The sequence below is a fragment of the Ischnura elegans genome, assembly GCF_921293095.1.
Source record: "Ischnura elegans chromosome 13 unlocalized genomic scaffold, ioIscEleg1.1 SUPER_13_unloc_1, whole genome shotgun sequence".
Lineage (NCBI taxonomy): Eukaryota > Metazoa > Arthropoda > Insecta > Odonata > Coenagrionidae > Ischnura > Ischnura elegans.
The window spans coordinates 16,467,903-16,539,991 of NW_025791657.1; the positions used below are offsets into that span (position 1 = coordinate 16,467,903).

At 38.6% G+C, this 72,089-nt stretch overlaps 4 protein-coding genes across 4 annotated transcripts; 1 reads left to right on the top strand and 3 right to left on the bottom strand.

Moving 5' to 3' along the window:
* Positions 1-10,846: 10,846 nt before the first annotated feature.
* On the bottom strand, positions 10,847-12,490 carry LOC124172317 (zinc finger protein OZF-like). Its single transcript, XM_046551756.1, has one exon. It carries the CDS (start codon positions 12,477-12,479, stop codon positions 10,950-10,952), a length of 1,530 nt encoding a protein of 509 aa, XP_046407712.1. The 5' UTR covers positions 12,480-12,490; the 3' UTR covers positions 10,847-10,949.
* On the bottom strand, positions 12,490-25,379 carry LOC124172122. The gene is made up of 6 exons (XM_046551528.1): positions 25,350-25,379; positions 25,009-25,128; positions 22,441-22,566; positions 17,547-17,610; positions 12,585-13,006; positions 12,490-12,507 (listed from the first exon to the last, which is right to left on the bottom strand). Exons 1-6 carry the CDS (start codon positions 25,377-25,379, stop codon positions 12,490-12,492), a joined length of 780 nt encoding a protein of 259 aa, XP_046407484.1.
* Positions 25,380-28,928: 3,549 nt separating this feature from the next.
* LOC124172437 lies at positions 28,929-44,127 on the top strand. Its single transcript, XM_046551875.1, has 3 exons — positions 28,929-29,336; positions 29,455-29,592; positions 43,190-44,127. The coding sequence occupies exons 1-3, from the start codon at positions 29,148-29,150 to the stop codon at positions 43,286-43,288; spliced, it is 426 nt and encodes a 141-aa protein (XP_046407831.1). The 5' UTR covers positions 28,929-29,147; the 3' UTR covers positions 43,289-44,127.
* An 11,964-nt stretch (positions 44,128-56,091) lies between these two features.
* On the bottom strand, positions 56,092-56,541 carry LOC124172123. Its single transcript, XM_046551529.1, has one exon. It carries the CDS (start codon positions 56,539-56,541, stop codon positions 56,092-56,094), a length of 450 nt encoding a protein of 149 aa, XP_046407485.1.
* Between the last annotated feature and the right edge of the window lie 15,548 nt (positions 56,542-72,089).

Here is a 72,089-nt window from a genome sequence, read left to right on the forward strand (position 1 = left end):
ATGTTAATGAAGTACTGGACGTCTTTAGTAGAAAATATAGGAGAAAACTTTCATTATTGTACATGTGAATAATTAATATTGCCGTATTTAAAGCTGTTATATTAACTCTTTCGCGCCGCATCCCGCACCTGTGCGGCGAGGATTTTTTATCCTCAACTACGAATGCCTCACCAGTGCGTCCTCAATGTTCTTACCCTAAACGACGAATGCCGCGCCTGTGCGGCACAGGTCGTAAAAAGGGACCGTGGCGGACACAATAGACCCACGGACGCGGTAGCCCCTTGTGATCCGCCTAAGCGCGAGCCCAGCCCCTTCTTCGGCCGCTCAGGTCGACCCTCTCCTATCCTCTCCACGCGGTCAACTACTGTTATTTGCAGTGTGTTTTCCAAAAAAAATATTTGTTGCTTACTTTTGAAATCCAATGCTAGAAATGAATTAATCTTTTTTTGCTGACCACATGGAAATTTCAAGCGAAATTCTAACGTTAATATCAACAGAGTTATAGAACAACTACTAAATATACTAAATCCGTCTAAATAAACGTTAGAACTTCGTTTAAAATTTCTGCACGCTCAGAAAAAAAACACGAAAAATTATATTGAATTTTAAAAAATCGATACGAACAACAAGTATTTGCATATATTCTGCGTTAATATTTGAGCTAGTTGACCGCGGACTCGTGCTAGGAAGGGGCTTTTAATCCCTCTGGGGTCTGGGACAGAGGCCTTGGAAAAGGATCGGCGCCCCACCGAGTTGGGTCCAAAAATGTTTCGGGAGGGACCCACTGCCTTTAGTCGACGCGGAAAGGCTTCGTACAGAGGAGTAAAGAAAACTTTCAAGAGACTCGTATAGAGGAAGAATTTCTTTCAACGAAGGTCCGGCGCGAAAGGGTTAACACTCGAATTATGTAGCTTGTTGGCGAATAAAGTTCGCCAGTCTTCTAAAACCAAGGATTTCATAATTGTACTTACATTCTGGTCTAAATTGGCCTCGTGTATTCCTATATTTTACTTTAAAGGTCTACAGTGTGATTTTTCAAAGCTCGAAGTATTGTAGCAGATTTTTTTACGATCGACAATAGGAACTCAACACCCATGGCCTATAAATTATGCCGCACAATCGGCTGTGTATCAAATCTGTACCGACATATCAGTCTCAACTATGAATATACCACCTTGAAGTAATTTCTACAAAGAAAGATAAATTTTAACAAAAATCGAGTGTTATCATATAAAATCGTGGTTAAAGTACGCCAAGTGCCCAGCCATGTAAAAATATCAGGCTTGCCTGCATGAGGTTTAACGTACAGTCTCTGCATACAAGGACCATGACACTTGGACAATATCTGGATGGATTGTACATTACACCCAGGTACTATGTTTTTCACAAAAATTTACCAATACTCTCAATATTCTCAGGAATTTCTCCATACAAAGTCTCAAAAAGATAAATTCAAGTTTTCAATAGAGTCACTATCACAAACAGGCAGGGATGGGCAAAGCAACAGACTTATTTTCAACTATGATTAGAGAAGTTGCAATCGCTCGAGAACAGCCATTTTTTGCTCATGTTTGCTCTTGCACTTCATTCAAATTTTCCCCCTTTTCTGTACAAGTGGAAGTCTCATTTGTGTTTGAAAGAATGCGGTCCTCTTGCATCAATCGATTCGAATTATGTATCTTCATCAGCCTCCTCGTTACCGTTTCCGGGGATAGCATGCTCCATTTGCACGTCCTCGGGCTACATTCTTCATTCTCCTTCAGCAGCTCCAGAATTTTCCTCTTCCTAATCACGGGGCGATCTGGAGAGAATGTGATCTCCTGATACGTGTATTCTATTACCATTATTCTCAAAGGGTCCTACATAATTTTCCAGCTCATGTACTGTCTGTAAAAAAGCAAGATACCCGAGTTTCAGGAGCTCTAGCGTTTAAACGAAGCAATCAATTTCAATGCAACAAAGATCATACGAAAGAGAATTCATTTCTGTGTCGGCGTGTCACAAAAAATCTTAAGCGTCATAGTATTTCCAGTTCTTAATATTTTTTCCCCAAAAGCACCCGTTTTATGCGCGTAAAATCAAGTTTCCCTAATTTGAGCGCTTGACATTACCGTAGTTTTCGTTCCTATAACTACAATCTTGATATGAAGAAGCCACATCCATCACTAGTAGTTAGCCGAAAACAAGCTGTTTATACCACTAAAATTAACGGATGTGTTGTATACAACGCAAACCTCTGCTAACTTCCAAACCAGGGGGTCAATTGAAAATTGATATGTACTGTTGTCTTCCGTAGCATGTTAGTAATACATATACGTATAGCATACACGTTAAATGTCAGCGGTAAAACAAAAGTAATAAACAGGCAACGAACCGACAGCGCAGTCCCCCACCTGTCTACTGGCTGTGGTCCAACAAGTAAGGAGCGGAGAAAGCCGCTTCCGTAAAAGGGAGGGAACAGTCCAAGTAATATTAGCCTCTTGGTGCAGCTTGGCTTCCTAGTTACCCTCAGCGCCAATTCCCCGTTCAACGATAGTTTCGCCAGCGTTGCTGCAGGCGTCTTTAGGTTTGAAATGTCGGATGCAGATGTTTCGCAGTCTTATATAAGGCTTGATTATGGTAAGGTGCGGCAAGGTATGGCAATTCGCAGGTTTGAGGAAGAGTTTCTTCGAGGCGTTGGAGAGCGAGTGGCTGTCCTCCGTGTTGAAGCTTGGTGTTTTGGCTATTTCGATAGCCTCTTTAATCAGCCGGGGAAACTATTGTTTCTGTTTGGTGATGAGTTTCCGAAGTACACGATGTGAATTGGCCTTCCCCATAGATGCTCGGCGATGGCGGATAAAGAAAATTATCTATTCTTGGTAGCTCTTTGGTGTTCTTTCATTCTGCATTTCAAGGCTCGTGATGTTTGGCACATGCACGAGTCTCCGCAAGAGCACTCGACTCGGTGTATTCGTCTTTATATCTGAATGGCACTTGGCCTTTCATATGTGGTCGTCTGTCTCCTTGCCACAGGATTCTTGCAGAACACGACAAAGTCAACAAGTGTCACTATGCCGTGTTTTGCCAGAACCCTTGCACCTTTTTCCGATGTCTCGGATGCATACATCCTTGAAATGCAGAATTGAAACGCACTAAAGGCCCATCGAAATAGACAATTTCGTTTATCCGCCATCCGCGAAGTACGAACAAGTTAGACTTTGGAAACGCTAGGAAATATTGGGAGACAAGTGGTTCCTGAACTGGCCGCTTTCAGACACTGATGAGCTGTGCGCCAATTTTTCCGCCACCACACCTATCTTCAAAACTTCATCGCAGGTGGCCATTAAAATCTCTCGGTCAATCAGTCTCCTCCTGGACATCAAAATGGGGGACTACTTTCACCTCCGGAATGTTTTACCCAAGGAAATTCCATCGTGAGTGATAATTTAACGTTGGAGAGACAGCGACTCCTTGGGATAATAATGAGGTTGTTTCCCCTTGCCTTCCTCATCGCAGTACTACAGCCGTTCACGTAACTGTTCTCACGCCTGCAGTGAAATGAGTGTCGCTGTACTGACCGCCGTGGCCTCTATCTTTACTCATTTGAAGATGACCCGCTGCCTTCTTCTCCAGATGATGCGAGGCATACTTAGAAGCCTCCCATCGCCAAATCACGGCATTTCCAAAGGCTTTGTGTATTATTTAGTTGGCCTATCTTGCCCAGGGATAGGCTCATATCTGCTCGAATTACTGCTGCCTTTCCTCCATGACTGCTTATTCGACATATAAACTTGCTTATATCACAGCTAAACATGACTAAATTTTGACACAACATCTTCATCTCCGTCGGACGCAGTCGGTAGCTTTAAACCTTTAACTGGGGGAGCGTCAAATTTTTCTACCACTGTGTGCGGCACATGAGCAGGGAAGATATTTTTCCGTCGACCCCGGGCGTGTGCCTAGCAGGTGGTGGACCCTCGTAATCTGGGAGTGCTCACCCTATCCCCTCACGACAGACCACGAATTTAAATTTCCTTGGTAATTACGCGGGGACGGAATACCCACCACCGATAGGACAAGGAGGAGAGACCAGTGCATTCAAATAAGTTTCCCTGGCTAATGTACAACAGCAAGATAAATAAATTCTTAGGAAATGCAAGGATTCGTTGTAATTATTTCATCGTGAACGCGCCTCGCAGAGCAGGGAGCTCTTTCTCTCTCGGAGAAGGGATAATCCGGGCAGCGCTCCCCGTGGTGAGGTATCTAGTCCTCGAAAGACGCCTTTTTAATCTCTACCACTATACCCTTTTTCCGAACTGATGGCGGCTGGGTTGAAAATAGCAAGTAGCCATCCAGAAGCGCTGGCCCTTCCATCTCTCCCTTCTCCTCCATACCCTTCCATTTTCCCCTCCATCCGGCCGACCGGCGTTGCCAGACTTGGGAATAACGGTACTTTCGGGGGCGACAGAAGATTCTCGGACGAACGCTGTGCGGTCTCCACGGATTCGAGTTGGCAACACTGCGAGCTGGAGAGCGATCAGCACTGCACGGAGTTTGGAGAGAGACTGCGGGCTCCTCCACACTTTCTACTGTCGCTCTTCTGTAATTGGCTAAAAGAGTGGGTGGGTTTCCAGCAAGCTCACGGTCAGCCGCCGTCAGTTCCGAAAAAGAGTATAAGTTTGGCCGAGTTCAAGCAACCGCGGAAAGGACGGCATTGAAATCTTAAGATAAGGCTGCCAGTGGCGAGAAATTTGGTCAAATGTGGAAACACGTTCTCCCCGTACTCACCATGCAGACAATTTAAAAACGTTTCCGCAGCCTAAGGGATAACCCATTAGAGCATAGCTTCCGACTCATCGGACGTGCGAATATAATTTTTTCCTGGGCTCCAATTGAAACATGCGCTACATAGTGATACTATATTAAGTTGACATGGATAACTGTCTTCACCGCTTGGCTAATATTTTAGTTGACTACTTGAATGTATCCACTTGAGAAGCATTTATGGAAGATATGGATTTCAAAGAATTTTCAGTCACCCGCACAGGGAAATTAAAATATTTTCATTGAAGTCTTTTTCTCAATATGTTGATATCTTTCATCTCGTTTTTGTCCTTAAGGTTGATCCTATTTTTTCATATTTTCTCAAGTTGTTCTTTACTATTTTTTATCTATTACCAACATTGACAGCTGGCCGTTCGATATATCGGGCGCCATGCACGGGGGTCAATTCTCTTTGCTAATCTAAAGATGGCTGCTCATATGTTTAACCAAGAATTTTTATTTTAGAATAGTATATTTAACTCTTAAACAGCGGAGTTTTTTTCAGAGTTTTATTTTGTTTTTCCGTTTAAAACTGCTTAATTACCTCCCAATGATTCAGAGAAACACTTAATTTTAAAATTCTGTCGATTCGTTCTTGCTAGAGGGGGTGTGCCCATATGGGCACGCTAGCCGTTCCGGCCACCGGTCTGCATTCTGCAGAAGAATCGCTCGAACCATCGTAATTCTTATTTTTACTGCGTGATACGCCATATATTTTCGCATTTACCTATAATACTTCTTTTATTTGGCAATTTGAAGTAATTTCAAATCATTATACTATATTTTTTCGGTTTCAACATTTTTTGGCTGTCCAAAGATCTTAGCAGTATAAAACTCAGATTTGAAAACAGTTATTGAATCAAAAAACACGTTGTCGATGAGTTTATTTACAAAATTAGTCCTATATTGCTGGTAGAGTCTTTGAATAATATATATTGGGTTTTCAATTGCCGAGTATGATAGTTAGAATTTCATTGAAGGCAAAGACCTGGGCACTTAGTACAGTCTGAGCGCGCGCGGGAAGAATATTCTTCATAAGAACATCGGCGTCTAATGAAACGGGACAAATTGGTTATCCCTGCCATCATACCTTATGTCATCAGACTTTCTATGATTAGTTGCACTTGATAGGGAATATTAAATACGACCACCAGGTCTGGGAAAGGTACATCTTCGTTACAAAAACACTTGTGCAATCTCTCGCCTAAAGGTTTACTGCGGTATATTTGAACCAGAATTTTCCATTTAGATCCAGGCATTTACGATGACGGCATCAAGGAAATAGCTTCATGTGGACCATCACCATTTTTACCTCTGATAACATTCCTGTATCTGTTGATATTTTGATCCGTGAGATCATTTCCGCCTATCTAAACATTGTAGCTAGAGACCACTGCTGGCTGCCTAACTTGTACCATTTTTGAGGTAACACGCGGGAATCTCGTGACCTTTTTGAGTGGGTGTACACATTGGCAAGGTGACTTGACAGTCACTACCGAAAAGTCATTCTATCTAACAACAAAAATATTCCCTTTTTCTCCCGCGCGAAAGCATGGGAGCAGCGGGGCCGCTTAGCTAGCTGTTTTTTCGACCTTTGAGTATCCTTTTTCTCACAACTGTTCCAGTACCCTCACATCCTTGAGATTTAAACTGACTTAAAAGAGGAAAGCTAGTAAACCAATTGTCAAAATAAATGGAGAAGATTTATCGCTTGCTCTAGTAAATTGTCCAACATGATAAGCAAATACGAAGAGCATTTACCTACGAATTTATAGTAGTTATTTTTTTCTTCAGCACTCAGTCCCTGCTATATGCTGAATTCCACCAAGTAATCTTGAGGAGCATTCAAGCACTATATTTTAAAGCCGAAACTTATAGGTTCACCTCGTATGAACTGTTTGCAGCCATGATTGCCAAAATATTTTATCATGGATTCATCAAGTTTTAGCTTTCTCATCCACCCTTCCACCATGCCCTTGATTGTTGGGTATGTATACCAGTGGTAGAAAATAGCCGTATTATTCTTCATACTAGATAGTTGAGCAAAGTATAACGCAAGCATCGTGAATAAAAGTGATGAATAGTATAAAATGTATTTTTTGCACTCAAAGTTAATGGAAATATTAGAAAAAAATACAGCAAAAAATATTGAAGTCGTTAAAATCGAGTGACATAAGAAAAAATGGAAGATTGACAGCAACTTAGCGTTTTACATCGAAATTATTTGATAACAGACCCAATAATGACGTTTGTAGCGAAGAACACCAGCCAAAAAAGACACCCCCGGGTACCGGCTAGCGTGCCCATATGGGACCACCCAAAAATAAATTCAAATTCCTTGTTTCATACGAAAGATATCACAATGCTGGCAAAAGAAACTGAAGTTGATAACATTCATTATGAGGATAAGATTAAATACTTAGCCGAGTATAAAAAATAAGAAGGAAAAAATCGCATTTTCTGAAGACACTTCGCCATTTTTCCTCTTTTGCCACCTCGAACAGAGTGAGTAAGAATACCCATCATGCCACAGTCAACTACTGCTATAAATGCTGGCCGTAAGCACACGAACCGAATAATGTGATACATTGTAATCGTTTTTGGCGAAACCAGCATGCTCTATAATGTTTGGGTCGGAATTTATACGAAATTATTTAGACCACTGCAGCTGTGCCAATATGGGCACGCTAGCCGTTCAAGGGTTAATTTTACAATTAAGTTAAATATATTTATCGATTGAACGCAAGTATATTGTTAGCCACTATCCATAAAAAATATTTTTTTTCCTTGGCAATATTTAAATATAAAACCCAATGGCACCTCTGGAGGTGACAAATGATGCAAGGTCACCCTCAAATGTAACATCACATAAACTATATGACTGGAGAAAGGGGAATCCTCTAGTTAACCTGAAATGCATTTCTTCATTCTGAAAAGGTATTGAAATGTGAAATTTGACTGGAATTTTTCTTTATTTTTCTCAGATAAATTGTTACATAACATTTGCATATAAAGTATCATAAATTTTAACTATAAAAATGTGAACCTAGCTTTGCAGGAGGAATTTACGGCATTTCTCGGCGATACGGTAATGTCAGCACACGCTTAATCTTTTTTATATGTAATCTTTAATATATGTTTATCTATCCGCTATGCATTTCCATACGGCTGCAGAGATTGCGGCCAAAGTTTGTACATAGATGAATCCCTTCCTCACTCACTCCGCAGTACTACTTTTGGTTGCCTCCGACGTGTCCTCTGATTCATTTTCTCATTACCATCCCCTGCAAGTGCGCTCAGCGCCACCTAGCATCCATTCCCCACCCTCTGCTTACTCTCTCACCCTCCGATAATATCCCCATTCACTCTGCCAATGTTAGTATACATTCCAGCTCCATTACTGCCTTTTCCCGCAACTTCGCCGTTCTGAGGTAAATGACCCACGATTATCCTTGCTGTCCTATTAACCGTGCATTCCGACAAATCGTGACGAATCCCTCGGCCGCAAATGAAAACAGAGAAATATGAATAAAATTGCATATATTTTAGTAATGAAAATAAATAACATACTGAATTCATTAAATTATCAAACTCGGCCATAAGCCTTTTATTATGCACTAATATCACATAATTTCCAATAAGCAGATCCAATATTAATTATTATAACAAAGAATATTCAAAGGACACATGATTAATTCAAAGAAAATTCAGAACCAATTAGGAGATGACAATGAAGACTGGACTTAGAGCCAGAAACATTGGAGCTAATATTGTGGACGTCTTTAATCAAAAATGTGCAGTGTAGGCTGCTTCATCCTAATCAGATAGCCAGGGCGTGCCCTTTTCTGCAACTACTCTCTTTCAATATTCATTACGAAAATCCAAAACTACATTTCTTGGTACGCACTTCATAGAAACATGTAGATGGCCCATCATCTCTATTGACACAATATTATCATTCACTTCTCGTTGTGCAGGCGAGAATTAACTATTAGACTCCTCCGTGCAGCTTTGCATGAGGTTTAATTAGGACATTTGTAAGATTTATATGAATTAACCTGAACGCGAGAAAATGTTGCATGCGCAAAGGTGACTTTTCTGTGTGAAAGCACACAACATGAATATAGTATCTCACTTTTGAACGCATGTGGAAGTTGAGATTAGAAATAACAGTGAAGGACTTAGTGCAAAATACGCAATAATAATACATCACTATTGTACGTATACACATGTGGTGGTCAGGGCCGCTCCTTGTAGTAATGCACTTGATGCGGACTATGCGTTAACAAGGCTGCTCACATGTGTGAGCATGTACGAATATCTGTCAAGGTAACCCCTCACTGCAAAACACTTCCAACAAATGTGACATTTGATAACTTTTATCTTCTGTGTGTATACGAATGGGTTACTAGGTCGCATCACGGCGCGGCAGACTTGTTGCAGAAATAAAGCAACTCGCTTTTTTTGTACAGATGTACTAAGAGGCTCTTTGTCGAGAGGGACATTCAAAATCGCCGCACGAATAGGATTCTTTTACGTGTTGTTTCGCATGTGACTCTTAAGTGAACGACTCCTGAGTGAAAGATTATTTTTGTAGATTTTGCATGATAAGGGTCTCTCTCCTATGTGCTTTTGCATGTGTCCCACCACATAGCTTCTTCTGTAAAAAGAATTTTCGCACATTCTGCACGACTAAGGCTTCTCTCTCGAAGGTATACGAAAATGTGGCACTAAGGGCCGTATTCTTAGTCGACCCTACATAACAAAAGGCCCCTACATGCGTTTCTCAGTCGACCCTACATAAGTGGTGGGGGTGATTTCGTCGTCAACTTCTCTGAGATGACGTAGATGATGGCGCAGCGCCAATTTTCCATACTGGTGGTGTAATGGGAACTAACTATGAAAGTAAGAAAAGACGTCCTATAATTTTCGGGCGCATTGTTAGGGCAACAGCTCAAGGTAAATAAACAATCGGTGTCGTCCGTCAGGTCGTGTCGGTACCTTAATTATCACTACAAATACACTCATATCGAGCCAAAAGTAGAACCTTATTGTATTCAAATTACTTCAAAAGCGGTCTGTACAAGATAGTAATAAGTACGGAGCAAATATGATCATTGACGTGGGAATTTACGTTGCATCATCAAGGTTCGTCGTTCGCTTTTACCTTCCGTAGTAAAGTTTATTATGTGGCAAATAGTGGCATGAAAATACGTTCTCTATGGTTGTACGTAAACGAAGTATTGGCTTCCCAAAAGTATACCAAGTGCCAAACGTGAAAAATATTATATGTTCGTAGAAACCAGATGCTTGTTTACCGCTATATTCTTCTTATTAGTTTGTAGCAGGCGTAGGAATTGTCTGCTAGCAATGATAAGGCACTGTAATGGTTTGGACGATCTTTATTAATCCGTTCCATATTTCAGACTGACTTGCCGGCCAATTCAAATTCAAAATTCAACGGCCGAAAGACCGCAGTATTTATTCTATTGGTGCACTTCCAGAATGTTCTATGTTACTGTTCTTGAACATGAAAGAAATTTCTAGAAAGGAATTCTAGAAGGCAAGAAAAAATAAAATAATTACAATATCCGGCACGGGGAATCGAATCCGGGCCGCCCGCTTGGGAGGCGACCGTTCTACCGCTGGGCTAACTAGCCTGTTGGAGAGATGTGATGATGGAGCGCGATTCATTTTGCCTCCGGGCAAGCGGTGTGGCGGCGAGGCAGGACGTGCGGCCGCCACAAGTTCAGTCAATTTTATAATTTATTTAACTTGGTGGCTATAAAGTGGTAGTATTATTACTTTTCCGCTGTGTTACTGTACATTTTAAAATGGTTTGTGCGAGCTCATTTCCCTTAATATGCATTACAACGTAAATTATTTAATCGAGGTGATCAGCAGACGATATTTGGCCGCCATGTTTTTGTAGGGCGTAGGGTTGGTTCGGGTACCCTACATCAAGTAGGACCCGTTTAGTTCCAAAAACGGCCATATGTAGGGCTTGATGTGGCGTATGTAGGGTGAGATCGGTTTATGTAGGGGCTGATGACGTATCCAGGGTCGGTTGGCCCTACAGTGTCGACTAAGAATACGGCCCTAAGTGCTTCTTATTCGAGAAAGACCTTTCACACTCGTGTCATGATTTAAGGCCCCTCTTCCGCATGCAAACGGATGTGACTATCGAGAGAACATCGCTTTGTGAAATGCTTGCAGCAAATGCTACAAGAATAAGGTTTCTCTCCCGCGTGTCTTTGGGTGTGTGAGGTGAGCTGACTTTTCCTAGCGAAGGACTTGCTGCACAGGCGGCAGATAAAAGGCTTCTCTCCGGTATGTGTTCGCAGGTGATTGTCGAGAGTACTCTTGTGAGTGAAACACTTGCCGCAAATGCTACAAGAATACGGTTTATCCCCCGTGTGCGTACGAATATGTCTAACTAAGCTACTCTTATCCGAGAAAGACTTATCACACTCGTTGCATATAAAAGGCTCCTCTCCCGAGTGCTGTCGCATGTGACAGTTGAGATTACCCCTCCGAGTGAAACACTTGCGGCAAATGCTACAAGAATACGGTTTATCCCCCGTGTGCGTACGATAATGTCCAATTAAGTTGCTCTTTTTTGAGAAACACTTTTCACACTCGTTGCATGAAAAAGGCTTCTCTCCCGAGTGCGCACGTACATGTCTAACTAAGCAGCTCTTAATCGAGAAAGACTTTTCACACTGGTTGCATGTAAAAGGCTTCTCTCCCGAGTGTTGTCGCATGTGACTCTTGAGAGTACTCTTCCGAGTGAAAGATTTCTTGCAGATTCTGCACGAGTGGGGTTTTTCTCCCGTGTGGGTACGTACGTGTCTTACTAAGTCGCTCTTATTCGAGAAAGACTTTTCACACTCGTAACAGGAAAACGGTTTCACTCCCGCGTGCGTGTATGCATGTCTAACTAAGTCGCCCTTATTCCAGAAAGACTTTTCACACTCGTTGCAAGAAAACGGTTTCTCTCCCGTGTGCCTACGTACATGTGTATTTAAGTCGTTCTTCTTCAAGAAAGACTTTTCACACTCGTTGCATGAAAAAGGTCTTTCTCCTGTGTGTCTACGTATGTGAGCGTCGAGATTTTCTTTCCTAGAGAAGGACTTGCTGCAAACCTTACATATAAAAGGCTTCTCTCCCGTGTGTATTCGCGAGTGAATATTGAGATGACCTCTATGATTGAAAGACTTCCTGCAAGTGCTACAAGAATACCTTTTCCCTCCTGCGTGAGTAAGTTTGTGTGCGGTGAGGTCCCTTTTCTGAGTGAAGGACTCAGTGCACTCGCTGCATGAATACAGTCTCTCTTTCTTTCTCGGACCCACGTGATGGCGTTGATGTCTAATGCTAGATGACTTTGAAGATAAACTATGTGAAGTTGATTTCTCTCCTACAGTGAAACTTCTCGTCAATCGTCTTTTATTTTTCTCATCCCCTTTTCCTCCACTGGTTTCCTTCATGAGCACATTTTCTTTTGGCATAGGCTCTACTCTTTTCCTCTCCTGCCCACTTAAAGCCTTTGAGGTGGTAGGCTCGCAAGAACTGCTATGTCCGCTTGATGGATGTGCTTCCAGAGACACATCTACGATTGATGATTCTGCTGCAGCATCAAAATTATGAGCAACAAAATGAATTTTCATGTGTTTCATTAGCTCCTTCTTATTGTTGAACACATCTCTGCAGTTGAAGCAATTATATAAATCTTCGTTTGAACTGTAACTATTCCATGGATTTTCGATCAAGCAATTAAGTACCTCGCTGTTGCCTCCCATGATGGTCTCACAGCCACTTCTGTCATTTCTACTTATTCTGATAAATCTAAGGTTATGCGACGTATTTGGTGCATCACAACCACTTTTCTCCCCAACAACAGCCATTGCGGCTCCAACTCTGCTGCTTTTAAGTGATTCAGTGTCTTTGGTATTACATTGTCTGTCATCAGAAATTGAGCAACTTGATATCTCATCAGTTTCAGAAGCACCACATTTTCCCAAGTCTTCATCTATCAGATTTTTCTCCATCTCTTCATGGTATGTTCCAGCCTTGGAATCAATTGGTGTCACCAAAGCTGTGGGACCAATGCATTCATAAATTGAATGATTCCTTAGATTGCCTTCTGCAAGCAGATAAGAAGTTGATGTTGTTTGCTCGGGCATTGCTTCGGCAGCCGGGACCCCTAGAAAAAAGTTCAAATAGCAACTAAATCAGTCAAACATGAAATTTAAGACTACGACATCTTCTATTTAAAATCCATCGAATGGATGGAAAAATGCACAAATCAGGTGGTACAATTTCTGCCCAACTTCGACTTGAACTCAGAGACTCGATATAAATGAATAAAGGGGAAAAGAACACATAGCATAAAAATGACGAGGACAAAAAGGGTGTGGAAGAACGAAAAAGATGTAAATATGGGTTAAAATGATACGCATTGTGACGATACGTACCATAAGATGAATTCGCCAACCCTAATGTCGTACGATTTCGATCCCCGGCTCCACTGGTTGGAAACCATCGGCGATAGTGCATACCTTCACGTAATCCACTGACGGTGGACGGATCTTAACTAATAGAAAAACCACGTGGGTTCTACTGCACGCGATCACGAAACAAAAGGAAAATACGGGAATTTTTGAACCCCAATGCGAAGCACAGCAGAAACAAAACGACTTTGCTTAGATTGTGAATGGTTTTACACATTTATTAGTGACAAAAGAAAATAAAATGAACATAAATAACTTCCTTCTTAAATCTAACGAGAGATGGAATGATTATCTGTTTAGATGACACACTGATGGAAAAAGAATGAAGAATGCAATGCCCCACCAAAACTAACACTAGTGCATAACAAAATTTATAATGGCCTTTCGAGGAATTTCTACGACAATTATGAATGTCGGTTGGATTGTCCAACTTGAATTTTACATGCCCCACTTCCACTCGTACTAAAGTGTCCAGCACTATTGGAATTTCAAGCACAAACTGCAAGGACGGAAGAATAATTATACAGGTTTTAGCTTCGTTACAAGCTTTTTCTTTGACGTTAAGTGAAATCGTTCCTGATTCACAGTTACAAACAATCACCTCCACACGAGGTGTCTTCTTAGCGGAAGAAATGCTGATTGGAGTAGGGAGAGTGGATAGTTCACTATCCTGGGAGAGTACTTATGCGACGAGATGTGGCTCCTCGTCGAGATCACCGCTGGGCGCGTCATCAACCCAAGGATTTTGGTGTCCTGAGGTTTTGCGGGATGACCGACGTATTTGCATTACTCAATTTAATTAAATCTCCTTGACACAGCTCCTATTCCTCCTTCCTCCGCTTTTCCCTCCTCGGTGCGCTGCTGGCCTTCTATTGCCAGGCTTACGGAGTACCTCTGACACCTAGCACCGCCCACTCACAGTTCAACAACCACACACCTCTCGACGCCTTGCGCCGGGCCTGAGTTTATATCGTAAATCACGTGACACAAAAACAATTGACACACGAAACCCGAAATCGGTTTAGAGCACGGCCGCCTGTCTGCTGCTGTGCCCGCGAATTTGAATGACAGAAGCTCGGGACAGGGAACGAGCGAAGTGAAACGAAGAAAGAAATGGAACGAATACAAAAATATTACAATAGCGGGCCACACCGTCAAATTATACTAATAATCAAGCACACACATACGCATCACACATGACTTCCAATTGCAGAAAAAGAATATTTTTAGACCCCTTTCAGAATTGGTCCTTTAAAAAGGGAAAAAAATTCGTTTTCAATCGAATATTTAATGATTGGTGAAAATTTTCTAAATTAAGAAGGTTCCAAACAATGGCAATCACGATAAAATGTGTTGGTACTACAGATGGGTATCTAGAAAAATTATTTGATTTTTTTTCTGGATTGGTTTTCATAGAGCTATTTAAAAATTAAAAGATAAAAGCAATGAACAAACAGCCAAAAGAAACTCCCTTGAGTGAAATGTACCCAACTGTCATGAGATAATCAATGGTTTGGAGGGGCACCGGGGGCAGATATTCCAAGTATGGCACGCAAGGCAGCTCTTATTTGTGTTGGGATAGTAGCATTTCCACTCTTTTGCATTATATGCTGTTTAATCATTCCCCAAGCTTTCTTCTGCAGAAATCCACTTCTTATAACTTGAGAAGATATTCAATGAACATTTAACATGCCAAGGACTATGAAAGTAGAAATTTTCAATAATCAGTAAAAAATCACCACAGGCTGCCATCTTGTATTACGTCCTGCAGTATAGTTTTTGCACAGAATTGGTCCAATAGATGGACGTCAATTTTAGTTGTTGTAGGATGTAAGCATATCAGATTTATTTTGGCTATCGCTTTCACCATCAATGACAGAATCATGATGCATTTTAGATAGAATAAGGAAGAATTTATTATTTTGGGTCAGTATGACATTAAGGTACAATTCTTCTGGAAACTTAAGAAGGTGAATTCCCTGCTCTGCTTTTGGATGGTAAAATTTCTCTCCGAGTTCACCTGTTATTTCTTTTTTGCACCAACGTATGTGGGCCTTTTTCTTTCAGCAATTATTTTGGCGAAGGGAAAAATAGATTTTTCTTCCCGGTTGTTCATTATATACATTGATGAACTCTGCTCCCGCATTAGCTGTTTAATACGTTTATTTGCTGACGACCCTGTCATATATCGCGAAATTAGTAATCACTCCACAAAATTCTATCATTGGACTTAAACAACATTCATTTGTGGAGCCAAGAGAGGGGACTCGAACTTAATCTGAACAAATGCATGACGGTAAATTTCTTGCTGAATTCGTACAACTATAACCATGTTTATGCAGTCGATGGTATTAACATAGAGGCAACATACGAAGTGAAGTACGTGGAGGATACGATAACCTTGAACCTATTGTGGGGAACACACATAAGAAATATTTGTGGCATAGCTCCGAAGAAATTAGGATTTGTCAAGCGTATTGTGGGAAGATTTTCAGATGAGAAAGTAAAAGAAAGGTGCTATTTTGCACTCGTCCGACCGCACCTCGACAATGCAGCGAGTGTATGGGATCCGGCAAAGAAAGACTTAATCAGCGAACTGAAAAAAATACCGAGGAAGGCTGTGTGGTTCGTCATAAACCGCTACCTTTGTACAGAAAGCATTACCCAGATGATATGTGAATTGGACTGGGAGCCACTGGAGACTCGAAGGCTGCACGCTAGGCTTAGATTTCTTGAACAGTTGAGAATGGATTTCTTTAAACGCGACACGGAGGACAAAATACTAGAGCCCCACTATATTTCCAGGTCCGATAGAAGCGATAAATTAAAAGAGTTGTTTTCCGGAACAGGTAGATATGGGAAATCGTATTTCCCCCGAGCCGTAAAGGATTTTTAACAAATACTAGTCCTAATTATCATAGAATATATCCTTTTTATGTAATAACAGCTGTCCTAACAAAGTCCTAACACCCCCTACCATACGCTATTCAGGGTATTATGCAGAATGAATGTAGAATTATTTGATTGATATGAAGAATTCGGCTGTTTCTTAGCCATACCGATTTCATTTCTGGAGCATACCTCTCAATTTAATATTATGTCAACCATATTTTCTCCTCCAAGGAAGCTTTACGTCTAATTGTCAGTAAAACCAAACAAAGCCCCATTTCTAATCCCATGGACAAAAGGATGAATAGGAATGCACTCCTTAAAAGATTTTCCCTAATTTTCCCACGAATTCAAAATGGTCCAAAAGCAAAGCTAATTTTGCCCTTATTTGACCCTGTTCCATATTTACATTTTCAATGAAGCCTGAAATTTAATTTTCATACTCAATTCTCAAACAAAATGCTCCATTCTGGCTTTCTGTGTACATAATTTTGAGGATTCGCACATCCCCCTTTTTCACCGGCATTTCTGGAAAAAAGGTGCGTGGCTACTACGAGTAAATTTTTTCTTTCAATAAACTAGTCTCTAAGCTAGGTTGAAGCAAGGCAGCATTATTTTTATTCATTTGATATGACTCTTTAATTGTCAAAAATGCCAAAAAGAGAAAATGAAGAAAAAATTCTTAGCCATTGGTCAGTTAAATACCCAACAATTTCAGTGAAACAAAAATATTTTGTTAGGGAAGACCATTAAAAACGATAGAGACGACTACAAAAAAGTAAGTAAATACAAAACTCCTCCCCTATACAACTACCACTTAAAATAAAGTTAACAGGAAATATGGATGGATGACTAATTCAGGTTCTTCATCCTTCAGAATCAGTCACAATAAGGCCGATTTCAGAAGAGACGACTTTTCACATTTCTTCATTCTCCACATGGCACAAGGAAATCCAGAGTTTTCTCATCTGAAAGCGGTCTGAATTTCACGACCAGTGGACGCTGTTGATGATGCAGCGCCTGGCCCGATAGAAATGGGTGCAGCGGAAAACACGGTATGATTAGACACATTTGAAGGCATCCCTACACACATTAGGTTTTATGAAAGCATGGTACTGTGCCATCTGAAAGTAGCCTAAGCCTTATCTGTATACAGCTACTTGTAGCCCTTGAAAGCACTCACCCACTGCTTCCATTGCAGACTCATGGGCTACTGTCAAATTCTCAATAATTGCTCTAGTCACAGTAAAAGTTGGCTAAATAAAAGCATAAATATATACATCCTCCACATTAACATCAATCCCTCCAAGTATAGAGTTATTTGCAACCCGTAAGAGTACTCACCAAATGCAGACTCATGGGCAGTAGTTGAACTCTCAAATGGGTCCCCATCCTCACTTAAAGTAGGCTGGAAGGAATCATCAAGATATTAATCATGCACGAAAAGAGATTCAGGTCTTTTTTGAAAGGATTGATTTAAACTTTTTTATAAACCACATTACAACAAAATTTGGAATTCCTCACAAATTTTTCCTTACAAAATAAAAATATTTGCAACACTTCAGGGAATTAAATATTATTCCATTTTTTTTTCAACATGTAAATCGTCTTTGATTTATGTTCCGCCTGCATTGCAATATTATCTTCATTTGATAACTCTGCAATGGATGTAATTTAGTTCATGGGATACCATATGATAATTAAGGTTTCTTTCGCAACGAATGAACCGAATGAACGTTATGCAAACTAGGCATCTGTGTGAAAAAATGGGATAAAATCTGATGCTGCTATATTGCAGAAAAAGATTTCCACACAGAAAACTAAATTCTTCAGTGAAAATCATGGAAATAATGATGAAGAGCAGGCTTTTGTACAACTTTGTAAAGTGAAAAGTAGAAACAAATTATTAAAAAAGTGCTGCATGCTAATGTGGAACCTAGGACCTCCAGATAGGAGCCAAACACCATAACCACCACACTACCACTGCTACTTGAAAGGAGACCATTTCTAGGGGAACATATTAGGTATATAAATATTGAACTGCATTCAACTTTTAAAACCATTGGTTCTATAAACCAATATGGGAGGATATTTGTGGACAGCTCCCTATGAACTACAACACTACAGAGTTTGATTGAAATGTGAGACCTGATTTTCTTAATGAGCTATGAATTATCAGTCCTAGGATTTCACGTTGTAAAAAAAGTCTTCATGAGGAATGATTTATTGGTTGCAGCATATTTTATTGTAAAATAAATATCATATTGATACTTGCATTATCGGTAAAAAGATTTAACATAGAAAAATACAAGGCAAAAAAAATATAAGGCAAGAAATCTTCAACAATTAAACACAAAATAAGGAGGAAAAAATGGCTTATTTTGAGATAAGAATATGTACTCTTTTCAGTTATAAGTAACTTTGAATCAAATAGGTAAGACTGCCTGTAAATACTGGACTTTTTCAATGCCGTATTTTTTATGGCCTTCGGAATGGTAAACACATCTCTGAAATTGCAGTGGTTCTGTTGTATGGGCCTTAGTTTGGCTGCAATTAATTAATTTTCATTCGGTACTTTTCACAAGCTGCCTATAGTTCCATGATATCGCACTACTCAGCAGACAGGTCAGGTGGGGTAGTGGTAGTGTTTCAGGCTACCACACAGGGGACCAGAGCTTCATCATGGCTATGTATTTTGTTGTCTCCATTGTGATCATACGTCGCCACCTTTTTCAATAATTTTAATAGGGGTGTTAACCTCAAACGAAATTATCCATTTAACACATCTTGGTCCGGCACCCTTTAAACTAGACTAGCCATTGGGGCCGGTCATATTTTATGCCATAGGCCTCAATATATGTTCAAACTATTATAACGTCGATAAAAAAGACGTCAATAAGAAAAAAATTCACAAAAACAAACAGTAAAGCTACCTGAAGACGCACAAACCAGAACTAGGTCGAAATAGTTCCAAATAAATCCGTAGAGGTCAGCAGGAGACTGCACTGCATGAAAACGTAAAAATGTAAAAACGCGTGATCGGCACATAAGCGCTGGCGGCGGAAACACGTAAAAACATGTGTGCAGACCATAATGTGTTAAGTAGATGCTAACAGTGAGCTTTGGTTGATAATTCACATCGGTGAAAAAATTTCTGCAATAGGTGCTTCACATTTTCTTTTGTGCTCCGTTGAAATTTGTGCGCTTTTGAAACGGTCAGTTTCGGCAGTCAGGCTCGAATGGCTCTGACGTGACACACGGCTACTTAGCTGACTGCATGCTTTCATTGAAACCGTTATCCAAGCCGTGCTTGAATTTGTGGATGCCGTAGTGAGAAATGCCTTTGGATTGTGGTTTTGTGAGGGCTAATTCTAATACTGTGCCTTATACGAGCTAAGTGCCTGATGCTCAATTTTCATTTTCAAGTTTTTTTAGTAAATAGTGGTCAAGGCAAGAAAAAATCTAAATACGCAGAAAATAAATCTAATAATGAAATTTTTAGCACTCTGGAAATTCAAGGAGTCAAGCGTGCAAGGTAAGAGTTAATGCATACTTACTATGATAACACTGTAAAATATGTTAATTGTACTTATGAGTATATTTTGTATCAAAACCTTATTTTTCTTACCATTTACTTGGCCTTGGCTGGCTTCCATTTTTATTTGAATTATACCCTAATAAACGCTGAAATGGTTCTCGAGGGATACATTTCATATTACATCAACAATCCGTGTTACACAATACTCGTTTATTAAGTTTGAAAGGCTTTTGATAATTTCTAGCCTATAAAAACTATGATGGCTAAAGGGACCTAATATTGTAAAATAATCATTTACGTTCCTCTCAGATTCCTCTGCATCATAACATAGAATTGCGAATTGTTGTCAATATTTATTCTTGTGAAGATTACAGAAAGGCCTCTTGCACACGCACCGATTTTGGATAGCCAGTAATATACCAGCCGTCACCGTGCCTTCGGCAACCATCGTATGCTTTCGGAACGTTTGAGCCAACCCTCGTATTCCACACTTTTTGCTTAGCCTTTTAAGTGTTAAATTTTTTATTAGAACAGCGCTAAAACTGCCGCCAGTATCCCCTCCATGTGTACTTTTATTTAAGACCGTAAAAAAAACTGGTGAACAACCCTATTGCAACAAGCATAGACATGAGACTATTTTTTTATCCTCATAATGGCATTTAGGTATTTAAGCAGTGTCATTTTAAACAGGGAGATACGAGGACTACAATAGCAAGGGTTAGTGTGTGCCAAAATTTTAATTTTTTCATTGCTTATACTGATCAACTTCCACATTAAAAATAAAAACCACTCTTGCGAGAGCACATGTAATTACAAGTGCGCAGCGATCAACAACATGTGTACAGACATAATTAATAAGAACACAAAAGGATTATAGAATGCCATATTTCTCAAACACTTATTATTCACTTTACTCCAAAGGGAGTTTACTAACACAGTACCTTTGTGCTAAAAGAACCATTCCAAAATATAATTTCAACTAATTTATAGGGTGAAATAAAAGTTAATGGCCCTGGACCGGGCGTGCTGGCATATAAAATACGTCACTCCTCGAAAACCAAGGATTTCAACATTGCACGTATATTCTGGGATAGAATGGTCTCGCGTATTCCTACAATGTACTTTGACTGTCTATATTGTGAGTTTTCAAAGTTTGAGGTATTGTAGCTAATTTTTTAAGATCAGGAAGAGGAACCCATCACACGTGGCGTATAAATTACGCCGCGCGACCAGCCGTGTACCACCTGTGTACCTTTATATCTGTAGCACCTATAAATGTACAAGATTTAACTACTTCATAGAAATAAAGATTAATTTAAACAAAAATCGAGTGTCATCATGTATGCACATAATGTGGGCAAAGTACGCCATTTGCCCGGTTGTGTAGAAATAACAGTCGCACCCGCTAGAAGGTTAAAAGCAACAATTACACCAAATGTGTCTTGTGCTCGCCGCTTCCCAAAATCTTACGTAGCCCTTCCATTATAATAACAAGAGGCACACCAACAAATGTCATTTCTTCAAAAAAAAGCCACTGTTATAGCTCCCCATTAATCTTTCGGTATGTTTTTGAGGAGAGTAACAAGTGGAGCCTTCACTTCTCCACGTTGGAAATGACACTGCTTAAATACCTAAATGCCATTATGATGATAAAAAAAGTCTCATGTCTATGTTTGTCGCAATTAGTAATTAATGAAAAAGTTGATGCCGTATGATCACAATGAAGACAACAAAATATATAGCAATGACAAAGCCCCAAACCCTGGTCCCCTGGCAGGTAGCCATAATCGCTACCACTAACCCCACCTGACCGTACACTGAGTAGTACGATATTATGGATGTATACGTGGCTTGTGGAAAGTACTCCTTGAAAATTAATTAAGTACAGCCAATCTAATGCCCATTCAACAAAACCACTACTAGTTCAGGGATGTGTTCACCATTACAAAGGCCATAAAAAATACGGCATTGAAAAAGGCAGAGCAAGTTTCATTATCTCCCCTTGTAAGATGAATGGAATTTGAAGATGGGTCACTATACTTCCAATAAACAATACCACTGGGAATCCAGGCTCCTGCATTGCAGGAATACAGCTCTTTATTATTCACCACAGGGAAAAAAGTGAAGCTTGGTCACTTGTAAAGTTACAGCATTAGGTCATTTGCATCTCACCCCCCTCCCTTGTGATGAAGGCAAACAAGTAGGCCACTTGCTGAGGTACCAATAAAAGTAGCATAAACGTGCCAAACACTTCTAACTTGTGGCCCACATTCCCACTTTCTTTAGCTATTGAATGCTAACCAGTTACTAACAAGTATCTATGAAAGGCATTTGACACCAAAATAATGGTTAGCTTCTGAAAATCAGAGGTATTTTACGTCATCACATGAATAACAGCACATGCATGAAACACTTTGGACCACCGAGGTACCCCACGTCCCCAGTAGAGGGCTAATAAGGTTAACTTTATCGGTCCCAGGATTATATATAGTAAGGTAAAAAATCTACTACACAAATGAACAACATAAATAGGAAAAAACAGATTTTTTATGATGAGAAACCTTATTTGAGTAATTGGTAACTTTGAATCAAATGGGTTACCTTTAAAGCTGTGTAAAAATCAAAATGTTCTGGCATTTTCCATGATTAACATTTTTTACCCAATATCTCCTTCAACAATTAATTAAATTCCATACATACCTGGGCATTCTCCTCGGGAGATGGTTCCTCCTTTGCCCCGACCAGCGTCCAGTCCCCGTCTGCCACCATGGCTCCTGTGCCCTGAGCTTCCACCTTTTCACCTTGGGAGGCAGTTAAGGCATTGGGCTGCAACATAAACCCCATTCATCATCATTAATGCTTGAGACACAGAAAGATAAAAAAATTTTGAGAATTCCTCACACCAATAAAATTAAAGTTAGTTTCAAATGGATATATTCTTCATACTACCCTGCAAGCTGCCTCAAGGTAATTAATGTTAGGAATTCATAATATTTATAATTATTTTGTTAAAATTACCACTTTTACCATTTGTCAACTTTCCCAGTTCCACCACTGAGGTGATTGTCTGCAGTCATAACACAGCTACAAGGGAAGTGTCACATAACCAAGATATATTTGGTTAAACTATGGTACTGACCCTTTTCTAGGTTTTGAAATAAAAACCAATGTAAGTGTATATTTAAACTTGCAGTTTTAGAGAAAACACCATGTCTATTTGAAAGAACCAAATTTCCAATTTCAAAGTACAGCTTTTCTCCCTCTCAAACCACCGAAAAATTCCTATCCCTACTCATAAGTGGTGTTTTCTTGAGGAATTTTTACATCCAGGGACTAAATAAATTGGCAATGCAATTTTAGTAGAACATCATTAAATTTAAGCCACAGAAAGTCTAGCAACCAGTGATGGATGAAGCAAGAAAGAAATAGACCTTGGAATAGCAAAGGCACAGGGATCATTCTACAAAAAAGCATGATCTACTCACAGCTGAGAATTCAAATACAGAGGTAAGGAAACAATGCATCAGATTCTAAGTATGGAACATATTTATAAATGGTGGCTTCAAAATTTACAGCTACAGAACAGTAAAGAGATAATCATGAGTTAAAACTTCCATGCAATATTGCTTTGATGATCTCCATTTTCAAAGCAATTGACCTGTTTTAATTTCTCTTCTAGGTTAATGGTTTTTCTTGATAACTTCTTGATTTTTCTACCTGCATTCCTATTTTTTACCATTGTTCTCTTGGTTTTCCCTCTGTACGGCTCTATCAAAATCACCTACTGCAGCACTGTATTCCTGTGACAAAGAGGGCCTACGACTGCAGGAAGGGAATGAAGCCATTGTGTTTGAGACTCTAAAGCAGACCCTTTATGTGTTTATACTATTCATATGCAACTCGGCCTCCACTCCATTTCTCCCGTGTGAATACTGATGACCTCAAAGGCTTTAGCATAGACCCTCTACCTGGAAGTCAATAGCCTGATAACCTATGATGGCAAAAATTACGTCTCATACCATATTGCTTAAAAAAACTCATTTCCACTAGCTCCACACATAACTAATGATCCAAATTAACTATTGTTATTCTGTTACGGAGACGAGATAAATTACTTCGGTAGGCCGACTATCTAGACCCAATGTCAAGTAATGCTTTTGGCCATAGCACAGCAATGGATTTCGATTAATATGTAAACAAAGAAGATTTGAGGAAAGCACTACTATTAAAATGCATAAAATGATAGCACTTTCGTTTGTACTGAGCGCAAGTTCACGTGTTGACATGAGAGCGATAATGTTTTATGATTAGGCAACACTGCATTACGATGTTTCCCCGAGGAACGAATTTGCGCAACATCGAAATCGCGCTATACGAGGCATGAGTGTATGACCATCAAAACCAAAAATTTCCTATGACAGTGGCAAAATACCAATGGCAGTACCAGTAGAACATGAAAAATTCATTTTCCTCGTATTTTTTTGGACACATCACGCACAAAAAAATTGAAAGAAAATGGTGGCGTGGGGGAAAAAGCAGACCTTGTGCAACCTGCATCATGAGTCTATTCCACTGCAGTCGACGGGAAGGAAAAAAATGGAAGCTGCACAGGGTGATTTTGAGTTTTACATGGTCAGCATTGGAAGTGTTAACATCACAAGTAATTGATATCTTTTGGCAATTGTCTAGCATTGCCCATGCCCAACACTCAATTCAAAAATGGTAAAGAAGGTATAAAATATCCATCATCCCCACAGTAAATTCCTCTTCACTTTCATCACAAAATCCAAATCTGAAACAATTTGATCCCTGTGAACATCAATGTCTCATAAGGAATGCAAGTTATGTAGTTGAATCTAGCTAGCAGCTACATCATGATGTCACGGTAAATCTGTTTCACTGTACCTAAGTCAATAGTACTCAGTTTAACTCTCAATTCCATACATCCCCCCTTCCACTCCATGGTAAACGAAAGTGAAACTGTGTTGGTATGATCACATGACAAATAACTGCTCAGTGCCGTGATAACAGGGAGCTTAATTGATCAGTGAGCAAAGTTGAGTGGTCACTTTGGCAAAATACACCAAAACTGTTCATTACATTTAATTCTAATGATTCAAACATGAAAGCTTTCCTGTAGTTGTTCATGACTGAACAGGCGATGCAAAATGCAGTACGTTTCTGCTGAGAGGTGTATATAATTAACCCATAAAGGAATGACATTGTGCCGTAGAAAAAGAGAATTACACAAGGCAAAAGTACACTCACCAGGTCATCAGTGGCCAATGGGTCAGAGGCATCACTTGAGATTCCAGCTGCGTCTGACTTGTACAGCACGGGATAATTCTCCTCACTGAGGTGACCTTCGTTCTCATCTTTCACATGAAACTAGAAGAGAATAATGGGCATTGCTCAATAAAAGCAAAACAATATTAGCCTCATTCAATAATGAAAACTCCTCTTTTAATTGAGACCACTCCAACTTTCCAAAATACTCATGAGATTCTTGCGACTCACAGATCAAACTCCAGCATATAAATGCTCCACTAGGGAGGAGAGAGCTACACCACCAACATCACATGGTTTGAATGAGAGTATTGGCCACTTACAGTAAGGGCACAACAGTGGGAACGATACATCGAGGTTCCACTGTACATTGAATTGCCTTCATCATTTCTTCTCCTAGGCTTATAAAAAGGATCCACAATAGTTTATGCTGGTTCCTCAGTTGAAATAATGGAGGATGATGGCTTGAACAAATTGAGGGCAATCATGAGACACAGCCTTGTTATAGCCACCACTGATGGCTTGAACAGAGATTTGACAAGGGTATCCAAAATTACACTCCACGGGATAAGAGACATTTCTGTCAACAGATTATCAATGCTGTACAACTGCTATTGACTAGCATGAAAATATTTGTGTGGTTCCACTTCCTGCCTCATGTGTCACTACTATACAGAACAGCATCTGAAGGTTGCATCATGCCAGTGACTTCACACAAAAATACTTAAATTTATAACAGACACAACCCCATTCCTCATACAACCGAGAAATTCGTAAAACCGAAGGTGATAAGACTCAGTTTTCACTTTGAATGAGAATATAACTTACCACCTTATCGTCCCTGGGCAATAAGCAGTCTGGCACAGGAATGTACACTTCAGTCATTTGGGCTGAGCATGGGAATTCTGAAGTGTTTTCAATCACATCTTGAATGCAGTCCTTAGTCTCCACACAAGGCTCTGACTCCTCATCATCTGCCCCTCCTCCTTCAAAACTCTGCAGAAAAAGTAACATGGATAAACCTTTATATCTTTAAAACACATATATGGGATACTCAAAGCATTACGAAGAAGAATGTTACACATATTGTCTCTGCTATCATATAAAAATAGCATGGTCTCTGCATGTCTGTTAATCAAATACTGAAAAGCTACAGTGCAAACTGAAAAAAAATTAACAGGAAAATCCCTGATAATCCAAGTACACACAGTGTCATTTCCAAATATCTTAGTGACCATGGAAGCTGCCCCTTCACAGCAAAATACACGACAGAGAATGGAGATTAATCAGATATATCATTTTTCCTTTTTTCAAATCATGAGCAATCAAATGAGAGACTGAAGACTCAATTTTTTTGCAGTTAAGTAAATGAATTAATCAAGTTTCTTATTCTTGCAATCAATTTGCTTCTGCAACTATCATTTTAGTAGTAGTAGCTATTTAAAGGCCAAAATCACTATTTATTCTTTTCTCAACAGTAGAAATAATGGAATAAACAAGTGGAGCATGTTTTCAATGTATTTGTTATGTTCTCTTATTTCTTGTTAATACTCAAACATAAACTCTGGAAGAGAATACAAGGTGTAATATTTATGCAGAAAGAAAACAGGCCTCAAAATCATCTTCTCTTCCAAAACTATTTCATGAAACATTTTTTTAGATTACCCTGTTATCATTATCCTTAAAACATGCAAAACAAATCACACAGCAATTATGTTTTTATAAGTACAATAGCAAATAATTTTAAAAAGGGCACTAACAGAAATGGTTATAGCCAAATATGCTGTGATTTAAATAATCAAGGTTGATGCAAATATAAAAATTATATTCCAATATTGGAAAATAGTAAACTAAATAAAAATAAACTTAACAACTACAGAAAAGATATACCACATCAAAATTCCTAATTTGCATCCTAATTTTACATTTTTGATGAAAATGTTTTCTGGGTTAATTTTTCCGCACTTAAATTAATTTCTTATACTTTGCCAATCTTGCCTTCATTGTAAACACCATCTATTCATACAAGATGACTTGAAAATAAACAATCAATTTCCGAAACTTCGCAAAGATATTTTTAGTTATACATAACCATAGCCTCATGAGGTCATAGTTAAAGGTAAGGAAGAGGCTCCGAGCTAAAGAAAGATAATACGTTTGCGTGCACATGTGACTTTATTTGACAACGCATTGACAAACCAATTTCTGGGTCTCTGACACTTCAATCTTTAGCAGCAATTCGTCAGGGATTTTTTGTTCACTTTAACATGCTCCGATTACCTAATCAAATACTCAAAAAGGTAGCGTCGCAGAGCAGTGGGTAGATTGCCTTTTTGAGTTCATAAATATTGAATTTGAATGCCATACTTTCTTAGTAGTTTAGCACACACTTAATTTTACCAGAAGAAAAAATGTCTTCAATCGTCGCATTTGTAACACCAACTGCAACATTAATAGGATCTTGCCAAGGATTGACGGATATGGAAAAACCATTTACGAGAAATTGGACTTGTAACACTTTTCCGTAAACTGTTTCGAAAAATGCATCTTTGTCGATTCCGACTGCTGTCGACATAAACCAAAGAGTTTCACCACTAACTCTGTAATACTTTTACTACACCAGTCTTCAAATAAGAAATTACGATAAGTACTCACCCTGAAGCAACTACTCGGCAAACTTTTTCTCAGAATGGCGTTTGATTCTAAACAAATCTTTTTGAAAACACTGAATTCCGTAAGTTTCTTCAAACACAGTGGACACATGGTAGTGGGCAGGCCATCTCCCACAGCAACCTGAGATGTTAATAAACAAGTTACACAGCAATAGAGTTAGGAATTAAAACATAAAATGTAGTAAGCACCATTGTAAAGAAAATCGATAAAATTTAAGGTGCCACTTACTTGTAAACCAACTAAATCATGTAGGGCATCCTTCACAGTTATTTTGCATGCTACATTCGAAGTGAATATGCTGTAATAACAATCATGCTTCTCCCTACAAAGTCTACAAAGGTCTATTTCCGGATTCCTATTTGAAGATTCCGTGAAATTCCCGATGGTGCGACTCATGTTTTCGATTCAAAATCTCATTCACTCTTTGAATCAGGTTTATCGTTAAAGATATCATCTACTCAGCATTGACATAGATCACAAAATGTAACAAGGAAACTACATTCACTAAGATGATGAGTTAAATGAAATACATTAGAATTCTCAAAGAGAGGAACACAAAATCCAACACATGATGAATCGATGAAAAGATATATCACGACTCAATAGCATGGATTGAGAAAATTTTCAACAATTTATGACACGACTGTAAATTCTTCGGACAAACATCCACGATAAGATAAATCCATAACGTTCACTTGTTATTATATGACTATACAATCAACCTCAGTATAGAACCCAAGTTTTCTAGTTGCCATTTTATCCGCCAACAGCACACCTATAGAGCAGGCCAAACATCGGTGTGTGAAGAGTAATTTATTTCTATAAAAAAAATGAAGGACCATTTCATTTTAAATTCATCAAATGTTCGATTAATGTCAGTGCAAAAATGTTTGGTTAAAATTTATTCAATCATCTGGCAAGAAAAGAAATTTAAAGCCCAACTTCGTCGTCCACAAGGTCACATTACATCTACAGTCTTTAAAGAAATGGAAATTTATAAGAAAGAGTTCAAAATTCTCTAATGCAGAATAAAAAAAATTTAAAATATGTGTTATTCAAATAATGCGATTAACCAGAATGATGCATCACATATTGTTGGAAATATTTGATTTTTCGATTTTAGGCCTTTTGCATGCGCAGTCCTCTAGCGGTGCAACACGCAAATGAAGTCCGGTATGTAAACTAATCCTTGTTACCTTGGTCAGTTAGGAGTTAGGGCGTCAATGAGCATTGAGTCCGTGTAAAATATTTGCTGTCTTTTCTGTCGAAATGCGATTTATTTTTGAGGTACAATATAAATTTGAGCTTTTTATGCAATTTTCCTTTATTATTTTGAAGTTTTTGCGTTGGTGTAAGTCATAGAAATGAACGTAACGTACTAGAAATTTGTAAATAACTGAGTGCTGTGTGCATCGTTTGTTTGAGGAGTGAACTGGTTTAGAGATAGAATGAGTTATTGCTGTGAAAATATGAGTATTACCACGGGGAATTTCTCTGAGTCTTCAGAAAGGAATTTCGAGGGTACTCCGTGCAGACTTTGCATGAAGAAAAATGATTATTATTACAACATATTCTTTTCAATTGCTGGAAGCCAGATAACTGTAAAGGGTGCCTTAGGCGATTTTGTTGACTTACAAGTAAGTGAGGGTTTACATTTTACTGATCTCCTTTGTTATTGTTTTATTCCGTTTTATGGGCATGTTTTCTACAACAAGTCTGAAATCTCTCGCGGATATGTTTTCATTCCTTTCGTAGGTTGCTGTTGGAGATGGCCTGCATGCCACTATTTGTACACTGTGCTTGAAAAAGCTCATCGAAGTCAACGATTTCAGAAATATTTGTCATGAATCGGACGCAGAACTGACTAAGTTTTCGTGTAGAAATTACCTGAGGGTGAGTGCATCTTATTTTATTTCATTGGAAGCCTCTTGTAACTTTCAAATAATGTGAAATCATTCACGTAACCAGATATTAACTTGTTCGCGTTAACTTAACGTGTAGCCCGGCCTTAATAGTTTAAAGTTCATATGGACTGGAATGAAATTTTTGTCAAATATTTGTACTTGTGGTTTCAACAGATTATAGCAATAACCTGAAAATGTAATTAATCATGTATTTGATGAATCACTTGCCAAGGCGGGCGATGTATTTGTTTGCACGGTACATTAACACTTACGGGTTAATGTCTAAATGTATGAACGCGAGAGTGAACGCCATAATGCACTGTGTGACCACCCAACTTGTGCGAATGCATGCACAGAAAATAGAACTTGTTCTAATTTGGTTCATGCATTCGTACATGTACCGTTCTGGTCCGCAAAAATCATTCACGAAAACGTACAATGACTCGTGTTAATGCATCGTGTAAACAGGCCTTAATGCTTAGTGACTGCATCAATGTATTACATGAAAAATTAACTGAAAAGCACTTCTTTTAGAGATCAAAACTTAATGTATCATTAAATTTGTTATTTAACAATACTGACTGTTATGAAAGGACCTCGCCAATGATCCACGGAGCGTGTAAAAAGTCCAATTTCCCGCTTAGTGTTTCCGAATCCTGACGAGGCATTAATTAACTCGCTGTTGGTACCTCAATGGTGACGACCGAAGTCGTTTTTTATTTTGGTATAACTAAGTGTTTACGATTCATTCAGTCATAAAAGTGAATAATTTGAATTTACCAATGACCAACTCATAACACATATCAATGAACGTGATGAATTTTGTGGAATATGTTTTCCATGTATTTCTTTTGCTTTTTACCTCCTCTTTGTTTTACAACAGAATAATTCAGCTGCAAAAAATATCCAATGAGGCATTTCAACAAATCCATATAAGTATTTTAAAACAAGTTTAGATAGTTGATTTGTGGCTATTTAGTGCACTATTCATTACCATGTTACAATATTATACACGTATGCATTTTTTATATTTGTTTCGTAATTGATTGATTTGATAACTTTATTATTTGTTTAAATTACATCTGTCAGATGTTAGTAAAAAAATATATGCGCTCGCATAAAAAAATGTTTGTTCACATAATTTTTTGTTTAATAGTATTTCGTGTACATAATATTGGTGCTGTCAAAAATGAAAGTGTGGTATACATTTATTGCTAGGGAAAATGGGCTCATTCCCATAGGTGTGTTATTTCTAAGAGATATTTTTCCTGTGAAATACTATTTTTTTTGTATTTAGATGTTTTTTCCTTGCAGGAGTCCTCATAATTCTCGCAGAGGATATTAAACTCTGTAGTGCTTTTTAAATCAGTAGAGGTCGTTTCCTTACCGTTCTTGCTCAAAGGTCTGTTTACTCCATGCATTTACCTGTACCAGTTATTATCTAAATATGTGAACCCATGAATGTAAACAAAAATGCACCATGTAACCACACAACTTGTGTGAATGCATGAATAGACAATAGATCCTGTTCTGATATGGTCAACGCATATGTACACATTCCATCCTAGTCTGCTAAAGTCGTTCATGCATTCACTCAATAACTTGTGTATGTTAATGTATGGTGTAAACAGGTGTTAATAATATGAGGTGATGATTTTGATTCTCGTGATATATTTTTTTGTCTTCTTTTATGGAAACGCTTATTATTTGTACATATAAGTTTTTTTTGTTATTAGACTCATGGATAAGATAATGGGATGTGTTTAATTTTATTGATCCATTTTGTTTAATTAATTTTGAGTACATGGAAAATTGTTAGCTTTTTTATTTGGTTTACACTCAAAGTTAAGGTTATTTCTAGAATCATATTTGCGCCCATTTTTAAAGTTTATTTACTGATGGGATGTGGTTTTTTTTTATAGATCAATTTTATTTAATTAGGAGTACATGAAAAAAATAATTGTTGGTGTACAGATTGCAATGAACTACTTGAACGGGATAGTCTTCTTTTCTAGTATATTTTGCAATTTTATTTTAATGGCTGTCTTCGTGGGCAGTTTTTAGTATAAGTGGTGAACGACTTTGCTGAAGGAACAATTTGTGATAGTTTATGTAGCAATCACTAAGTCCAAGAGGTACTTCATGGCTTGCACTTGGCCACATTTCATATATGGTCTTTTAGTATGAAAAACAGTAAAAAATCTCATTAATGTCGAATTAAAAAAGTTTTAAAATATCCATGTTTAAAATAATGCAATGAACCTCAATAATATTTCACTCATCTTTAGATATACCTCATTTTTTTAAGGTAAGCCTGTTGCATGCGTAAACCTCTAGTGGTGCAATACGCAAATGAAGTCTGGTATCTAAACTAATCCTTGCTAGCCTGGTCAGTTATGAGCTAGGCCGTCAATGAGCATGGAGTTCGTGCAAAATATTTGCTGTCTTTTCTGTTGAAATTCGATTTATTTTTGAGGTCATATGTTAATGTGAACTTTTTATGTCTGTTTTCTTAATTATTCTCAAGTTTTTTGCGTTGGTGTACGTCATAGAAATGAACGTAATGTATTAGAAATTTGTAAATCACTGAGTGCTTTGAGATTTGTTTGTGGAGTGAACTGGTTTACAGGTTGAATGAGTTATTGCAGTGAAAAACATAAGTATTACCATTGGGAATTTCTCCTAGTCTTTACAAAGGAATTGGGTGCTCTCCTAAAATTAAAAAGCTAATTTTTTTTCAAGTTTAGATGAGTTAGCTAAAGTTATTAATGTATGCAAAATAATATTTTTGCTTATAAAATGTATATGCAATATAAATAATTCATGATTCTCAATATTCTTGTTGCTAGAGATCTTCTAAGTTCCCAACAATTACCAAATTATTTCATGCTACAAAAACGCCCTGTGACATCAGCAAGTAAGCAGACTCACTCCATGACAATAACAAAACATTAACAATGATAACAAAGATCTACGACGATAATGATACATAACTTGAAGGGTGTGTCAAAAACAGTGGTTAATAGTTTAAAGTTTTTACGGTGCTTGTATTGTGCAATGGTTGACTCCGACTTAGTAAATACGCATCCTGGGAACATTTTGATGGTAGATTAATTCATGGCCACTTATTTCTTCTCCAGTAATGAAATTTTCTTGGTGCGGAGTTGAAAAGCTGCGAAATTGAAATGTAACATAAACTAAATCAATAATCTCATTTGCTATTAATCTAAAGCTTGGTTTGTGTCTCATTTAACTACTGTCATTTACTCATTGCTTTTAATGTGTACTTTAATGGTGATGGTACTTGTTGATTATGTTAGATGGTACATTACTTTTAATGGTGCAATATTGGAGTATGTAATGTTAACATTTTGGAGAAATACAACGGATCATATTTTACGCTGATTTACTTAGCAATCCTAAGGTCTGGAAGAGAGACATACCTTGTTTCAGCAGTTTGTTAGGTTCAAGTGTTAATAAATTTGAACGTTTGCACTTTTGAGGCTAAGGTGACACCAGAACATTAAGTGAGAGCAATAAGCTTATACTGTGTAAATCTCCGTGGATGAGGAGGATGAGGAAGTAATAAGTGCTATTTGTCAAGATGGTGCTGCATCTTCCAGTTTGCATACATTCTTTAAACCTGTCAATTATTCAGGATAAATATTTCACATGACTGATGTTGGAATTAAGATATTAGAAAATAAATTGTATTGAGAGATGCATAGGTTTTACTAAAACTGGGACAAATAGTCTACTGGCACAGCATAAACCTATTGTTTACTGGCCTCTGATGTCACGCTCAGCCAACTCGCGGTTACTCGCGGGAGATTCCGAATTGAGGTTACTTGAGTGGGGTGCTCCTGACACCACATAGAACATTGAAAAAATGGGTTAGACAATAATTTATTTGAAAAAATTCCTAGGATTAATGTATTTTTAAGTAAAGCATCATTGAATCTACAATGGGTCATCCCATAGAAGAATAAACAATTTAATTATTGTTATTATCATTGCCCAAATGCAGTACAATAAATATGAACAAATGGAATTAGATTTTATAGTGAAGGAATCTAATAGAAGGGAAAAATTTAAGTTTCAGTCTATCATTTAATCATCTGAAAGTACTTATTATGATTTAAATCAATTTTTACTTGCAGTTTTAATGTGAAGGGAGAGTGTCATCCTCATGGTAGAGGTGACTCACAATTGCCCAGAAAAGCGATGCTCGATTATAGTGTTGACATGTCTGAAACAATGACCATTGTGACTCGGTGTTCCATCTGAGAAATTTTGTTCACACTTCTAATACTTACCTGATAATACTTGGATTATCCTGAGACTATACTTGGGGGTGATGTTCCCCCCAAAATTTATAGCCTAATCCTCATCTGTCTCCTACAAAAATTACTTCCTTAGAATCTTCAATATGCACAGTGAATAATGTTATCGTGGCATTAGCACAGTAGTCCATTTTTGCCTGGTGCTTACTCATATTTCAGCAACTTATCAAAGTTTCGTAGTCTAGGTTCCTAATGAAGATAAACACATATTGATATTTTTACACCTTATTTTCCTCGTCAGTAGCTCTTAGAATTTTTCTTGCAGTCCTTGGAAATATAAATCATATTGTTCACGCACATCCAATTATTGCACGAGCAACAGAACAATTTTGTTTTAATGTCTTTATTCTGCAGACAAATGATACATCTACCACTTATTTCTTTTCTTTTCTCCATAGCACTTTCACGTGTTGATAAAGCAGCAAATATGCTGTCTTTCTTTTCAGCTCATTTGAGATCATTTTATTTCTGATCTGATCCTTATAAGTGACTACCAACTCCCTCAAAATTTTTTGCAGGAATTCTGATCTATACATCTTGCTTCCTAGATTTATGTTATTGTACAGACTGTCCCAACGGTGGTGCGTCATTTTTGACCTCTAATTTTAGTAACTCCCACTCCAGCAAATATTTGTGAAAATTGGCATACTTGTGGGGAAAGGTCCTATGTTTTGCGGAATGCAAGCAAAATTTTAGAATTTTGACCTTACAATGTGGGCCAAAACCAAAATTATGAATTTGCCTTATGGGGTTTCAATGTTAAAAAAATCGAGATAGAAAAAAGTCAGAATTTCATTGATCAGAATGTCAATTCTTAGGTTTTCGGATACGAGGAAACCGAAAATAACACTTTCGTTCACGAAAACTCAACTGTTGACCCAGTAAGGTCACAGTCAAGGACATTAGGGTGCTTTAGTCATTTTTGCAGTTCATTTATCACTATTGTTGATTTTATGGCTTTAGGAGGTCACAATGGGGGTCCAAGGGTCTTAGAGGTAAACGTCGGGCCATCATGACTACCAGCGTGTCAAACCATGGGTTTTTAAGGGTTCTTACGACAGTTTTGTAGTTCATTTATCAGTATTGTTGATTTTTTGACCTCCATAGGTCATAATGGGAGTCAAAGATCATGAAGCCATGCTTTGATATATCAATGAAACTAATGTCCCCACCCAAAGGGTGACCTAGTGAGTGAATAGTGCCCATTTTGTTAAGTCGTTACCCTCCTGAGGTCATAAGGTGGCCAACATTCGCTGAGGTTTGCACAAAAATATCCAGGGAATTAACCCGCTAGCCGGAAGGTTTTCAAGGATGCCCCAAGACAGTGGAGCGGTGAACACCATGCTAAATTAAAGGTTTAAAATGTGTTCTAAAGGGTGGTGCCGTTCCCATTTCAATGTTACTAAATTAGTGATTAAGAAAGGGATGTTGGGTTGAGTTGAGCCAATTTCAAACTTAACTGTGCATTAAATTGAAAGTAAAAATTTGGTTTATATTAATGAGAAAGTCAGTCATATTTATAAATAATAATATAAATAAATATAAAGTACCAATTATCAATTATTCAATGTGCCCTCCCTCCCGTGCCAGGCACAATGTAATTCACTTGACAAATGATCCAGTAAAAACGTCCTCGAGCATAATTGGGGTAATAAACTCTGCACATCTTATTATCTCTTTTTCTGTTCTACAACATTATTAAATGTTTTTTATACCCTAGCTGCTTTAAAAATCCCCATAGAAAGAAATCGCATGGAGTGAGGTTGGGGTTTCTTTCACTCAACTTCTGTCCCCATGGACACCAGCCGATTTCCAAACTTCTCTTACAGCCCATTGAGGACGTGACTGCCTTAGACCTGTGTGCAGGAGCTCCATCCTGCTGCAACCACACTTCCTCAGCATTTCCAAAGTTTTCATGCTCCATATCCCGGGAAAGGCTTTCCTCCAGCATAGCCTGATAGGTGTGTCCTCACATTCCTTTCGAAAAAGTATGGCCTAAAAAGATGGCTAGCTGTAATGGCCGTGAACAACATTACACCATTTTTGTTTAACCACCGCTCACGCCATGCCTCGGGATTACTTGTCGCTCAATATCGTGCATGGGTGAAGACACAGCACCATTTTAAAAAGATATTGCTTTGTCCGAAAGAATGAGCTGAAACATAAAAGCAGTGAATGAATTTCATTTTTAATTTGGATATATCATACTAGTTGATATAATATTATCAAAAGACAGTAAGAGCAAAGAAAAATAACATAAAACAACAGAATGAATAAGAGACTAACCTGAAATGTGATCAAAGGGTTTTCATTAAGCTTGTCAATCATCCAGTTGCTGAAATGGTTTCGATAGCCATTCCTTCACGAAGCTCCTGCACCATTCTCATTTTACAAGGCCTCTAGTTTAGAATTTTAAAGGGTGTTGTAACACAGATCTGGAAATGTGCAATGAAAGTGCACGATGGTGGATGGATCTTGATGGCTGAAGACTGAAGCCACAGCTGTGTTTCTGTGCTTTGATAACATTGTTGGGTGTCCTTTACAATTCCTCATCTTAAGATGTTCCATGATGAAGCAATTTCCCTTCCTGAATTCGTTGTATAACCTGTTGTCCTCTGTTCTTATAAGGCAAACGCCAATGCTCAAAGAAAATTTTACGAATCGTTTTGATAACTGACTTTCCGTTTAATATGTAAGTCTCGATTATATCCACCCTGATTGCGGGAGTAGGGGTCTTCATGGTGGTTCTTTCGACTATGACTAACGACGAACTAATGCCAAAGAAACATGCAGCTGAAGAGTTTCCCAAATGGGTAACATTGTTGCTGAGGTAAGGGTGCCTGCATGAAAATACTTGAAAAATTCATCAAACAGTTTTTGAGACACAATAAGGTCAATGTGTAACTTCGTAATTTATGTAGGGTAACCTTATGATATGTGGACTGCAACATACCTTGGAACAACTTTTAAAGTCTTTTCTCTGTCATGGAAGTTTTCCTGATATTCCTGTGAAAGATTCTGTGACATTTGACCCCTACGTATTCATCAGAGGTCAAAAACTAACAAGAGGGATATGTTTATTGCTCCACTGTCTTGGGCATCCTTAAAAAACTTCTCGAGTGATATCTGACTTATTTCAAATTGAAGTGAGTTGTGTCCTTGTTTATTTCTATAATGCATTTAGAATCATGGTAATTGTTGAGGTGTAATTGTTAGACAGAACGAGAGATATTGTCGCTGTGGGGCCCTAAACTTAAAGGAATTTTTTCTTGTACTCCAGCCCTAATCAAGCCATACTTTGACTATCGATTGATTTTCATGACTCGGCATTGTTGTTCAACGATCGCAATTTCGACTGAGGAGAATTTGAAGAAATGATTTCATTGGAGCTATTATTAGTATGAAAAATTTCCCTCTTGATTTGTAGGTTGTGCAGTCCGATGGCTTCCCGAGATGCGTCTGTTCTGTCTGTCTGGACATGCTGAGGTGAAACAGTATCTATGAGGACTACTGTGTTTTCAGAATCCCCAGTGTCCTGAGTAACGCTGCACCTTCCAGCTATAGTTATGATTGGAGGGTAAAGGCCACAGAAAAACAGCTGCTTGATGCTGGAGTTGAGCAAGATCCTCTGGTCAGTGAGTTATTGATTAAGGCAAACTCCATGTTGAAGGTGGCTTACTTAACTCTTTTTGCCAAAGAAAAATGTTTTCCATTCTACACATAGCATTAGAATATTTTTAATCTCTCTCTACTGAGGTGTAATTTAGAGAGGAGTGCACTTCTCTTGTGTTTGCTTCCCTCTGATTTGGGACTCAACTCAATGGGGTGCCGGGCTATTACCCCAGGCACTGTAGTAGACCCTCTAGGCCATGAGTCCACCATCAAATTATTACTAGGCACTATTTTTAATAGAAATATTATTTACGACTCACAATAATTTATACTTATGTTAAAATAACTTACATGTTCTATTCCCTGTAGAATTTTAAAGATTGGGTTAGGGAAATTTGGTTACTGTGCGATAATAACAAAGTGCGCAAAAAACAATCTCTTGCCAAGGAATTGAAAAAGGACTTCCAGTGTCCAGACGGAAGAAGGTCCTAAGGGTATTAGCATATTAAAAGTGGCTTTGGTATTCAGTGTCCGGGCAAGAGCACAGTTGGGGTGGGCCTTCCGGAATTTTGCAAACCATAGGTGATGTCATAACAGATATCACTTTTCATTGCTGCGTTTACATTCATGGCATCTGTTGCATATGTTAATTTTTAGTTGATATATGGCCGGTGATTGTTTTATTGTTGGCTTATTAACACTGAATTTGACGACATTGAGACCGCGAAAACCTGAAAAAAAACATGAAAACCTGGAAAAAACTGTGAATTTCATTATGTAGCCAGAGTGGCAACCCTATAATCTCCTTTAAATCACAGGTCGAAAGTCATAGTTTTTGCATTTAATTTGTCTAAAGTATGCATTCATTGATGCGAATCAATCCAGAAAATAAAGTAATATTAAAGAAAGAAAAAAAACTCTATTCAAAATGAAATAAAGGAAAGGTGTTATTGAATCAACAAAAGAAAGATAATTACTGTATATTTTTGTAATGTTTGATTCTCCATTTGGACAAAAGTTGTTATTCAATTAATTTTATAAGTTTCATTCCCATGCAAACTACACTACAGACATCAACAGCATATATGCGCAAAGTCACTTTTATGTTAACTTTTAGTCTGACTGGTTTAGGTGAGAATGGACTCGCCACTACAGTTTTTATGTCATGCCTGCCTGCAGCGTGGTCATTTAGTGAGATGGGAAGACTTGTTACCTTTGACCTGAAGACAAATGCAGGATGGGCGTTGAAATTTTGGTCAATTAAAAATGAGAAACACGCTGGTGAACCCAGAATTAGGCAGTCATCACAAAAATTATTTTCACCACTTTGGGCAAAATATAACGTGTTAGCACATGTAAGAGGCATAACTTTTTTCCCAGAAATTTCATCCAAAAATGGGAGTGCGTCTCTTGCACAAACTTCCTACCTTCCCCCTCCCCTTCACCGGTCGCAAGCCCAAGGGGAACTGAGTGGCCTTGGTTTTCAACGTGTATCGGTCACCTGAAACCCTAGTTCAAAAACAAGCGGCAGGCATGGGAGTTTCTCCCTTAGTGACATATTTTTAAAATGCTCCTGTTTGCTTTTCTTACTCCTTAGCATAGCACCATCATGTCCGTACCTCAGAGGTATGCATGGAAAAGTTTGCACTGGGTTTTTTTCTCTGGAGGGCACACTTAATTTACTGCCACCAGTGGGCATCCTGCAGCATTTTTACTGCAAATGGTAATCACATATCAAACGCAACGAGAAACATGGGGAAACACATAGTTTTGAAGGACAATACCTGGTTAATAGTCAACATCTGCCTTGCCAAGTAATGTCCATTATGCTAAAGCTCGTATGACACTTCCCAATTTATTGGCCAATGCATTGGATATTGGATTGTGGACACACTGACACACACCAATTTCTAGCCCAATCTCCGTTTCACAATATTGGGCACAATTTCTTGGCCAATATAGATTTTAGAACGGGTTCTATTTTCTCGAGGCCAATCTCCAATCAGAACTCAGTCTTGTCGACTCCTAGTGGCCAAATCTAGAAGCTCGTTGCAAAACATTTCACCTCGGAATTTTAATATCATATATAAAAACTTTAGAAGCATAGCAATCCATGGAATAGCTCAAATAATTAAAATGTTCTTTGAGAGAACATAAATTCACAAACATCAACTGTCTAAAGTGGGTAATTCGGAAATAACATTTCGGATATTTAATGAATAAAAACGTCGTGATTCTCCTCGATTGCATCTATGTTTTGTTTAAATTACAATTATTAAACTATTTTTCATGATTTGAGCGCTAAAGTTTCGGGTGAAAGTCCCAATTGATGACACAATCTCTGTTTATTCGATGAACATATTCCAGCCAAAACGAGCCACTGCATTATCTTGGCCCACCCATGAGATCACAATATTTCCTATCTCTCATCATTCAAGGAACTCACCCGAATGAAATTTCGAGCAATTCGAAAATATCTTTGCAGCCCCTCGAAATAGTTATTAAATTTACAATTATTATGCCATCTCCCATTCTGTAGCTCATTGGCAATCAATCTGCGTCTTGAGATGCTCTTTCGTCATTTTGAGTTATGTGGCGTTCTCTAGTGGGGTATTAGAACACTATAACGGCCAATATTGGTGTAAATATTGGTACGTGTCATACGATGCCTAAAGCCCAATATTTTAACCAATATTGCACGCCGATATATTGGCCAATAAATTGGCAAGTGTCATACGGGCTTAAGGCCCTGATTTTTCAAAAATCATCGTCAGGTGCTATTATGAGGATGATTACAACTGAAAATTATATTGGTGTAAACAGCTGCAGTTTAAAATATTTGAGCTAGTGTGTACATTGTTGGACTAAATGGTGGATAGAAGAAATCAGAAATGCTTTTAAGTGAAGAGCACTGAAGGAGGTGTTGAGGGGAAGGAGCACGCTCTGTCTTTCAAGCAATGAGGCTACGAGCAAAGGAGCAACAAGTCCGATCTTGCATGTTACATGGTTGCCTTCAAAGTCAAGGGGCAAAAGATGTGATATAAGCAGTTTGCGTTACCTGAAGTTTCCAGTCTGTATTGTCTTGTTTGAATGCACTCATGCTACGCTTGTTTCTTCTGAAATGGTTCTGTTTAGACTAAGTTGAATATTAGTAGCCTTGTTGTAACTATAAATCTTGGGGTCAATAGATTAGAGAAAACTTAAATGATGTCAAATATGTGTCACATTAGGTCTCATTCTTTTTTGATCCACATGCATGTCATACAATCATAAAATTGCTGAAAGCTAGGGAGTTATCTTCGAGCTAAGTAAGTGACTCACATAGGATTTGGCCTCCAGAAACTGGGTGAATTGAACCTGGTAGACCAAAAGAGGTCAGTTGGTGAGTTGGTGTAGGGATGACACACGTTTCCATTGCCCCCTGTAACTTGATCTTTTCCTTTGAGGCAAGTGATTTATGGTCTCTGGGGTCTCGGAAAGGAAAAAAACTACAGAGGCATTGGCTGATGGAGGGGTGGGAGTGGATTTGTGAAATCTACGATGTGGTTATTGTACTATGGTGCTTAGATTCCCCTCATTGTTGTTCAATCTCTTGGAAAGGTTCACGCTATGTGCCTGTCGTGTTTTGCCTTAAAATTTTCCGTGGCTGTAATTCTATTGCAATACTCCTACGACAGCTTTTAATCAGTATTGTTCATGAGTAGGTTAGCGAGCGAGGACTCGCAAAAGCTGAATTAATATGATGATAGCAGATATTCCATACATAAATATATGGGATTTCTGCTATCAAATGTAAGAGTTAATTCTTCTGCTTACTTAAAAGCTCGGTAGTTTTTGTGTTTTAAGTCATGTGTGTGCACGAAACATGAGTATTACATGATCGTGTGTTTATTTGTATAGGAACAGATATTTAAAAAATTGATCATCGTTACAAAATAGATTTATTTTTAGTTAAAGTGGCAATTCATATGCCTTTATGAGAGAAACCATGCATGATATATTAATGCATGAGCTCCAAAAAGGAGCTTCTTTGGGGTACGCTATTGCACAATTTATTCACATCATATCAACTTACCCTGATCCCCTGTATGAGTTATTTGATATGATTTTGGCATTAATTGAAATACGTGGCAGTTCTGCATGTCTGGTGGGGAATGTTTTGTTCAGAACTATGTATGTAATGTATGCATGCATGTATGCATGCTAAGTATGTATGCATGTAATAAAAAAATTAAAAATTTTAAAAGTGAGAAATAATATTTTTTTAATTTTAGCACAGCAAATATATCGTTGAATGATATGCTGATAGTGAGTGCTATAATAAGAAGCATGTTGCATCATATATCAATGCATGGGCTCTCTAAGGAGGTTCATTGGAGAACACTTATATAGCCTACCTACCCATTTCAGCAATTTTTTACTCAGAAATGTGGAGTTCTGTTGTCATGTGGAGGATTTTCCTTCAATCTTTGATTTCAGGTTTCTATGTTATCATGAATGTTAATGGGAAAAGTATTTTTTAGGGGAATGGGGCCTTTTTAGAAAGGGTCTTGAGTTATGGTGACATAAGAGCATCCATGCTTGGGGATCCTGCCAGTTGGTGAAACTGAAGGGATCGGCAAGCATGGGTTCATTCAAATTGGATTTTTAAATATAATGCACTCATGTTCAAAAGCCTCGAGTGGTAAATCCACGTCCTTATTTTCAACGTTAATGTTTACGTGTTGTGTGTGTAAGCTACTAAAAAATTTTATCAAATGTATTACATTTTTGTTGAATTTTATGCATTTGTTTGTTCATGACTGGTTGATGATTCATAGTATTGTTTCTCACTGAAGTGAGGATAGTCTCTTTTTATATTTCTGTTTTAACTCATCAATAATGTATGCATGGTAGTACCGTACTACATAAAAATTGAATTTCTGTGAATGTCAGCACTTTTCATTCTCCATCCTGCAGCTACCGTAATTCCACCAACCATCTTGTAGATGCAATGATTCTCTCAGCAATGGTTTCTTATTCTAAGAGGGTCTTTTTTTGCAAGTCAGCGTTTTTATCTGTTAATTTGATGCATATCCTTCAGCACTACACGGTGCTTTAGAGATTTACTTTGGTTTATAGCTTTTTGGCAGCTGCGTTGGTGTACCAGGGCTTTGGTCATATGTAGTTAGTTCTCGTTTGCTGAAATGCTTCGCAGATGTACTCGTGTTAGTACATATATGGTATATACTGAAGTGGTGTTGTTGCATTGGAATTTGACCTATGTAACCTCTGGTATAATCTCTACCCTCAGTGGGCCTGAACATTCTCTTGTTCATCCTCTTCCCTTCCTACTGCTCCCATTAATAAGAGGCTGCAAAATGCTGTAACATCTCTAGGCAATGGCTAGAAGTGGTTAGTGGTGATGTAGTCTCATCAGCGCCAACTGTGGAATTACCTCTAGGGTCTTAACTTCTTAGAACTGTGGTATACCCACATTATAAGAATATTAAATTTCCTAAAATGCCTAATTGGTATTATTATCTTAATCATTATTTCCAATACATATAATTTTATGAGGCAGTTTTTAAGTTTATCCAGATTGTTTGTCCAATTATTGTCATGTAGGTATTCTTTACTTGACTGTTCCAGATGGATTTCTTAAGATATGTAAAAGACAGAGCAGAGGCGAACTTGGAACACAGGAAATCTCTTCCCTCTGTCTATCCAAACAACATATGGAAACACTGAAGAGAGCCATGCCTTCCAGAGGCTCAACTCAAGGCTTTGAAGTGATGTATGGATGTTAACCCAGAAGTACTAAAGCATGAGGCATTCATCTTAATCCAGGCACAGCAGAGGCTGGATTTAATGGCAAGAATGCAGTCCTGATCTGCCTGCATACAACTAAGCATCAAGAGGTGTGAAACCCATGGTGTCCACCTATGTATTTCACTGTTTAAGTATCTTACTTCACAAATCTCACCTCAAATAGGAATAGGAATAAGAAAGCAATAATGAAATAGCTGTTGAAGGAAATAAAGCGGCCAGAATTTGAACTATTTTACCCAAATCACTAAAAAAATGTGAAACAACCATTTGTAAATGTTGCTGACAAAATTTCGATTGATTGTGACAAATAAATATTAATCTCTCCTTTGTTTCTGCTCATGCAAAAGAATCTTATTAGCCTTAAATTGCTTGTACCTTATATGCAATACTTATATGTATGTCAACTATTTAATTGTACTGGATTACTTCAACCAAAGTAACTGTCTGTAAGTATTACCACAGACATTTCCAGGTATACAGTTAAGAATTTTATTGATTTGTAAAATCACATTTAAATTAGGTTGTTAATGTCATCATTTCATCATCTTCGATTGTGAAAGTGTATATTCTCTATACTTGCACCACAGTGGGCCATCGAATCAGTTTCCTTAAAACGTTAATTTTTGTTCAATCTACATATACTGGAATACCTTTACTTATACATTGCAGTCACACTTCTTCTCCTAACTTTGGAAGAAAATATATGCATTTCATGTGCAACATTGCTTTCAGTTGTAATATAAATTTTGGTGGTGAATTAGCAACTTGATTTTATTCTTTTTTTTCGGAGTTTCACAATCAGATGTAGGCTGCTTGTACATTATTCGGGAAAAAACATCAGAATTACTCTTCAGGGTAACAAGAATTTTATGGTAGCTGTTTAGGAAAGCATTCCCTGCGGAGAGGGGATTCGAGAATACCTCCGCAGTATCCCTGCTTGTCGTAAGAGGCGACTAAAAGGGTTGGAATCACAATAACTATGAAAGTTATTGTTCCTTAGTAATAAAAATTGGAATTAATAATAATTTATTCCATCCTGGAGTCGTAACAAGGATGTGATTGACAGGTCATATTAAAACTACCAGAAGTTATTCTCCACACTGTGAAAATACTTAGACTATAGGAATGACCTTAGCTGGCATTTAAATTCAGACATTGTTGGAGTGGTTTTAGATGCACTGAAAGGGCATTGCAGAATTTAATACACAACTCTGGGACCCTCCTAGAAGAGATTTCACCATTTTGTTGGAGATATAGATCAGTTACCTGTCTAGTATTATGTTCATGGTAGCACATGCTTTTCACAAACAAAGATAAATTTTACCTTGTAAAAACCCATGCACATAAAATGTAAATACATGGTACAGTAAGCAATTCTAACTTTTTAAAAAGGGGTCGCCTATGGCTCCTGAACTTATCATTATGCATAGATCTTAATGTCTCCTTTTGAATTTTAAAAGTAAAAAAATTTGAAACGGATCATAGGCAAGAAAACAGGAAATACAAAAAAAAACAGTCAACTATTCAACTCACTGCTAACACATGCAGTGTAGAACTGAATTACAATATGAAGATATAGATAGTATACACTTGAGTAAGCCAGGTCCTCGTGTGTCCTAAGCACCCCACATTTTTTGTGGTGGCTCATGAGGAAGGAAATAAATTTAAAATCCAATTTTTAGCCCTAAATGTTGCATTTTGTCATGGCATGAATGTACAATCTATTAGTCAAAATTATTTGCTAAAGTTAAGTGTTCCTGTATGTCTTTCACATGAATTAATTGGCTTACACATCAATATCGCCATCCTGATATCCAACCACAAAAGTTAAGAAATGTCTACAATTTCAATCCATTGTTATTCAATTACAGAAGTCTTTCGGCAAGTTAAATAAAAACAGATTGCTCTCTGTACCTTCTAGGTGCCTGATAGCAGTAGTTTGGTCTGCTTTATGAGATGAAGGTGTGGGCAATTGCAAAACCTGAACATCTTGGTATCACGTGGGAAAGCTCAAGGAAATAGCATTTTTTACATTATGAAATTAAATATCATCACTCTCGAGGAAATAAAACCAAGAATCACAGATGAATATCTATATCGTAACAGTTATTTTAAATTTTTGTTGCTATCGCCTAGATCTGAGAAAAATCACTTTCTCTGTCCCACACCTCACTGTCTTTGCTGCAGTGCAGTTCATTTGTAATGCAACATTTTGAAGCCTTATCAATGCCATCACTGATTCAGAATTCATCGTGCGCAGTAGTAAGATATTATAGTGATGAAGGTGAATATTCTTGGTTCAAGTGGAGTGCTGGTGGTGGTTGAACTTTGTGGAGGAAATATGCATTACTTAGGCGTAGCATTGCGTGACACAAATGGGTGAAATGATTGGATCCAGTGCTTTGAAGGTGGGTCTTTTAGGCTGTGTGGTGGATGCTGCAGCAATGGTTGAACTACTATTACAACTTAGTGGCACAGCAACAGAATATACCATGTAATGGTTGAATTACTAATTAAATAGCTATTGGGTTTACACTGCTTCTCCTACCCTCCTATAGGAACATCAGTTTTTTACACTGCTCTAACCTGTGACAAAACATTTTGGTATTCAGTATCCCACTTTGTGAAAAAAATTTGACATTGGATTGCGAATAAGCAAACATGATGAGAGCACAATAGACTTAGTTGTGATTGTGGCAAGTTCTTGGCCATTCTCATTAGGGAAGCATTCCCTGGAAATGGCGGACTAGAAAGTCCAACAGTATCCCTGCTTGTCGTAGAAGGCGACTAAAAGGGTGACGGTGCAACAAAGAGATGACCAGCTTGATGCCTTTCTCTGAGGCATCCTTTTACAGTTGGTTCCTATGTACAGCCTCCGCAATGAATGTACTGTAATTCTTCGATAAAAATTTGTTCGCACTGTAATGTTAGCAATCACCCTTATTTTTTGTGTATCATACACTTAAAACTGGTGGTTATGCTAAATATACTTTACAAATTTTCATAAAGACAGGCAAGAGGCTGTTTAAAATTATATAAATACATGAAAACAAGACTATTGACACTTAGGCTGACTCAGCTACAAAATAAAAAATGCAGGGAAGTAGGCAGTATTACTGACTGACTGAATAGAACGCATTGTTTTTCATGTAGCGCATTGGTGCCACCATGGTTACAATATTGTGATTTGGAATGCGGTTTACAGACAAAATTCTTGACCGTGGCCTTAAGATGGGAATGCCTAATGATTTATAAATATGAAATGTGAAAAATAAGTCCCGAAAATGATAAATAACAGTCAAGATGCTTTTTGGCCTGTTCAAGAGTGAGAAATACGCACATTACGTACCAACAGAAGGGATTTACAAAAAAGTAAAAAATGTTACCTTACCACCACTAAGGTAGAGTTTCACTCTTACATGCAAACTCCACACACAGGGCGATATAATAAACCGTGTTAACATTCTTTTTGTTACATCTGCAAGATGATTTCCCCCAACACGACTAAAATAAGTTACCTGTGTTGGGTTCGTTTTTGTAAAAAGCAACAAGAGTTAGAGAAAACATATTTAATTCTCCATTACCAAGTTATAACGATCGCTTACGCCACACGTCTGCTCACCATGACGGCCAGTACACGAGAAAGTGCTAGAGCTCCTTCAAATCTCACAGTCAACTGGAAACAAAAGACTATCGAAAAAACCATCATGGCGGACAGCGTATGGGTGGCAATACAAATCAAAACAACACAAATTATACATAACATCTTGCAAAGCCATAAATCAACAATTACACATGTACTCATTCTGATGATCAAATGATTGATCACCTTTACTCTTCCTACTATCACCTTTCTCAGCCGCAGTTTTGGCATCTGAAAGTAAAAATCCTCATGAAAAGGGCTTTCATGCTGGAAACAGACACTATCGAACATCAAAGTCTCACTGTCGCAACATATTGACCCTGAAATAGATTGATACGAATCAGTGTGCTCATTATCGTTAGTTTTCCCCTGTCCAGGTCTTTCCTCAGGGCAGTAATCTGAAAAGTTAAGAGACTGTTTTAGCAAGAAAACAGTCTCTTAACTTTCTAAAGTCAACTTGACACGAAGAGAGAATTTAACAGGCTTCATATTAGTAATATGAATTTCCTTATGGAACCTAAAACCTCCAGTGATTTCCCTGATTAGCCAGGTAAAAATATTAGGTATGTAACTGAGCTGGAACAGGGGTGGAGCTTAAGGTCTGTAGCTGGTCTGGAACTGGGAAGAAATGAAAAAGAAATGACAACGGGTGGGTAAACTGGTCTGGACCCAGGTCTGTACCTGGTCTGTACTGCTCTGGAACTGGTCTGTTCTCAGGGGTGGTCTGGAACTAAACTTCTAGTGACTAGTTGGTTTATACTACTTAACCTGAGACTCAGGATAACTAAAAGATCAGTCAATCTCATTGATCTGACTGGTTCAGTTCAGCTAGTTATGAAAAGGGAACAGCCTAAACTAATAAATCTGGGAAGCATACCGAAGGCATTTCCCAGTCAGCCAAATATGACAGAGATAAAGGCATACTGGATAGCAGTAATCTTCAATTGATAGAATAGCATTCTTACATAATCAATTTAATACATTGTACATTTTGAAAAGCGACGATACATCTCTAAGGATGTCATCAGCAGTAAGGGGCAAGAAAGTTGAGTAATTTCTCCCAGTCACCCAATCGTCCAGGAAATTCAAAATAGACTGCTTTCCCTTGCTCGGAAAAAAGTGAAAATCCGTTTTCTGTCGGTTCCTGGGCATGTGGGTATTGCTGGAAATGAGAAGGCCGACTCGGCCGCGAAGGCAGCCAGCGAGGACGACGTTGCTGATTCTGTGCTGGTACCATATGAAGATTTGAAGGCGACCACAAAAAAGATAGCCTTAGAAAAGTGGAAAGAGACTTGGCGCTCTCTTACCGGAAATAAACTGCGCGCAATCAAGCCGGTAATTTCAGCGTGGCCCACGTCTGTCAGGAGGAACCGCAGGGAGGAGGTCGCAATCGCACGATTGAGAATTGGGCACTGCGCTCTAACCCACTCGTACCTCTTCACCGAAGAGAGAATTCCACCCCTATGTGATGTTTGCGACTCTCCCATTACTGTGAGACATCTCCTGACTGAATGTGAGAAATACCGCTCTGTGCGCCGTCGGCTGAACATCGGAGGAGACCTAGGGCACATCCTAGGAGACGACCCTGATAGTGTCAGCCGAGTGATAAAGTTTTTAATAGAGACCGGGCTAATTAACAGTGTTTAAATTCCAACCTTTTTATAATTTGACAACCCCTTTTATTTCAAAACTTTTATGAATGTTCAAATGTTTTTTTAATGCATCTTTTAAAATTTTTGTTTTTATAGATTGTCTGTGGTGCAAATGACCTTAGTTGTCGAGGCACCCTAAACACAAATACTACTACTACTACTGAAGCAATGTCTAGATTAAAATGTTCTCAGTTCTGCGTCCGATTCATGACAAATATTTCTGAATTCATTGAATTTGATGAGCTTTTCCGAGCAAAGTGCACATAAAGTGGCAACAATGCCGTGAAATATAAATTCCTCGAGTTTTCAGAGACAGTTCGGAATGGTTTTACTTCAGTTCATTATAACGTTAATAACCTTGTCCACAACTTAATCCTGGATACCAATTTCCTCATGCAGTTACGTCGTACGTTGTTAATTGGCAAAATTCCACGAAGGGCAGCGCCATGCCATCTACATTCGAAGATATGCGTTCATGGACCAATCCTTCGCTGTTGTGAAAGGAATTTTTGTTATTGTGGTTAATATTTTACATTGTTACTATACAGAAGAACGTTGTGTACACTCAAAAAATTTTTGTTTGTTTTTTATTACAGTTTTCAACCGTTCTTCGTTTATAAATGTTTTCTGTTTAGTTGAAGTAGTTACCATTATGGGAGAGAGGCATGTGTATAAATTATGGAGGCTTTGCATCCACAACTATGATCATCTTGTTGATATCTTTGATATCAACGCAAGGCGTGGCTTGTTGGCTGCAGAAATGACATGTGACTTATTTTAAATCGAAGTAAGTAGATTACTTCTTTATTCTTTTAATGTGTTGAGAATGATGGTAATTGTTGCGGTGTTATCGTTGGACAAAATTAGAGATATTGTCACAGTGGGGCCCGAAACTTGATGGAAGTGTTTTTCGTACTTCAACCCAAATCTAGCTGTACTTAGAAATGAAACTTGTTGTTTAAAGAGATGTTAAAAATGTCTACTGTACATTGGATAAATATCGTCGATAGTCGATAATTTTCATGACTTGGCATCATTGTTCAAAGATCGCTTTTTCGACTGAGGTAAATGTGAAGAAATGATTTCATTGGACCTCTTATTATTTTGAGAATTTTCTCTCCTTTTGATTTGTAGGTTGCTCAGTCAGATGGCTTCCCCAGATGCATCTTTTTTGTCGGTCTGGACAAGCTGAGGTAAAACAGTATCTTCTAGGACTACTGTGTCTTCAGGATACCCAGTGTCTCTACTAAAGTTGTGTAATTCTTACTGCAATCAAAAGCTCAGAGTTGATGTATCTCCAGATTATACCAGTATAAGTGCAAATGGAATTCAGAATTTAACAAATGTCAACTCGATCGTAAGATATTCATTGTACTCACACAAGGCAACTGCATTTCAGCTGTGAACTCCCATCTAAGTTGGTAAAACATGTTAGCATATGACTTTTGACAAACAATCAATAACATATCCCCTGCAACGGGAAATTTTGGATTCGTATGGAGGTGGATGATTTTAATGCAAGAAAATAAATCCATACAGGCTATTTAACATTTATTGATGTACTCAAAACATTCTCTAGTGCTAGTAACACAGTTATCATGTATTGTAGTAGAGAAAACGTCTAATGTCCATCGCCATCAATCCTGGAAAATGAGAATTGTAACATTTAATAACCAGCTAAGTAATAAGTATGTACTTATAGAAACTTAAAATTGTTCCACATATTCTCTAATATGGCTATTCAATTTTAAGAAGAACACTTCATGCACGAATGAATTTATAGTGAGACTAATACTTTTATGCCATGAAAAACTGTTAACAATGTGGTTTGTAACGCGAGAACACTAACTTGAAATATTTCAATTTAATCGATCTGAATGAATTGTATTTTAAATATACAAGTTAAGCCAAAGATCAACCTAAATTGTAATCACAGTGAGAACGTAGTAATAAATAATCTTATATAACTATTGGGTTGAAAGAAGTAGTTCATTAATTGCATTAGTCCTAAAAATTGTTGATACTTAAGTTCGGTGATTTACTATCGATCGTAAAAATATGTTCCATGTATTTACATTGAAATAGTCAGCGCAGCAGAGATGGGTTGATGCTGACAAGGCGTCTTCTTTAAATCTCTACGTGCTGCAAGGAGCCACTTTTTCCGCAAACCCGGTGAATAAAAACTATCCGGCGTTGATTTCATTGTAATAGTATGCACTTGGCATGAATCAGTACTTTTTTCGATTCCTTTTTGGAGGTTTTAACTTTGAAAAACGTTATATTTTCCTCATTCGTACGTTCTTAAACATACAGTTGCTTGTAAAATACTGTTTTAAGGCACAGATTAATTCACAAAGTCGGAAACAACATGTATCTACGAGTGTAAACATAATTCCAGTGCCAATGGCTGTTAAGTCACGTGGTATAGAAGATGGCCGCCAGTTGTTTTGGCGCAAGTTTCAAAATACGATTTTTAATACGTTATAAGTACGTTATATAATGGGAAAAAATTGTAACTCAAATTTTTAGTTCGCAAAATATGTATTTACCGCAGTTACTACATTCTTTTACAGAACTAAATTTCTCTGGAGCATGTGCACCTGCTTCTTATAGGTGCGAGGTGTACCTTCACGAAGGCACCTGGGGGACTTTACAGATATTTTCCTCTTCAAAAAATGCTTTAATTTTAATGGGTTACTGAAATGATGCATTACGTTCACCTTATTACCATTTTATACACGGTGTTCTGAATTCAGATCCATTTGCATTTGAGGGGGCAAATACATACTTAAGTATATTATTTTATGCTTCCATAGCACAAATAAAGTGTGTAAGCGCTACTAGCTGGAAGATATTAAATTTTTCTTAAAATCAGCTCATTATCTGCACCCCTTCCCTTCAGAAATGCAATGCAATTTTTTTAAAGATGTAGGTATGATAGTATGTAACATGTAAGTGTAGATGTTTGGTGAGTGAAGGAGATCTAAGGAAAAGTAGTGCCATGGGTGGAAGTTGCGGGCAAAAAGTTTTGCCTGAAATTGGTAAATACATTGGAATTAGAATAAACCATTACAAATTATTTTATTGACTGCAAACTACTTTGAAAACCCCTATTTGATATTTCAACTTTCATTGCTTATGCAATCATTTATTTTTACCTCTCATATTCATTTTTTACTATCTTACCAAGCTTGCTTAAAGTTTGTATCATAAATTGAGAGTAATATCAGGGGGCCGATTGTGTAACATGGCTACCTTTCGATCGTTAGAGATCCGTTCACTCTCGATTGAGTTCCCGGTATTCGAACGTTAGCTGTAAGTGCGATTGTGTATGGACGATCGTCAACAAGAAATCGCAAGTTACGACGTTGTCATATTTACTTGGAATTGGGAATAAGTTTCGCGATTGTTTTCCTTGAGCGCATGCGCAGTAAGGCCGAGAGTGGCTGTGTTTGTTTTGAAAAGCGAAACTATGTTAACAATATTGGTTTCAGATACAATCGGCCAATTAAGTTTATATTATTGAAAGAATTTAACTTTGCGTATAAATCAATCTTTCTCAATTCAGTATTAAATACCTTCCTTTCCGTTGGAGCGTAGCTAATATTTGGGAAAAGTAATTTTTACTCAGATATCGCTGACTATTTAGGAATGCCGCGGTAAGTCTCCATTTCGTTACTTTTGCAATTCGCTAAATAATAACTTGTATCATTTGTAATTGACTTAATTCCTTTAGAGGAAATATATGAGCGGATAATCGATATTGATAGGCTCTCGTCTTCGCCTTTGTGTGTCTGCAAGGAGCAATGCCGCAGAATATTGAATATTTGCAAGAAATAAAAACTGACGAGTGTGAATTAGTACGACGTCTTAATAATAGTCGTAAGGTAAACAGTTAAAAAAAGCACGTAACTCATGAAATAAATAAGTACGTTAATATTCTCAATCAAAAACATTCTCATCATCACAAACCTTTCACCTATTACTTGAAAGAAAAAGCAAATATGCAGTCATCTTTGATATCTCCTCTCGTCTCAAACACCCGAATATCACTTCAAAAAATTTACCCTTTCTGAGGAAACCATATCGCAACAGAGACATTAATTGAAGTACATAAACCATATAAATTCAACTTAATTTACGACGTCATTGAGAAGTTAAAATAAACTATTTGAATACATAAATTAAATCATTTACTTGTCAATAACCACCCGATGATCCGAATTAAATTAAACCTCGTAGAGAATATAATTTTGGCAACGTATTATAGCACAACTATAATTTACCTAATATACTATAGTGGAACCACGTTTAAATCAAGCATACAAAAAGGATAATTTCATTTGAATTGCACACACATTACTTAGCGAAGCAATTGTAAACGTCCTCGTCTTTGTATCGAATAGTAAACTAACACGTACAAATTGTATTCATCGATGTAATTTCACTACTTATTCACGTTATTAAAAACATAACACAATGATGTATAAATTAAATAGAATGTTTAATTCACTTAATTCCACATGAGTTAATTTCATTTCAAATGCACACACATTACACAGCGAAGCAAATGTAAACTTGCTCATCTTTATACCATAGTGAACTAATACGCACAAATTGCAATTATTTATGTCAATTCACTACAAATTCACGTAATCAACAACATAACACTGCGATTTATGAATATAATTGATTGCATAATTCACTTAATCCCAAAAAAAGGACATAGAACGTGGCCATGAAAGGTAATAAACATTTAAATTCCATCCCAAACCTCACCTGCGAACGATTCGATAGCCTTATCGTCAAGTGATGTGTTGACGAAGAGATGCTTTCGATCGAGAGCCGGAATACTTTCGAACGTAAAGTTACACAATCGCTCCTTCAATTGTTTTCGAGTTGTTGATCTAAATTCCACAGGAACCGGATCGTTACGTTCGAACGTAAAGTTACACAATCGGCCCCCAGAAGTACTTTCAATTTATGAATCAGCCCTTTCTAATGCCATCCAAATAACGCAACTCTCTACAAGCCATGATTGTGGGCAGTGGGTACCTTTGAACCCATGTGAAATTCATCTATGAAATAACAAGTATAAAATTGTAACCCTTCTTGAAAAAAATTAATGGACATTAAAAATTGACCATTCCTTAGCCCAGGATTCCAAATTCCAATAAGTTTGAATGCCTGATATACATTATAATGATTTCACTGTTACAAATACATTTAAGAAAAATTGCAGATGACCAAATAAAATATCAGATCTCATGTCACATCAGAATCCAGACGTGTTGACTCACTTGGAATTTTTCCAGAATAGTTCCAGACCAGTTGAAACTCATAGAATAGTTCAGCATAGTTACAGAATAGATCCAGACTAGATGCAGACCATCGAATATTACAGCACAGTTACAGACCAGAATTCCAGACTAGATACAGACCAGTTACAGAACAAAATCTAGCCTTTCAGACCAGATCCAGATTAGTTACAGACCAAATATTTTTACCTGGGTACCTTCCTTTTCCCCAAGCTCCATTCATTATCTGAAAAAAAAATTGCACATCAAATTCAGGGGTTCAAACTTGGTTATAAAATATAAATTTCAAGGCTCTAAATCTATCTGCATATCAATAACAGCTACCATTCTCCGAAGACCTCTTCTTTGCTACCTGTGCATCCGGCACAAACTTTGGTGGAGGAGGCAACAATTTCTTTCTTTCCTTCTGCATTGTAGAAGAAGCGGAAGCAGTGGTCTTCTTCCAAGGTTTTTTCCTCTGAAGTCGACTCGAAACCATACCTAGATGACGATGGCACCTGCATTCTCCTCCCAGTTTTGGCCGACTTCTCCAACTCCTTCTTTGCCTTCTGTAAAATCTTCATTCTCAATGCCAACTTTTTCATTCTGACAGCATCCGCATAAATTCCTAAAATTTCAAAAATCGCAAGATATTATCAATTAAATCATACTTTCTTACACCACATACAAACTAGTAGCAAAAAATAGTAACTCAATATGTTTATGTACATATATACATAAGGATAACTGATATAGTAAAAAAAGTGCTACATACCAATGGGTTTTGAGGCTTTCAGTATATTGTACTCTCTCCAAGCACATTGTTCACTCTCCAAGTACTCCAGTCAGGTTCCACAAAAGACTTTATTAGGGAAAGCTCATTTCCACTGGCCTGAGGTGGCCAGAGGAGGGTTTTCTTGCCCTGAACGTGGCATATCCAATTCATTGGCACCACTGAAATAACAGTCCTGCTGTCCTCCAAAATCTCCACAACCACAAAATCCTTGGTGAGGGACATCTAGGAAAATATTTTCAGCCATTAATATATAAATATTCAAATTTATTAATGCATCACCACACCTGTTTAAGCGAGTGAAACTCAATCATCTCATTTAAATGTTGAGATTTCTTGTTCATCCATAGCTAGAAGTCATACCTCCACTGCAGCATTTCCCTTTAACAGTGAAGTATTTCAGCCACGTAGAAATTCCCAGACTCCATGAGCAGCTGAATTGCCTTGCACTTTATATCATTTGCACAACAAATGATCTGCTCAGACAAAACTTCAGCCAGGTAAATTCCTACTTTCTCTGAACATACAGGCTCAGAGTAGAAGTCCTTGATTTTTTTTAGCGGTTTTCCTTTGAAAGATATTTTGGAATCTTTTTTCCTCTATAAAGTCTATGGACATTATTGATCCACAATGCAGAACAGCACAGTTATTTGGAGAGCAAGTAGAAAGCACGTTATTGCTTACACGCACTTTCCTAAATCCATGGCCACTGAAACCATCCGGAATAGGAAGGTTGCTTGGAGTTGGCTCTTGATGCGTCTGATCGGAGTTTTCTTTCATTCCCAAAGCATAACTCCTTTCAGCCAACCTTCTCACTATCTGCTGCAAAGGTCTTTCGCTTTTCTTAACTAATTTCTTCAGGCTTTGCAGGAAATTCTCAAATTTATATGCACTGAAGTCATCCAGAGGGCCATATCGTCTCGCATCCTCCACAATGTGGATGAGCTTATTGACATTGTGGGAGACACTCTCTCTCCCATACAATTTAGAGAAGTAGGAAACAAAATACTTCATCAGGTCATGGGCAAAGTCCAGGTACTTCCCCATTAGCCTTGCTGAGAGTAAAACTCTCACAGCAGCATGCAAACAGCAGAAATGCATGAAGACATCCTCACTCAACACATTTTTGAAAGCGCATGGACCCACATAGACCAAAATAAGCCTAAGTTCGGTGGCTTTAAACCGTGGAAGGTCTCTCAGTGATTTCGTCTTCCTTGCAAAATCTGAGGGAATGAAATTCTTCACAAGTTCCAGTCTACTGTTTATTTGTCCCATTTGGACTGGTTACAACCACACAGTCAGCTTGCCTTTTGAGAAAGCTGTAAGCATTTTCCTCATCACCCCAAGCAAATGAGGTGCATATAGTCAAGGGGAAAATGACTAACCAGTTTTGTGCCTGATATCTGTAGAAGTGGAGACAATCCATCGTGGTGCTTTGCATCTTCACACTTTGCAAAGCTCTCATCAGTCCTCAATGGACAATCAATTTCCAAAAATGAAACTCTGTTGTTCATATAGTCTTCATAAACGGTACATTTGGTACAAGATGCGTATCCAGTATCCCCAACAGTTTGACGAATAAAGCTTTTAGCTGGAGCATCACAAATGTACGCATCAAGGGCAACTTCAAAGCGCTTCGAATTTAGAAATAAGCCTGATTTCTTCAGAGCTTTCATTTCCTCCACAAACTCAAACAAATACTCATCACATGACTGCGGCTTCTCGCTTCCATGATAAATGGCCTCAGCAAAAGGTGATATCAGTGGATAATCCAACAAAGATAGCATTATGGGCCAAATTGGCTACTTGCTGATTTGGACAGTGGAAGGCCATCAATATCGCAATTGAGTTTAATGGTATCCTTGTCCATAACTTCAGGATTAACTTGAGAAATCCTTTCGATACTGGTAGCAATACCCAAGTGGCTATAGAGACCATGAGCCATTGATTTCACCACAGTTGACCGAGGCGTTTTTAGCAGAGTCCTGCAATCAAGTGATAGAGACCTAAGGGCTGGAATTTTGCGTAGATACCTCAATAGTGAGTTAACCTTGCTGTGAGTTATGTCATCTGAAGCCCAGATTGCAATTCCCATTACGAAATCAGAAACTACAAATTCATCATCTTCTGTGATGCAATCGTCAGAGCTGCCTGTTGTGGCTCCTTCTGCCTCATCACAAGCATTCATGCTAGAAAAGCCGTATTGCTCCATTGGCCCCACCTCAACATCCTCAACGATGAGAGACATTTCCCTTGCTTCATCTATAATATCAACACTTGCAGGATTCACTTTGGATGAGCTAGCATGCTTCTCCCCAGCTACTAGTCTATGTTTGCGACGTGCAGTCATTTCACGCATCAATTTGTTTCTACCCCTTAAGTTTTCAGACATTTAAGGAAAAGAACCAAAAAATATTTAAAAAATGGAGTACAAATTAACTCAGGCTGAAGTTTGTCTTCTAGTGCAACAGGAGTTAACACTGCAATAATGCAATCAAGACAAAATATATTAGCAAATGTGATTACTACATTATATCCAACTCATAATACAACTATCAAATTTATTTCTACGGTTACTCATAATAAAACCAATAAAAGAAAAGTCAAAATATCCCCTCAGGTCTTTCCACCCCAAAGTGGGCAAATTAGAGCTATAGCATCAATTGGCATGGATTTGAGAGAAAATTAAGTATCCCATTGAAAACAGACTCGATAATCGTTGAAAAATGAGTATACAGGGAATTTGAAACGAATACAGGAATAACAAGCAGAAATATTTAATCAATGTGAATATTTCAGAAGTATTAGCCAACACATCTACTTTCAGGGAAAAAATTTGAGAAAGATCTGACAAATGTGGATCCATCCCAGACCAGTGGCCAGCAATGTGCCACCTGCAAAATTGATGTAAATTTTGTTAATAAAATTAAGGCTCTTAGGATAAGGTGTACACCAGTGCCGTTGCGTGCCTTCATGGTGGTTCTTATGGTGTCATGGAATTCCGAGAAATTCATACATTAAACTCTACTTCAATTAGCAGCACAAAAATAAATCTACATTCAGGAGCCATTTGAAATAATTGCATTCCAATTAATTATGATATAGAGGCCTATTATACGATACATTGAAACGTACGAATTAATGCCTGATTGTATGATTTAGGTGGATCGGAACAAGTGGCAGGGTCCAGACCCCCGAAAAAAAGAAATATAACATTGTATCCTCTTTTTCAAACATTTTCCCCCATGGTATTGGACGTTAACCCGTGTATTTCGACATTAACCCGTACGTGTTAATACACCGTGTAAGCATGCCTTAAAACAATGAAATACTGCATGTTCATCAAATATTGCCACCACTAAGTATGTGATTACTTCCCTCAAATGAACCGATGTGACTTGTTGCTCTTTTTTGCCGACTGGCAGAAGAAGATTTAAAGAATAAGCAAAAATTATTAAACTTTGGCGGGCTCAATGATCATTCTAACTTCTCCCGTGAACTATATTGCACACCCTATAATATAGCTTATAAAATAGTATTTACTTCCGTGCCCACAGTTTAACTGCAGTACTGCTGAAAGGCCAGACTAAATTATTATGGGCATGTTTTGGTCAAGTTGACGAAAACAAGGCTCAACATTCACGATTCCAGCCAGTGCTTCATTTATAACCATAACGGTACCAGATCGCATACCCACGCATTTAATTCACTAGTGAGCATCAAATATAAGCCCCTCTAAAACTTTCGATTTTTTAATCGTAGTTATGAAAATTACAAAGAGGAATCATGTTTTACCACATTAAAAAAAAACCTTGTCGTAACTGCTGGCGCAGCGCCGAATTGTGAAATCCAAAAATTTCCGCCATGAGGTGCCGGAAAGCCGTTCCGGCTGAAATGAAGCACCGATGCCGGTATCATATTTTAACTGTACAAGCCAAATAATATAGAGATATACAAAACCAAAACAATTAAGCAGTGAATGAAATGCACCTGTAGTAAGGGAGAGTACAATAACAGGGTATTTATCGCAAAGCGTGCTCAGTTATGACCACGTGAGTACTTCATAAAAAGTTAATAACGTATAAATTAAGTTACCTTCGAGAATCCTCTTCAAGCGGCAATTGTATTTGAAGAAATATTCTTCAAATGAGGTGAGATGGCGACGGACTCTCACCGATTAGCTTCTCACTTCTCAGCGTTGGGCACGCACCGGATATGTACGATAAGTACATTGCGGCGAGTTTGCGAGATTTATGAAATGACGGTTATGAAAAATGAATGAAGATGATTTGAAGATGAAACGAGAAATATGTGAATGAAGATGGACGAGAAAAACACGCTGAGGTCTGTGTAAAGCAGGCAAAACACAATCGAGGTAACCCAGGAGACGCAAGCCAAACACCAGGTTGAACACGAAGTCACCGTAGATGGACGAAGTGAGGGAATATATAGAAACTCCCAGATTCCTAAGTGCAGATTTTATCCAACAGATGGCTTTCAAAGATGTCAAATAATGTGGCGGATGAACGCAAGAGACCACATGCAAGGTCATGGCGCAACTTTAAAACGCTAAGAATCATAAATAACGATGTAATGTTCTTAACAACGTAATAATATACATAATATGTAAATATTATTAATATTTTACGGCGGCATAATATTTAAATATAATGTGCATATTATTCGCACATTATGTGCGTAATCGACGGAATATTATTTGCATATTATGCCCACCCATTTACACAACTTTTATACTGAATAGATTTTGAGTTTGCTGGATGGCCGGTAATTTATAATTCTTATAATAATCGTATTTAACGATGAAATGTTACTAACAACGTAATGATGTACATATTATGTTAATATAAATCACAGTTTACGACGGTATAATATTTAAATATAACGTGCATATTATTCGAATTTTATGAACAAAATTGAAGGAATATCATTTGCATTTCATACGTATCCATTTATGCAACTTTTATACTAAATAGGATGTTTGAATTTGCTGGGTGGCCGCTGATTTATGACTCTTATACGAATCATAATTAACGATGAAATGTCACTAACAACGTAATAACATACTTATTATGTTGATATTATATTAATAGTTTACGGCGGCATAATATTTAAATATAATGTGCATAATCGGCTGAATATTATTTGCATATTATACCTCTTCATTTATGCAAGTTTTATACGGTATAAATTTTGAGTGTGCTGCGTGGGAAGTGATCATTTTTCCAGACCAGAAAAGTGTTCGCTCGCGTGATCTTTTTTCTGAATCACAAAGTCCCTCCTGCTGTCACTTTTCGCATCATCTCCTATGTCAGAGCTCTGTCGTTCCCATGATTGTCAAACTTTGCACTGCCATAGCTCCATACGGGAATGCGCTCCGATTGGCTGATATGAGGTGTCAGTGACGGTTACAGCAACGGACAAAAGCACCGAACGAGTGATGAAAAAAAAGATGGCAATCCTCATCACTGGAGTGATCGCAACAAAAACAATTGCACACCAAGCTCACTTCAGAGTCATCACTAGATTCGACAAAGAGTGATTGCTGAAGTGATCGGTAGATAATCTAACTATCTTCTATCATTATCTACCAATTCGATCGATGGATTTTTCTTCCTCATAGGAAAATCTCCTAGTATTGGTGGAAAATTAATTGCATATGCATGCTTGGTTTCGCTAATTAGTAGGGCCTCCTTCGCTTCTAAAGCGTTGGGGTGTTTTTCCCTCGTCCCATCCCTTCCGTCCCTTTCTCTTCTCAGAGGCGTCGGCGGGCTCCCATCGCGGCGGCGCCTCTATCCTTTTTCCTACCTCTCCAGCCCCTCCCCGGGTGATCGGGCGTATAAGCCACGGGCTTGGTTCCCAGCCCCGGTGCGTTGTACCCTTAATAGGGTTCACCTAGAACCCTCATAGTCTCTGCTGAAGTGATCACTCGCAATTAACGAAAAATCATCGTGTGATTCAGGCTCTACTGATATCGGAATAATCGATGGAGGACTGATTTTTTGTCGTAGTAAAACTGTGCTAAACAAAGCTGAAGTACACTCACCAGGTCATCAGTGGCCAATGCGTCTGAGGCATTACTCGAAATTCCGGGTGGATCTGATGTGTACAGCACAGGATAATTACCTTCACTGAGAGGGTCTTCGTTCTCTTAATAACGCAAACGCTTATAAATAATTACAATAAAACCTCTTTCACATTTGATTTGATTTATTTCTTTTACCTGGCCCAGATGAGGCCACCACCCAGTCCCCTCTTCCTCTGGACCAGGACAGGTGAGAGCCAAAAGCATGTTTGCACAAGATTTTAGTGACCAACTACTATAAAACGGCTGACACGACCAGTTTATTCGGCACACTTTGGTGTGTAATGCTTCTCCATTTGCTAGCCACAGCGGAAGTGGGTAAAGTCATCACCTTCCAACCTAGAGGTTACATGATCGCATCCGAACTTGGTGATTTTCTTCATCCAGGTCTTGGAATACATGCCTGTGTGGCATTTTTTAGCATACCCCCCATAATTTCTGGTACCCCCAGAAATTCCTCCGAACTTATCCGAAGAACTTTGCGCCAAAAGTCCTTAGCGGTCCTAAGGTTTTTCGCGCAAAGGCCCTTCCGACTCAAAGGCTCGGGGACTCTAAGTCTCGGAACTCTTGTCTCCAAAACTCTGCCCTCCGAAATCTGCCAACGGAATCAGCCAACCGAAACAGCCATACCAGGAGATCAAGACTTAAAAAGATAGTGCGGCGGAGGAATACTTACTCCTTGGCAATCAAGGGGAAATGGCTTCTGAGGCACAAGTATGCAGTTTGGAGTGAGAAGTACTACCGTTGTCCTATCACAATTCTCTCTCCCCCCAACACCCCACCCCACTATGTCTCTCCCCTCCATTAATTCCAAGGATTCGCCTCTATTACCTATCACCCGACTTGGTGATGTCTCCAACCCAGAAGATTGAGGGGAAAATTCCGGCCTGTACGTGGTTCCCCCCTCCTACCCCTGCTGGGATGACGGACGTTTTACAGTGGTGCCAGTCAACAGGGGCGTCTTGAGTGCAGATTCGCAGCTGATTGAACATTGCCCTATTACCCCTCCACTTCATGGCAAAATCTCTCCCCTCCACCCTGACACGTCTCGGAGTACGCAAGCCCTCTCTTTTGCTCGGGCGCTTGTGGTGGACGGATGGTGTTACTGATATGGGTGATTTTACCAAAATTATACAGCTTGTACTTAGTTTGGTAATGTTTCCTATGGGATCATTAGTTATCATCGTTGTTTTCTGCAATAATTCTGATTTTGAATATTTCTACTTATAGTAGATATTGATTTAAAATAACTCGTAAATTTTTTGACATCCGTTTTAAAGGAGAAAATTCCAATGCAAAAGTTTCATCTCTCCGTGATTCGTGAACTTTTAGAAAAATATCACAAGAAACAAAATAAATCAGGTGTCGGAAGAAGATTGAACGAGGAGAATATTTGAAGATTGAGTGAAAGGCATTTTCCTGACTCAGTTTCTGAGCACCCTTTATCCAAGTTATTGCTTCGGATAAGATGTGTAGTGTTTAGCAAGCACGGTAAAAGATGTGTCTCGTTACATGTGCAAGGACTGCGACGTAGGATTGTGCGTGGCTCAATGTTTTAAACTATCACACTCAAAAAAACTTAATAAGTGAACACTTTTGAGCTAAAAAAGATCATAAAAAAAATAAAAAAAATTATAAAATATAAAAGGAAAAAAATATATTTTTAACTTCGCCTTTGCCGGTCCTAAGCCCGGATGAAAAAGAAGGATGGGAAATATATATTTATAAAATTTTGCTAAGAAAATTTAAACCAAACATCAATGAATTTTATAGAAATATATAGTAACTCCGTTAATATGAACGCTATAAATTCGTTTAAAATTTCTCCACGCTCAGAAAGATACACAAAATTCATTTTGAATGCAAAAAAATCGATGCGAACAACAAATATTTGTATATATTAAACATTAATATTTCAGTCAGTTGACCGCGGACTAGCGCTGGGAAGGGGCTATTAATCCTTTTAGGGTCTGGGACAGAGGCCGAGGAAAGGGATCAGTGCCTCGCTGAGTTGGGTCAAAAAATGGTTAGGGAAGGAACCACTGCTTTCCGTCAACGCGAGGAAGCTTCGTACAGTGGAGTAAAGAAAATTTTCTGGACACTCGTAACGAGAAAGAATTTCCCTCAACAAAGGTCCGGCGCGAAAGGGTTAAGGTGTTTTTAGAGCCAAAACTACGGGCATAAAACTACGAATTGTAGGAAGACTGAAAGTATATGCCCGCATTGTACGGAGAAACATAGACTCGATGACTGCCCTAATAAGGAAAATAAACCGTAGTGTCTACACTGCACGTCGGTCAACAAACCAAACGCACACAGGACCGAAGATCGAAATTGCCCCGCTTACCTCAAGGCAAGAGAAATGGAATGCCAAAGACTCGGCTATGGCGGGACATAGGCAAACCATTACAATAGGATAAATCAACGTGGGAAGGGGATACGCGGCTATGCAATATCTGGCCAAAACCGCATCCCAACACCAGTTAGATGTTTTGGCAGTACAGGAGCCGTACACACATAATGGGAAAGTAATTTTCCCCCATGGAGAAATATTCTATGACGCAAATGCAAAAGAGATCTGGAGCTGCGTTATAGTATTAAACAAACGAATAAAGTCAGTGTATCTTAAATAGTTCCCCGACGGTTGCACTACAAGTATCAAAATCAATACGAAAAAGAGCGAAATCGTATTAATTAACTCTTCCTTCAAATTTTCTGACGCAACAGAAGGGTATATTAAACACATCGAAAATACCCTCATGAAAATGCCTAATACTAGAACCATCATTGTTGCGGACGCCCATAAGAAATCTAACCTCTGGAACCACGGAACTCCTGACAGCAGAGGTGAACTCCTCGAGGAATTCATTTTGAGTTGGCACTTACAAGTGGAAAACGTGCCATGCGATCTTGCAACATACTGCGGACCACTTGAATATGAAACTAATATTGACGTCACCCTTACCAGAAAACTCGAAGATAGGATAACTTCTTGGAGAGTGATAGATGAAACACTAAGCGATCACCGCTTAATCACATTTAAAGTAAACGACAGGATCTATTCAAACCACCCAAATAACATGGAAAGCAAATTCAACATAAGAAAAGCCAACTGGAAAGAATTTGATTCCGTATTAATTAAACAATGAGAAAACACGAAAAACCAACCGAGCCCTGAAAACATCCAAACTGCAATAATTGAAACCTGCAAACGAAGCATTCCGATTACTACGGCCACAGACAAAAAATTGAATTGGTGGAACACTGAATTGGACCACTTAAGAGCTCAAATGAGATCAAATAAAAAAGTATACATGAAGCGAAAGAAAATCAACGCCGTGGACCTGGACTTTTGGAGGCACAAATTCACCATTTCCAGAACCAACCTTATTGAAAACATCAGGACAGCGAAAAGAGTAGCCTGGAAAAGTTACTGGAAGAAGGCAACACTAATCCCTGGTGTCTAGCTTACAAAATCCTCCGAGAGAAACGGAAACCCTTGATCCCAACCACCATTCAAGGACCAGATGGAGTGATCACCAAATTAATCGAATAAACCTGTGAACTTATCCTCAACACCTTATTGCCAAGCCACCACGAAGAGGAGGAAACGGAAGAGCATAAAACAATAAGAAGAAATGCGAATACAACTTACGAAGAGAACGTGATGGAACCCGCCTTTCGGGAAGAAGAGTTCGATTTAGCAGTTACTAAAATGAAGAATAACAAATCCCCCGAAATAGACGGGATCAAAGCCGAGACCATTAAAAGGGCTTATGGAAGAATAAAACCACATTTATTAAAAGTGTATAACGAAGCACTTACAAACGGATAGTTTCCATTTATATGGAAAACAGGCAACTTGAAAATCTTCCCAAACCCGGGAAAGACACATAGTCTCCCAAGTCATTCGGTCGATCACACTATTACCGGTGCTAGGAAAGAACCTTGAACGCCTGACAGCTAAGAGACTAGAAAAACACCTCGAAAATAAAAACTACTTTAGTTCACGGCAATCAAAAGATGTCGATGAAGCAACCGAAAAATACGTCATAGGAATCTTTCTAGACATCTCGGGCGCGTTCGACAACGCCTAGTGGCCAGGAATTCTCGTCAAGCTAAAATAATATAATTGCCCAAGAAGTATCTTCAATCTGATTAAGGACTATTTTGCGGATAGGAAGGTAACATCTGAGCTCGCTGGAATAAAACTCACCAAGACTTTAAGCAAAGGGTCCCCCCAGGGCTCCGTTCTGGGACCCTTGCTATGGAATATTTTGTACAATGACTTCCTTCTACTGCAACTTCCTGATGAAACGAAACTAATTGCGTACGGCGATGACGGACTTATACTAATAAAAGGAAATAGCCGCGCCGAACTAGACAACGAGCCAACACTGCAATCAAAAACATAGTTGCATGGGGTTACAAAGACAAACTACACTTCTCCAAAGGAAAAACGGAGTGTCTACTCCTAAAAGGTAACTTAAAACGAAAACCTATAGTGAAAATCAGCGACGCTACAATAAAATACTCGACCGCAGTAAAATACCTAGGCGTTAAAATAGGCGAAAGGGTGGATTCTTACACACACATGTACTTTAAAAAGTACTTTTGTCGCTCTAATGCAATTATCAAGGAAAGGAATGGGTTACAATACTTAATCATTAAAGAAATTATACTCCGGCGTCGCATATCCTATTATGACTTATGATTGAGAACTCTGGTATAAAGACGTGCTCAAAAAACTAAAATGCAGCAAGGAAATCACTCGAGCCCAGAGGCTTGCGTTACTCGGCGTCACAAGAGCATATAAAACCGTAGCTACCGACGCACTCTGTGTCCTCGCCGGAGCCACCCCAATCGACTCTGAGATTGAAGCTAAGGCCGAAGATATTACAACAATAGGAACTGCCGAAACTGAAGAGAGAAAAATGAAGAAGGAAGATGAAGAAAAGAAGAAACCGAAGATACGGAAGAGGAAACGATAGAAAAACTGGAAGAGGAAGATCTAGAGAAGAAAATCAAGCAAGAAGCAAGAGAAGAGAAGAATTTTCGGAAGTGGCAGTACCATTGGAGTAATAGCAGTAAGGGGCGCGAAACGCATAAATACTTTCTCGAAATTGAACCAAGATCAACGTATACACTGTATGAAATTGACCATCGCAAATGTCAATTCTTTAGCGGCCATGGTGATTTCTACGGGAAATTACACAGCCTAGGACTGAAAGCCATGCACTTTCATATGTTTCATTGCAAAAACTGCAATGAAACATATGAAAGTGCATGGCATGTTCCCTCAGAATTTCTTGCCTATGAAACATTAAGAACCGAATTAAGAATGAAACTTCAAGAAAATACCTTACTTGGATCCATAAGTCTCTGATCAATACTGAAATTATTAAAATAACCAGAAAAACTATGAATAAAATCTTGACTTATAAAAGACAATTGAACCAAGATGGTAATGCATAACCCAAAGCACAACAGCCAAGCAAAGAAAGAAAAATTGACTTCCCGATGAGCCTTGCCAAATGGGGTAAGGGGAGGGGGACACTGGCCCCATAATAATAGGGGAATGGAAACTACAACGATCTAAAGTCGATTAAATCTCTAAGGCAAAGAAAATCAGCCTCCCGTTTATAAGTATACGACTTGACAACGGGAGGGGTGGGGGAGGGTCTGCGGGGGCTTTGCCCCCGAATCCAGTGTCCCTATCTACAATCTACCGATTTGTTCGATGGATTTTTCTTCCTCATAGGAAAATCCACTAGGAATTGTAGAACACTAATGCCTTACGCTTGGTTTCGGTAATAGTAGGGCCCCCTTCGCTTCTATAGCGTTGGAGTGTTTTTCCCTCGTCCCCTCCCTTCCGCTCCTATCCTTTCCCAGAGGTGTCGGCGGGCTCCCATCGCGGCGGCGCCTCTATCCTTTTTCCTTCCTCTCCAGCCCCTCCCCGGGTGATCGGGCGTATAATCCACTGGCTTGGTTCCCGGCCCCAGTGCGTTGTATCCTTTGAAGGGTTCACCTAGAACCCTCATAGTCTCTCTCCCTATCTACAACTTCGACGCACTTAACATTAAGACATCGAAATTCTTTGCAATGGCCGAAGTAAGATCGAAGGACATCTTATTTACGGTTATTTCTGGACATTTCCCACCCACAGCAGATATGCGACCATTGCTAAACGAGTTAACCCATTTATGTCTAGTGTTCCATTTTTGGAACACCTGATGTGACTTTCTAATTTAATGACTACGACACATTATATACAAATTTTTCACGATTTTTCTATCTGTACCTCTTTATAATGATATCTTGAATTGTGGGGTGCAAAGATTTAGTCAGTTTTGCCAACCCATCACAGCCAGTGTGTTGAGAAATATCGGTCTTTTTTTCAAGGCAGTTTTTCTGTGACCATCTCTATTGTTATATTAATAACTATTTGCTATTACGGTAAAATGCTGTAAACTTTTCCATGCATGCTCAGTAATAATTAACCAACAGTGCTCAATGAATAAATTTTTGAAACAACGTGTTTTGTTTTAGTTATAAGCTTTTATTTAACAGTGTTCCTTTTTTGAAACACTAGGCGAATCCACTACTATTATGCGTGAATTCATGCGCACTGAAATATTCACTTTAATTTTAAATCAAGTAAGTAATTAGATGTGGAACAATTAATAATCTTCTCGGTTCATTGCTGCGCGCATCTGCTCATCTCATTCATGGTTCTTCTGACGAGAAATTTTACATTTTTCTGATACTGGATGGTGATACTGCTGAAAATGGCGGTGCATCGGCTTCTGCTTCGCCTCAACCTCTTCTTGCTCAAATAAAAAAGGTAACCAAAGTTGTGCGCAAATGGAAGAAAGTCGATCTGACTGCCTAGCCAGTAGGAGGTAGAGTTTCATAAGAACAAATCACGAAAATGAAAACTCCTACAGAATATTTAGAACTCTTTCTGAACATTGAAGTGAACCTTGAAATGACTGTCGGTGTTTTTTGGGAATAATTTTCCTGAGTGGTTACGTCTCTGTTCCGAGACGATGTATGCTTTGGGAGCCAAGACCAGATTCGCTTAATTCTCTAGTTAGTGGTGCAATGATACGTGACCGATTTGAAACAATATTTTTAAATTTTCGTTTTGCTGACAATTCTAACTGGAACCACGTGGACAAGTTTTCCAAGCTGCGACCTCTAACTTAGCGTCTGAATGACAGATGTATGAAATTTGTGCCAAATGAAATATACTTCAGCTTTGATGAAGCCTTGATTCCGTATTTCGGTCGTGACGGATGCAAAGAGTTCATTCGGGGTAAGCCTATTCGGTTTGGGTATAAATTCTGGTGCGTCTAGGCTACATTTGCAGGTTTCAGCCTTATCAATGAAAAAAAAACCCGAGCACTCAACACCAATAATATGGTGAAAGTGCTTCAATTGTTTCGATATTCACTGAGGCACTCACAACGCAGCATCCCGGTAAATAGTATTTTGTGTTCGACAGCTTGTTTACAAGCATTGCACTCCTTGACAAAATTCATTCAATGGGCCGCCAAGCAACTGGCATAGCGAGAAAAGATCGCTTAGACAAACCTCAGTTACTAGCTGATGCTACCCTAAATAAAAAATATTGGGCACATTTGATTACCAAATTGATGGAAAAGGCACTATTGTTTGTAGATGAAATGTTAAAAGTGTTGTAACTGCTGCATCTTCTGGTACCGGTGTCAATCCTTTGCAACACTCGGTCGTTATTTTCAAAAGCAGAAAAAATATACAAGTTACTCAGTCAAATTCAGTCAAGGTCTATAATCAGTAGATGGGAGGAGTAGACCGAGCTGATGAAAATATTGACTAGTATCAAGCATCCAACCGTGGAAAGAAATCGTACTCGAGCCCTCCGGTTATTATGCTTTGAGCTGGCTTTACAAAGTGCTTGGTAATTGATAAAATAAACGATGTGGAGCCAATGGATCTTCTTAAATTTTGTCACCGTTTGACCTGTCACTATATAGAGACATCCGGTAATAATTCTGCTGAGCCTGGTGGCAAAGCGAGACCATGAAATAATGAAATTATGAATCGTAAACTTGACTCACGTCATGATGGCTAGAATCATTAGAATGTAATGCAGGGAAATCAAATTCACTGTGTCCAATGCCACAAAAATATCAGTTTTCAATATAAAAACTGAAATGTTCCCCTGCATGTTAAGTGTCCACCCGGATATCATTCTTAATAGTGAGTTAATGAAAGTCTGAATCAAATTTTTTGCATGCTATCAATGAGTACGTCATAATAGTGGATTTGCCTAGTGTTCCATTTTTGGAACACCTCGTAGTTAATAATTGGAAAGAGATTCATTGTTTTCTCTTTCGGATATTGTTTTCATACGTATTTTTTCTACAATATGTAAAAATCAGGGTTAAATTTGCATTTTTCAAACCTTCGGCATAAAAGTGGTTAACGGACCTTACTTCTAACTGTAATGGAAAGAATTCGGTAATTGGAGTGAACTCAAACTAAAAAAATGAGATATGGTTCAGCAAAGGAACAAACGCAAGGGGGATTATGTTTGTGGAGTAACTTATCAACAAGGATCTATTCTTAATTAACAAACCGGGACACCCAAGCACCTTCTATTCGCCAAATGGCGAATCCAATATAGACCTAACCATGAGCAATAGGAACGCACTTCACTTTATACAACAGTGGGAGTTTAATGGAGATTTAAACATTAGTGATCATCGATTAATAACATGGATAGTAGCACCGAAAAATGACCTTCCTAATGAAAAACCGAGAAAATACAATGCTAAAGCCGCAAACTGGAAGAATTTCCAGAAGTCATTCTCGGAGACAACCTGGACGTACTACGAAAAAATTCCTTGGACCCCAACAACCGAAAATGTAGACGAAAGAATAGCGTCTTTGACGAAAAGTGTCATATCGGCTAGAAACATTGCCATCCCCATGCAAAAGCAGAGACATCCGACTGCCCCCTGTTGGAACACAAGGCTAGAAAGGCTGAAAGGGAGATGCAGATCCTTGAGGAAAACATACCAACGCTGCAGGATCGACGAAGATAGGGTAATTAATCAGCAAAGGTACATTGAGACCCTACGTGACTATAACAACGAAGTCACAAAGAGCAACAATAACACCTGGAAATATTTTGTTGAAGAGGATGTAGCCAAAACTCCATGGCTTATAAATTAGCTAGCAACAAATTAAAAATTTCATCACCACTATGCTCAAACTGAGATAAAGAGGGCAATATCCAATTCCTACAAGACACAATGTTAGATATTATTCAAAAACTTATCCCTGATGACACGGAGGAGGGTGAGACCGAAGAACATCGAGGAATCAGAAGAATGGCACTCGAGGGAAATGGAGAAGGCCCTAAAGTTACGATAAGTGAGGAGGACGTGGAGACAGCAATCCTGCTAAATTAGAAAAATAAGGCACCGGGTGAAGATGGTATACACGATGTCTTCCTTCAAAAATTCATCAAAATTTTAAAAAATTACCTAACCGTCATACTACAGGACTGCTTAAGAATTGAATACTTCCCGACCACCTGGAAAGTAGGACTATTGCATACAATATTGAAGGGAAAAGTAAAGACCCATCAGATCCCAAATCCTACAGTTCCCTTACTCTGCTATCGGAGATGGGAAAAACATTTAAAGAGTCATTAAAATGAAAATAGAAGACGTGATTCCGGAAATAGAACTATTTCACAACAATCAGTTCGGATTTCGAAGAGGAAGGTCAATTATAGACGCACTACAGAAAACCACAACCGAAATCACAGCTACAGAATCAAAGTACATAATTACCCTCTTTATAAACTTTGAACGTGCCTTCGATTCGTTGCCCCATTCGCTTCTTTAGCGTTGGGGTGTTTTTTCCGTCGTCCTCTCCCTTCCGCACCAATCCCTTCCAAGAGACGTCGGCCGTCTCCCATTGCGGCGGCGCCTCTATCCTTTTTCCTTCCCTTCCTTCCCCTCCCCGGGTGTCCACCTTCCGTTTCCTTGATTCATGGCCTCCATCCATCCACTGATGGAAAAGAGCTGCGTGAAGCAAGTAAGGTGCCTATGAGCAATAGGTGGGTCGACGGTGGTAGTTACGGCATTCCCGGAAGAGACTACATCCAATACTACCACATAAGAATTAACGCCCTCCCCAGTAGAGTAAGGACGTCAAAAGGTAGGAGAGCTGATCCAGAGGAAATAAAATGCCGAGCCGGATGCCACGCGACCGAAACAGCCGCGCATATTGTGCAAAACTGTTTCAGGACACACGGTGGAAGAATTCTCCGTCACAATGCAGTGTGTAGGATCATCAGCAACGAGCTACGGCAGAAAGGATGGAGAACAAGAAGGAGCCTAAATTCACTACGAGAATAGGAAAGCTGAAGCCGGACATTTTAGCGTCGAAGAAATATCAAGCTATAGTATTTGATGCTCAGGTGGTCAGCGGCGCTACCAGCCTTGATGAAGCGCATGGTAGGAAAAAGAAGAAGTACGAAGTTGAAGCTCTAAAGGTGGCGGTTGCTGTAGAAGAAGGATTGAAGAAAGAAGATGTTGCAGTAGCTGCCTGCACCATCTTTTGGAAAGGCATATGGAGAAAGCTGTCCGCAGAGGAAATTCTCCACGCGGAAAATAACAAGAGGCACCATAACATCAATTACCACGAGGGTACTCCAGGGGAGTCATACAAACTGGACGAGGTGGAATCAGATGACTACTGTGATAACAGGAATTGGATAGGGGACAAGGAGAAGGCCGCATGTACATGAGCAACTTGCGCTCCAACATCTAAAGCGGCAGCAAAAAATTAAGCCGTCCAGTCAGCAGACAACGGGAGCTGACTCGGGAAAGGAGAGGTTTATTGAGTATGGTCACGGCTGAACATCTTGTCATGGCTGAGCCCCACACTGCCTAAGGTTCCCGTTCCTAGGCGTCCGTAATTGGATTTCCCCTCCTTGTAAAAAAATGCTCTATGGCGGTAGGCTCTGGGGAAAAAGGCCACTAGTTTGGCTCGTTACCATCCTCCGCAAGTCGACCCTCAACTCCTCGTGTTGTGAACCGGTGCCGCTTCGGCGGTAGCTGATGACGGCAACGGCGTCACATGGGATCGAGGGGCCAGCTTCCCCCCGGCCTTCTAAGTGCACCGCTCCCAAGAAAAAAGTAGCCTCGGATGAGAATCGGCGTTACGGCA

What these genes read in the sequence shown, in the direction of transcription:
- LOC124172317 (XM_046551756.1), bottom strand. Translation starts at nt 12,479, where the DNA reads ATGAAACACATGAAAATTCATTTTGTTGCTCATAATTTTGATGCTGCA.
- LOC124172437 (XM_046551875.1), top strand. Translation starts at nt 29,148, where the DNA reads ATGAGTTATTGCTGTGAAAATATGAGTATTACCACGGGGAATTTCTCT. An exon ending in GCGATTTTGTTGACTTACAA is followed by an intron (nt 29,337 to 29,454) that starts GTAAGTGAGGGT and finishes TTCCTTTCGTAG; the next exon opens with GTTGCTGTTGGAGATGGCCT. An exon ending in CGTGTAGAAATTACCTGAGG is followed by an intron (nt 29,593 to 43,189) that starts GTGAGTGCATCT and finishes TGACTGTTCCAG; the next exon opens with ATGGATTTCTTAAGATATGT.
- LOC124172122 (XM_046551528.1), bottom strand. Translation starts at nt 25,379, where the DNA reads ATGTATCGTTCCCACTGTTGTGCCCTTACT. An exon ending in CATTGGCCACTGATGACCTG is followed by an intron (nt 22,567 to 25,008) that starts GTGAGTGTACTT and finishes TTTATGTTGCAG; the next exon opens with CCCAATGCCTTAACTGCCTC. An exon ending in CTCCCGAGGAGAATGCCCAG is followed by an intron (nt 17,611 to 22,440) that starts GTATGTATGGAA and finishes GATTCCTTCCAG; the next exon opens with CCTACTTTAAGTGAGGATGG.
- LOC124172123 (XM_046551529.1), bottom strand. Translation starts at nt 56,541, where the DNA reads ATGCTATCTTTGTTGGATTATCCACTGATATCACCTTTTGCTGAGGCC.